General features: G+C 45.2%; 3 protein-coding genes across 4 annotated transcripts; 2 read left to right on the forward strand and 1 right to left on the reverse strand.

Annotated features, from left to right (window-relative positions):
- Positions 1–4897: 4897 nt before the first annotated feature.
- Positions 4898–27989, reverse strand: LOC135401505 (AT-rich interactive domain-containing protein 4A-like). Of its 2 annotated transcripts, none has more exons than XM_064633949.1 (23): positions 27843–27989; positions 26967–27080; positions 26817–26882; positions 26447–26540; positions 25651–25730; positions 25366–25472; positions 25067–25285; positions 23126–23339; positions 22271–22343; positions 21329–21524; positions 21004–21175; positions 20727–20819; positions 18598–18780; positions 17066–17112; positions 16703–16930; positions 15856–15934; positions 14107–14449; positions 12370–13670; positions 11272–11556; positions 9954–10218; positions 9258–9338; positions 8970–9104; positions 4898–7502 (listed from the first exon to the last, which is right to left on the reverse strand). In XM_064633949.1, the coding sequence occupies exons 1-23, from the start codon at positions 27843–27845 to the stop codon at positions 7444–7446; spliced, it is 4437 nt and encodes a 1478-aa protein (XP_064490019.1). In that variant the 5' UTR covers positions 27846–27989; the 3' UTR covers positions 4898–7443. The 2 variants fall into 2 exon arrangements, with proteins under 2 accessions (XP_064490019.1, XP_064490018.1); XM_064633948.1 differs by having other exon boundaries at positions 16703–16933.
- A 242-nt stretch (positions 27990–28231) lies between these two features.
- Positions 28232–32426, forward strand: LOC135400072 (DNA repair protein RAD51 homolog 4-like). The gene is made up of 4 exons (XM_064631803.1): positions 28232–28678; positions 29163–29430; positions 30180–30314; positions 30986–32426. The coding sequence occupies exons 1-4, from the start codon at positions 28500–28502 to the stop codon at positions 31370–31372; spliced, it is 969 nt and encodes a 322-aa protein (XP_064487873.1). The 5' UTR covers positions 28232–28499; the 3' UTR covers positions 31373–32426.
- Positions 32427–33757: 1331 nt separating this feature from the next.
- LOC135400073 (uncharacterized) lies at positions 33758–52735 on the forward strand. Its single transcript, XM_064631804.1, has 4 exons — positions 33758–33826; positions 44074–44405; positions 44831–45166; positions 51747–52735. The coding sequence occupies exons 2-4, from the start codon at positions 44085–44087 to the stop codon at positions 51825–51827; spliced, it is 738 nt and encodes a 245-aa protein (XP_064487874.1). The 5' UTR covers positions 33758–33826; positions 44074–44084; the 3' UTR covers positions 51828–52735.
- The last annotated feature ends 1895 nt before the right edge of the window (positions 52736–54630 follow it).

The following is a 54630-nucleotide window of genomic DNA, read 5'->3' on the forward strand; positions in this document are numbered from 1 at the left end:
CCATTACAACCAGTGATTTATCCACCACCACCCTACACCCCCTAACACCCCCAAATATTCAGTGACACCCCTTAACTTTTCCACCCGTGTACCCCCTACAGGGGGTGCCATTGCGATTTCAACTTTAGACACATATGTCGGTAATGATATATATTAAGCTGTAATGACCCCCCCCCCCATTTTTTTCTGAATAAACCACCGGTGTGAGCCAATTATTTCCAATAAACACTGTGAATTTGAAGTTTCTACTATTGCATGTGAAAAGCGTGTTCCCTGATTTATGGTGGATTCAGCGGCAAATTCTTAGCAAAATGAGAACATGTATATACAGGCTGCTATTTCTCAATTTTGCACGTTGTAGCCTGCTCGCCGACACAATTTTTTTCTCTCTCTCTCCCTCTCTGTTGTTGCAAAATGCGCTTTTCTTGTATGTATAGGTATACCTTCCATCATGTCCGTATGAGCACTGTTTCTATAGGCTGCAATATTAACAGGATGTCTCCTTTTCTTGTCCGCGAGCACTGTATTCCCATGCCACAGACGCGGACAAGTTGGTGGAGGAGATCCACGAAGACGACAGACATGAGCTTGGGCGGCAAACACATATATAAGACAACAGCTGTCGTCTGTGTTTGCTGTCCCAAGCTCAGGTTGCTGTCTTCGTGGAACAGCAAATAGCCATCGCATATACCCAGTGACGTCACTATAGGTGGGTGCGAGGGGTGCGGTCCGCACCCAAGTGACGCGACCGAAGTGGGTGACACACCGCACCCAGTACGATACCAGTACCGCCACTTCCTCTTTTTCTCTGCGCGCGGTGACATAAAAAAAAATATGAGGAGCCCTCTGCAAACACGTGTTGTTGTTGTTGTTGTCTGCGATATGATAGCGTTACTTATCCTGAAGTTTTCGGGGACTTTTCTTTTTTTTTTTTTTCAAGTTCGGGGGATAAAAATCGGGGGCAATAACCATGTGCTCTAAATTAACGTGAATTCGGATGAAAAAACTTCCAGTAAGCTAAATTTGGGGAGAAATCGGGCCTGTACTGGTTTGATACAAACGGTGATGTACTAATTGCGTTTGCTGTCAAACAAGCTAGTGTGCATCGCTACAGACGTTACAGTGAGGTCCATTTGCTGGTTAAAAACCGGGGTTCACCCTAAAGAGGCCACCTCCAATTCGGGATGCAAATTCGGGGAGGAGTCGGGTTAAACCCCATAACTTCAGGCTCCTGCTTATCCTCTATCGAATGGTATGAAAAGCGATCTTTTATTTGGGGGGGGGGGGGGGGTGACGCCAAGAGCTCCCGCACCTGGTGACGCTTATCCTAGTGGCGCACTGCATATTCCTGATATAAACAGAAATGTACAGAAGCAAAGCAGACGACATGTTGTTCCACAAGTTCGAAGAGTGCCTTCGAGGCGCCAAACATTCCCGTGCAATACAAGGCGTAAAAGTGTAACGAGGACAGAGGCGGGTCTTTTGTTCTTCGTGTAACGGTGTTTTATTCCCCGGAAGCCGTTCGCTCTCGGCTATTACAATTTGTTTCTCTTTCGCCAATTTCAGCAAATGCTACACCCAGCGCCGGTCTTGCTTTCCTTCGTCTGTTCTTTTTTTTTTTTTTTTAAATGAGTGGGTGTCACTGTACAAAACAAAAAGCGTGACGCAGTGCACACAGCATGACAGTCGCCGCAACATCGTCGGTTGTAATGATCCAGAGGGCGTGTACTAGCTAGCTTCGTGTAAGCATGCGGCCGGTTGAATTAAATGAATCCTATAGCTAGAAAACATTTCGTTTGTACTCGCATGTGGGACCCCTACGCATTTCTGTCGGTAAGAAAAAGCAGCCGATCAACAAGAACGTCACCCATGCATGAAAACTTTCTTGTCAATCAATCGTGTTACTGTTCAGCAGGTTAATATTGTACAAGCACTTTAGAAATTAACACGTCCCATATAGTCTCGTCCTAATTTCCAAGAACCATTGATCAAATAACCCCAAAAGTATTATTATTTATTTATTTTTATTTGAGGGTGGAGTTGTGGAGGAAAGGCAGAGGGAAATATGATGGCATTACAGGAGAAGGAGGGGAGTTCAATCCTTCCCCTACGGTAGTCTTGCAAAACTACCCACAACAGGAAGCATGCGAGCATCCCTCAGTAACCTTCATTGGGATGCTCCCTGTATATCACGATAACGGCCAGAACTTGAGAAGTTACCTCATTATAATTCAGTCGAATTTGGAGAGGGGTTGATGTTTGGAGAAGGTGCGGCGAACCTGCTCAGGGGTAGCGGCTCGGTGCATCTAGGGGACAGAGAAAAGGGGAGGGAAAGACGATGGTGGTAGAGGGAGGCGTGTGCAGCTCCTCTTGCTCAGGGATTCGGGCAGTCCCGCAGAATTACCCACCACAGAAAACAGTGCGAGCATCGCTCAGTAGCCTTCATTGGGATGCTCATCAAGAGTGCCATCCCAAACTGAGCCCTTCTGAGCCCTAACTGAGCTCTTCAGCACAGCGCATGGGTATTTGATATATATATATATGCTTCAGCGTATACGAAAAAATAAGTAGGTTATGCACGAAACTTTGTCTCATCACATCGGTAGTCAGTAGTTATTGCAAAGAACGTGCACACCATCATACATTCGTGTATGAATAGAAGAACGGAACAAAAGGCTGTGGACCCAAACAAAATCATTCACAGAACGGATGCCAGGTGACGTGTGACAAGCTTCGGAAGGGTTCCATATCAGGGTACGAAGTTGAGACTTGCGGAGCTATCAAGCTTGAACAAACGTCAGTGTTAACTTCGTAAAAATTATTCGTAGATCAGTGGTGTTCTCCTCCTTCCATATTCATCCGGGAGTGGACACCGTCAGCGGATAGAAAATAGCGAATTAGCTTCCACTCGACATCGCGCATCGAAGTAGCCCGGCGTCTTTTGGCTCAGCTGCTCCATTATCCAGTCTCGGGGTGTATCGGTGACCGTACTGAGAACAGCAGCACCTCGCGTTGCTCCCATATGCTAACCATGGTAACCAATGCAGTGGCGTATCTAGAGCTACCTGCGCCCATGGCAACATGGTTAACATGATGTCCTTGGGGACGCGTTTTCGTGTGGTCCGCACTAGGTTTCACACTAAAACCTCCCTAATGGCGGGTGCTTTAGATCATTTACGAATGTGCCAGGTTGAGCGCCCGACCTGGCACATTCACACCCGACCACATAATGGCGCCCCTGTTCACCTGGCGCCCATGGCACCTGTCCACACCTGCCACACCCTAGATACGCCACTGAACCAATGAGTTCATGATAGTCAATTCGCGAAGGCCGCAAAGCGTGCAGGAGCTCAGATCGCCACGTGCCTTAATTCGATGGTAAGCTTTATATTCTCGGGAACACTCGACAGAGGCACGGTTGACAAACTATATTCTTCCAGTCTCTGTACCATGATCAGCACATCACCGACCAATATCCAAGTGATGGACTCCATTTTGTCTCCGTGCCGTCTGCAACGACAGCTGCGCCACTTGTTGCGGCGCACGTGGTGTATCGTAGCATGCCCACCCAGGCAAAAATCTGGAGTGGGACCACTTCAAAGTGGTTTATTGGACAGGTCCCACTTTCAGTGTGGGACCACTTAGTGACTGGGACCAGTTGAAAGTGGAACCAGCTTCACGATGGTGGGGTGACGCAAAGAGCTCCCGCACCAGGTGACGCGTAGCAACGCCACTGCTTCCAACAATACTTTCTGCTCTGTGGTGTGAAGTTCTAGTCGGTCCTATATGTCTTTTCGCGTGTCAAACGAATCACCAACCACAGGCAACCTCCATGCTGTGTTAGGATCCACAGTGGTCATTGCATGCGCATGACAGAGTATACAACGCAGCTTTACAACAGGACGGGACTTTATGCCAAGTCCGGTCCAGTACCAGCAGTTTCTGTTCTTCTTAAATAAACCTTTTCAGATTCCATACCAAACCGAGACATCCGCTTTTTGTCGATCACCTCCATTCTCCTCCACTGTGCAGCACCATTGTATTACCACGTGTGGCATTACGTAAGCAAATTGTATACGACAGCACGGGGTACCGAACAGCAGCCAATTGCAGTTTATGAGATAAGTAAAAACAGTTTTGTCAGGATACCTATGACAAATTTTATGCAGTGAAGATCACTGTTTTAAGTGCCTCTATCTTCAGCATTTCTCTCTCTTTTACCACTACTCTCACTGCCAACTAATACCTGCAAATTTCCCCAAGCTCTGTTCAGAATCACAGCCGAAAGAACAGCAAGCAGACAAACATGCCAAGCTTGACAAGGCAAACTCACAAAAGTTACAGATAAGCATACTGGTCCAAGACAATGTGCACAACCATGTTCTCAAGCATTACATTGTTGGGTGCTGCACCCTGGTTGAGATACTGGAGCTATATGTGCATTTCAATCAGATTCTTGATGATCATGGGCACTCCAAGAGTTTTGTCCAGTAGGGGGAGGGCGCAATGTTTCGCATTCTGGCAGGATTCTTGAGCCCGCAACTACATTTTGTTTGGCTCAGAAACCCTACGTTTCTGGAAGCCGGGAGAGGGGGGCTTGCTCCCTGGTGACGGCACCCATGTTGATGGTATCATTTCCTTGAGGTGTGGCAGTGGAAGGGACAGCAACACAAAACACATGTAGACAGGTTAGTCAAATTCTATCAGCTCATCAGACATAACACTTTGCCAACGTGTTCCTGGACACCGCAGGAGGAAAATGAGAAGATACTGTTTTTATGCTAGAGATTTCTAGAGAGCCTGGGTTTCTGTTAGTACAAGCTCTTCATAATACGGAAACATTCACATGATTAAACCACTAGGTATCATCACTGAAAGAAAATAGAAAAATGCAATATTTGATTACATCTACATTTATTGTAGGCAACTCTTGAGAGTTAAGGTAGCTTCAAATAAAACGACATACAGTTGCATCCAATGTAGAAATAAATTAAAATGCACAATATATTTAACAGTGGCCATAAAAAGAGACCCCTTTGCAAGATCCACGGAACATGGTATGTACAGCGGGGGCTCGTCAAGTGAAATGCGCTACAATCTTTATACAGAGTATTGTACAAAAGTAAAAGCCACGAACATGAACCAATCTTTTGTACAAATACTGCTTCAAATTCTCGTTGCAACAGGATACATTGTCTTTTTGCACAATGTTGTCCATTGCCATCTCTCTTCCAAATGTCACTGTTCACTAAAACAAAGACAAATGTGTATGTACACGTAAAATATGTCAACAGATTATTGTCAAACATATTGGTCACACTTAACTTGGACATGCTAAAACATGTCAGTACGCTGACTGTTACCATCCTGGCACCGTCCTGTTTGTACAGAGGGTATTTCATACCTACACATGTCACAATCATTACATTCACATTATTCTGTGTGGAAAACCATCAGATCGTTTCACATCAGTTGTGCAATCGTTTAAAAAATGTGGTGGTAGTCGTACCTGAGAGAAATCAAGAAACACATGCAGATATGGTGCAAGATTTCTTACATTGAGCAGCTTACCAGCCAAACAACCTCAAAGTGCAGAGTTGGAAACTTTGACACTGATAGAAACATAATTCGCTACAATAAGGTGTGACGCAGCAAACAGAGCAAGCCTTCACTGTCTGGCCCTTTGCAGAGAAGACCGACTGAGGAAAGCATTTTTTGGAAAGTAGAGGTAACGCGATATCCGTAACGGAAACCCTGAGAATGAGGGACTGTCCTCTCAGACCTGTCCCTCATTCTCAGGGTTTCTGCGACAGATATATGTTGCCATCGGCTTGCCTGCTTTCTCTCCATCCTTTCGGTTAGAATTTTGCACGAATAAAGATAAACTGGAGCATAAATCGAAAGTACGTTTCATGCTGATTCTTGCACAATAACTGCACTGAACAACATGATGTTACTGCCCAAAATTTCACAATGGCAATGAAATGAACCTCATGTGCTCGTTTCATGGTTAACCGTACCCGGTAGAGGAGAAACATGACATGTAACCTTGGTGAATTATGTGGTGATCCTTGTGAGATGCAAGTCTAATGCTTTTAACTTAGGCAGAACAGACCAAAACACGACAACATAATTCACTGTTTGCAACAAATAAAATGCAAGTTTCAAAAAGAGAGAAGCAAATTCGGGAACTAGACTTGATAACATTTCAAAAGAATGCAAGTAACAGTTAAATGTTGCGAACGTGGGTGCCAGGACTCAAAAAAGAAGGAAAAAAAATAATGGTCAGCTTAAACTTGACCTCCACGGACATCATGTTTAAAATAACGAAGGAACAAATGTCGAGCAATTTGAAATACAAATAAGGTGAGAGCGGCTGTTGGACCAGGAAAGCAGACTCACACTATGGAAAGTGCATAAAAGGTCAAATTACAATGTGCCCAGCAAAAAGAAAAAAAAAGAAAAAATCTGACATGAAAAATCTGACATCTAGGGTTGCCACCTAACCAGTATGAACAACGGACCAGCAGGAACGTCCAGTTTTCACTCTACTTCCAAGCAAAGACGTAGACATAAAAATAGTCTTCAAATTCCAACAAGATTTTTTTTTTTCTTGCAGGCGTCGAACACCTGTACCTCTTGAAATTCAATCACACACAGTTATCACGGCTTCCTGTCCTGGAATCAATCGTGCAATCAGACCTGCATGAGGACAAGCTCGAAGCGGTGCTGTACGCGGCAGTGCATTAACGGCATGGGAAGCGTGTCTTTGCAACACGTGCCCTCTAGCCAATTTCATTGTTTGCGCTTCTAATCCATGCTATCATTTAGACACTCCCTTATCACGCCCCCATTTTCTCAACACCTTCCCCGTGTCTCTCACAGTGGAGCAGGTGGCAGCCCTAGCCCTGTGGTTTTCCCCAAAATTAACAAATCACAAGTATGGTACAGTGACTATGGCATATAAATATAGGTATAAAAATTATCTGTATGTCTGTATGCATAAAACAATAAATAAAATTTTAAAACCACTCATCAAAACCACGTTCGGCATGTGACAGGTGAGATGCCTGCTACGACACAACGGGAATCCGACCCCCAAAAAACAGTAGAGGTCCCCACATCGGTCTCTTCCAGCTGCTTGCACATTTGAGGAGGAGAAGAAAAAAAAAAAAAAAAGAGAGCGTTGCGAGAAAAACTGAGAAACATAGCACAGGTGTGCTTTCCATTGAGACTTGTCTGTTGAGCATCTGTTTCTTGCATGCCAAACATTGCTTGTACCATCCTGGTGACTGTGGTCGCAACTGGGATGCTGAGCAACCCCCCTGGTGCCAAATGCAGGCAGGTGAACCAATGATGGTGAACTGTAGCAGCCGCAGCTCCGCGGAGGAAAAGCCACCTCGATGAAGGTAGTGCGAGCGACAAAAAGTAGCCTGCCAGGTGTTAGGAGAAGCAGTGAGCCTCTGGTGTCGAGCAGGAGTCCGGCGCCCCAGGCGTACCACCTGAACAAGGGTGTAAATAACATTCTAAATGAAACAACGTTGAACAACAATGAAACAACGTTCTAAATGAAACAACGTTGAACAACAATGAAACAACATTCTAAATGAAGCTGAAAGACTGATAGAAGGTGTGGACAAAGATACGTTGAAGTCTCTGACATGTTATGTTCTCTTAAATTCTCAACACGGTCACACCAACCAACGCTCCGTTAGGGTTCCACCACATTACCCCCCGCCTGAGATAGCAGTCAGGAACTTGAACTCACGGCAATCGAGAACAAGTCACTTGACATTATAAAAAGTGTGGAGGTCCCACCTCACACTCGAAACGCAGCTTCATCACATGGCACACTGTGTGCCAAACATTGCCACGGATGACGGAGTTGTCGCTTCTGATTAGAAGAGATAGGGAAGGCGTACGCCATTTTGCGTCAATCTGGATACATGATAATAGACCTCTCCCTGTTTGTAAACAAACGACGTCACAGTGTTCGACAGCGCCACCAATTTGGTAGACTTGAATTACGCTCGGAGCTAGGGGGCGAACGAGGTCACACCCGAAAGCCACGGTCTTGGGGGGGGGGGGGGGGGGGGATTACGATGGTCCCTGATGGTCACTGAAAGGGATGCAAACTTCGGTCCTACTTTTCTTTCAGTAGGAGGCAGCGAACAAGTGCCCATTTGTGGAACCCAGCCCTCCCCTTCCGATTTGTTTCAGTTTCAGTCTGTCTACCGACGTCATGATGACGTTTCTCGGGTAGAGACCTGTTGCCACAAAAAGACGTACGCCCCACTCTCTCTTCAAATCAGAACCGATAACCCCGTCAATCGCGGCAATGGTTGGTACTCAGCGTGCTATGCGGTGAAGTTCCGTTTTTATGCAGGACCAGTCTGTAGCTATTATTTGCGCAGCTCAAAACTTTTTGAGAAAACAAAAAGGCTGCATAAATTACTTTACAAGGGCACTGCAAATGCTCAAGCTGTTCAATAAGTGATCTGAATATCAATATGGATACACATTCCTCACTGTAGTATATCTAGAGCCTGAAGTTTTAGGGTTTTACCCGATTCTTCCCCGAATTGAAGGTTGCCTCTTTAGGGTGAAACCCGATTTTTACCATGCAAATTGCCCTCTCTGGGATGTCTGTAGAAATGCACAAACTTACTTGTTTGGCAGAAAAATGCAGTTACATCACCGTTTGTACCAAACCGCAACAGTTAGTTTGAATAACTGAGCCCGATTTCTCCCCGATTTTAGCGTAATGGAAGATTATTCACCCAAATTCGCACGAATTTAGTGCACACGTTTATTTACCCGATTTTTACCCCCCGAATTTAGAAAAAAATATTTCCCGAAAACTTCAGACTCTAAGTATATCATACAATTTGGCAACATTCTGCACTGTGGAACACTTAGGACCGCTGAATCCCTCTCTTAAGTGGAACAGAGTGTAAGAAACGACGTACTGTCTTTCTTTTTGGCCCGCTTGCGCCGCCGGTCGATGAGAGCCACCTCAGCCTTGAGCGCTGTGTACACCTTGCGCAGTTCCGCCATCCGATCTTGGAGCACGTTGATACGTTGTTCAGGCTCCATATCTTCATCTGTAGGACGAAGAGGTAATTTAAACGCGAGACTTTTTTAATTTAAACATTTGTCCAGATGCCCCATGAGCAAAAGTCAGATAGTATCATAATTACCACTTTCGTGACTCTGTGTTTTTAAAGTTCCTGACACGGGAGGCATTATGAACTCACCAAGAGGAGCATCAAAGTGGAACTTGGAAGGCCGCCGTAACCCCATTTCCGTGTTTTCCAGAGATGATCCCAAAAACATGTCTGCAATTACGCACACACTTGTCAGGCACTGGCATTTCCATACAACCTCACCAAACCATCCTTACTAAGATAACAGCACTTGCCCCAACCCAAATATCAGGAGGAACCAGAGGAAGAAGAAAAAAAAACCTATAAAATGCCATGCAACTCATACTGCACCTGCATGCAGTCATATGACAAATATAGCTGCTCTATGCTTTAGTTCATGATTAGAGCCTGAAGTTTTACCCGATTCTTCCCCGAATTTGCACCCCGAATTGAAGGTTGCCTCTTTAGGGTGAAACCCGATTTTTACCTGGCAAATTGCCTTCACTGGGATGTCTGCAGGAATGCATTAATTTACTTGTTTGGCAGAAAAATTCAGTTACATCACCATTTGTACCAAACCACTACAGTTAGTTGACTAACTGAGCCCGATTTCACCCCGAATTTAGCATACTGGAAGTTTTTTCACCCGAATTCGCATGAATTTAGAGCACATATTTATTTACCCATTTTTACCCCCCGAATTTAGAAAAAAATATTTCCCAAAAACTTCAGGCTCTAATTATAGATGAGAATCAAAATGTATGGACAGCGCACGTTTGAGCAATAAACTCGTAGGCAGTTGCTCACCCCTGGCTTTGAGCACGCTTCGGGGCTGCCGCGCCTTCATGCTGGGTTCACAGCGTGTTGGCGTTCGTGGTGCCGTAGATTTCCTGGCCCTCTTGGGCCCCGCTATAGCTGCCTGCACTGGCGAAGTGCTTACACCATCCGTCTGCACTGCTGCCATCTCATCCAGGTCCGGGAGTGCAGCACCGGAAGCCGTGCGTTTCACCCCTGCTTTCAGGGCCTCTGCACTGTCGGTTGTTCTCGAGGAGGAAGAGTCTTCTCCTTCGCCCTGCAGCATTCAAGATATACACAGACGTCAAAATATTTCTTGGAAGCCCAACGGAAACGTAGAGAAACAGCTTAGGGAACTGCAAAGAGAAGTAAACGCTGAGGTGACGAAAGAATAGGGAATAGGGAAATAGGGACGCAGACAAAATCAGGTGACATTAAAGGGACTTATTTTTTCTTTCTCCGTGTTAGTGCCGCGAAGCAACTGTCATTACGCGTGTTGTACAGATGTGGACAGGTGGAGAGAGGAAAGCAGGAAGGAGTGCGGAACAGGGGGCTAGCACGCATCCTGGGCTGACTTCAGGGGGAACTGTGCCGACATTCGTCTCGGAAATCTTCGAAAAACCCAGCACTAAAGGGAGCAGGAACAGTTTTTCTTTCTTGTCTTTGTTTGATAGAACAGGTGTTCTTGAACACATAACCAACGTTTTAAGTTTGGCAAGCAAACAGTACTCTCCCGAGACAATTTAAACAAGGTGCCGAAGTTATCCAAAGCTAAAACAGTGCTGGAGAAAAGTTTACGGAACCGCACGAGCGGTGTATCTTCTCCTCAGTGCAACACCCTGGCGGCGGGCGGAAGTGGGGCCCGTTCAGGGGGGGGGGGGGGGGGAGTGTACCAGGCCGCATGAGTTTTTCAACAGGAGGAACCATTCTCAGCAAAAAATCTGATGGGCTGTTTGGGAGATTTCATATTCCCTTTAAGAGTTTACTGCAACATCTGTGCAGCCAATCCTAGAATAATACATGCTGCGGTACAGTTCACGAAATATATCACAGAGCTGTAGAAAGACTCGCCGGACTCATGTAGAACAGTATGACTTCATCGTAATTAAGCAGCCAGCCTCAAGCGGTCATCGAGACAAAGAAAAAAAAAAAAGTTGCCCAATGGCAATGCTACAGGTCTTATAACCTCTGTTTGCACGCACTTTCTTATTGTCGTCCCTAACCTAGTGGTCACTAACGAAAACGACGAAATCCTTTTCCCGAAACGACCCCGATCTGTAACAGCCTGACTTAGAAACTGATGGCAACAACCCTGAGAGGAAGCACTTGCCTTGAGGTCTGCCAAGCCCTGACTATTCTCTGAGTCTCCTTCAGCAGAAAGGGTGCTCTCAGCATCTAGGAAGGATGCCACTCCTGGAGCGCTGCCTCCGCCGGTGTGCCCACAGCCGCTGCGGTGTGGGGAAGCAGCTTCTGAAGAAGTTCCCTCGCTGTCATCCGGGGTGGTTGGGGGAGTGTTCTCCAAGACAGGCACAGAGAGATCGGCTGCCGAATGCAGGGGACTGGCGGGCACCTTCTCTTCACACAGGAGGAACAAGGCGTCTGCTGACTCTGCTGCCTGCACAGCGACGAAAAAAAAAAAAAATTAATTGGGCAATTAATAATAATAATAATAAAATTAATAAACTTCTGGCAAGTTCATACATAGGCCCTTGTGTTTTCGTTTTTTCTTTTTAGGGGCAAAAATTGAGTTTCTTTTAAAGAGCCACAAAACTGCGTAAAATCGGGTGATATCCACTGAAAAAAAAAAAGTATATTTCTGGGTGAAAGCACTTCTCACATTTCAAATGAACACAACCAACTCTTTGGAACGTGCAGTGCCTAGTTAGTGTTCACCGGTAGTGGCTGAATTTGCACTCTTGGCAAGTTCGTATTCATTGTTTTTCGGGTTTTACCCTACCCCGATGATGTAAATCAGGAGGTAAAAACGGGTTTTACCCTAAAACACAAGGTCCTATTATTCGTGCATATGTTCTTGTGAATGTGAGGCCATCCAACTGGGTTATGTAAAATAACAAAAGATATTTCAAACAATTAGCTTTTAGGATTTCAGTGACTGTTCACCAATACAGGATTTCCGTGTCATTCTTCATAGAAATACACTGCAAAAACAAATGTTGAATATGTGGCACTAGCCCCTACACAAACGCAGTATCCTCACCACCATTCTAATACGTGTATTATGCTTGAGTGTACTCAGATTTTTTAGTTTCTCAGGCAAAACCTTATTAGGTGTACTACATGCCATGCGAAAATCGCATGACCACCTAGTAGTACTGCTCCCCTTCTCACTCTTCACCAACAAAAAACATCACTTGCACACGATGTCATTTCCCTTCTTGATGTCAACGAGAGTGGAACATATACTCACCACAGGCTGTTCCTTAAGGCTGCTCCCCTGTCCACTGCACACTTCGGCTAACGTCGAGAGGAAATCATCCGGCTCCGCGACAGCTTCCACTGCTTCCCGACTGCTTCCTGCTGCATCCTCTCGTCTGCAACCGCGCATCCCCATTTTCCGACGCTTCGAGAACTGCCCCACTTGCGCTCCCGCCAGCTGCCTCCGCTCCACGGTGCTGTGCAACTTCCTGCTCCGCTTCTTCAACCTCTTCTGCCCCGCCACCTCGAGCTTGCTCTTTTTCATCCGAGGACCTTTCTTCTTCTTCACCTTTGGCGTCGGGGTTTCACCCTCTTCCTCGTTGGCTTCTTCTGTCTTCACGGTCACAGCCTCCTCTTTCTTCACCTCCACCGACGTTGTAACGTCTTCGCAGTGAGGGGCAGTTTCGATGTCGTCTGCCTCTGTCGTCTCCAGGGCTTCGAGTGCGGACTCGACTAGCTCTTGCACGGTCTTTGTCATGGGCTCTCCTTCCATCTCGATAATTTCATCAGTCTCCTCGTAGAGCGGTTCTTCGATGATGGGCTCCGTTGCTACTTCTTCGTGCTTCACTTCTACGGGTGGTTCCAACTCAGGAACTGCTTCTTCTTCCTTCGCCGTTACGGCCTCGCCTTGCTCCGTTTTTCTCTCCTCCTCCTCCTCCTCAACCTCGTCTTTGGCGTCCTCGAGTTTACACTCCATCTCAACTTCTGAATTGCTCTCCTGGATCACCTCTTCGCAGATGAGTGGTTCGTCCTTCACTTCTGACTCGTGCAAGAAGTCTGTAGTCTCCAATTCCTCCGTCGCGGAAGCCTGAAGAGAAATGCCGTCTACTGCTTCATCGTTCTGTGCACCTGCTTCCACTACTGAGGGGCTCTTGCTCTGTTCTTCATCATCACCTTTCGTCTCTTCTTCTGCCGATGGAGTTTCGATTATTGTTTCTTCCTTGCTCTGTTCAACCGTGGGTACTGGAGCCTCTGCCGGTGGTTCCTCTACGGTCACTCCTTGTGCCTCGTCTTTCTCAACGTCCAGTTCTTCCGCCGTTGAGCTTTCTTCATAAATGAGCAAGTTGCCAGAAAGACTGTCGTCTTCTTCCTCTTTTTCTTCCTCCATCGTCCGGTCACCTTCGACCTCTTGCTCATCGCCTCGTGTTTCTTCATCTGCCCTGCTGTCTTCTTCCCCATCTGCTGAGCGGGGCCTGGCTTGCCCAGATGCATCCTCATCAATATCTGTGTCTTCATCTTCCTCTTCTTTCTCCTTCTCCTCTTCCTTTGTATCCCGTTCTTCTTGCACCATGTCTACAGTAAAGGTCGAGAGAAAACATGTAGAGATTCGATTGACATCACTCTTTTTACCATGCACTGGTGACGAGGACCAAATTCCTCAAAATCATTAGAGCCTGAAGTTTTAAGGTTTAACCCGGTTCTTCCGCGAATTTGCACCCCAGATTGAAGGTTGCCTCTTTAGGGTGAAACCCGATTTTTAACCAGGAGATTGCCCTCACTGGGATGTCTGTAGGTACGAAACCACTCGTATCAAACCACTACAGTTAGTTTGAGTAACTGAGCCCAATCTCTCCCCCAAATTTAGCATGCTGGAAGTTTTTTCACATGTATTTGAATGAATGCAGTGCCCATGTTTATTTACCCGATTTCCACCCCCTGAATTTAGAAGAAAAAAATTTCCCAAAAACTTCAGGCTCTAAGAATCATGCACCTCCCCAAAGTGCCTCACCTGGCAGTGGAGAAGTCTGATCCCGAGCATCAGCTTGGTCGGTAGAACAGAGACTACTGGCACCGGACTCCCTGTCATCAATGTCTTCCTCTGGCTCTTCCTTGGCTGTTTTTAGGAGCTCTTCTTCCTGGGGCGTAGCGGCTGCCTGTTGGCTGCTCTCGTCTGAATTTCCTCCGCTCTCGTACCCAAGGGCCCCGGACCGGCGCCTGCCACGTGTGCTGCTGGCACTTGTGGGCCGTGGGTGTACACCACCTCGCACTGAACCTGGGGGTCTGCCCCTACGCACTCCACCTCTAGATGCTACAGCTCTTTTGTTGCTTCCTGGAGGTGTGTCCGGCACATCCTGAAATTATGACATTTGAGCAGCTTGTAGGAAATTATGCTCCTGAGGATAGCAACTCTAGCATATATAGTTAGAGCGCTGAGCCTACCTATTGTAATGGTGTACGCAAACATGATTGGCACAGAACGATGACACTCATGGCAGACACAGCAAGTATGCCTGACAGTTCTATGGGGCTATGGACCCTCCCTCTTGACTACAAAGCCAACAAGAAACCACGCATGACGGATAACCTTTTTCTCAAAGCGGATTTGCGGAGTTTGTGATTGGGTTGGGCGCAACTTCACAACCAATGTTGATAGAGTTGCAGCTGAAGCAATGAATGTAAAAGCTTATAATTAGAGGTGTGCCAATATTGAAATTTTATAATATGAATCAAATACAAATACCTGCAAAACTGCCCTCCAAATATTGAACCAAATTTCATATATCACATAGGATAAAGGCTTGTAATAATATTAACTTGCAACAATTAAGCCCAGGAAACTGGCGTGGTCATATTTGTGTGCTGCTGATCCTTAGAACAGTGCCCCAAGACATGTACTTGAAAAAGGTTAATAAGGAATATGTCGTAATGCATTGGCTTAACACAAAGCATGCATGATTACCTGCACATGTACAGTAATCATACCCAACTGCAGAAAGGTCGATATGAACATGTACCAGCTGCCCCACCTCATCCCTCTCGTTGATGTACAGTAAATATCTTTGATACTGAAACAATGAATGTGAGGTACTGTAAACTGTAAAAGGGACCTACATCGCCATTGCAAGTGCTGGTGAAATAGACATGCAGAGTGGAAGTAAAGAGGAATTAAATGAAAGGAAAGAAAAATGACATGACAGGAATGACACATTAAGAATGTGGGATGGTTTACTGATGAACACATCACAGTTCATAGGTTATCACAAAGCTAGAAAGTGCTCTCTTCATGCACCGGCAATGCCCTCCGCATTTGTTGTATGGGCGTGGCCAGCAAGCCATGATGCATGTCTCAGACGCAGCTATGTAGTAGTATGCACTGCCAGCACATTAGGCCCTCATTCAAAGCGACTCCCTTTCACTCATGCTCCAACAAATCATACTCACACACCCTCTCACAAGGCCTCTATAGTAACCACAAAGAGGGTCTACGCTTTCCGAGCCAAACTAGAAGCCACCCATCACAAATTTAAATACGCTGTGCAAGTGCGTCTCTGCGCATGAGAGGAGGCAGCGAGAGGGAAGAGGGAGGGCGCCTCCGTAGCAATGAGGCTTCCCGAGTGGAGTAACCGGGAGAGGAGATATGCTCCGAACGCTCGGTTACTTGCAGAGCGTATTCCAATGATGACGACCCAATACACAACTGGAGTCACATGCTTCAAGAGTAATATCTGATGTTTTTCAAACTTGTTCCCAGGCTCACCTTGTGAATTCGTTTACGCCGGCCAGCCTTGTCTGTGACGTTCTCCACAATGCGGTTCTTGCGTACCCATTCGTCATACCTGGAAGAGAACAGATTTCAAGAAGTCCACACAGATTGAATGATGCGTACAAACACCTTAAGGAGCGATTTCACAGGCTCATGAACAAGCAGCTTTACCAAACTCTGCGCTCTACTCTGTACTAGGACTGCGTGAACAGAGAAATTTTGGTTCAAATTAAACGCGATTCTAACAGAATGCCACATGCGCTGGAGTCGAATTAATTGAATTACAAGATAGCAATATTTGGTTCAACCATCGTGTCCATCAGGTATCTTTAGAGCCTGAAGTTTTAGGGTTTAACCCGATTCTTCCCCGAATTTGCACCCCGAATTGAAGGTTGCCTCTTTAGGGTGAAACCCGATTTTTACCCGGCAAATTGCCCTCACTGGAATGTCTGTAGGAATGCACTAACTTACTTGTTTGGCGGAACAATGCAGTTACATCCTCACTTGTACCGAACCGCTACAATTAGTTTGAATAACTGAGCAAGATTTCTCCCCAAATTTAGCGTACTGGAAGTTTTTTTCAACCGAATTTGCATGAATTTAGTGCGCACGTTTATTTACCCGATTTTTACCCCCCGAATGTAGGAAAAAATATTTTCCGAAAACTTCAGGCTCTAGGTATCTTTCGGTAGCACACTCTGCCTAAGAGCCCTTTTGAGGAAGACAACATATCTAGCAAGAGTCTACTCCACGCCAATCGCCGGCGCGGATCGAAAGCAAACCTATGCTCTTGTGCGAGAGCACGTGCAACAAAGCAGAGGAAATGAAGGGAGCCACTGACCTCATGTTCCACCCAGTATAGTGAACATAGAAACGGCGGTCTGGGCCATCGTCCTCGATGCGGAGCACCTTGGCCTCATACACCTTGAGCTGTCGCCCTCGGCCATACTTGACGCGCACCCTATCTCCAATGGCCACCTCTAACGGTCCCCTCGACCGCGGAGGTAAGCTTTCCCCTTCACTGCTTCCGTCAGCGCCCCCAGCTGTGCTGCTGCTGCCACCGCCGCTGCTGCTGCAACGCAAAACAACACTAGGTCAACGCATTTAGTTTTTTGTACCGAGAAGCCTCACAAAAAGTGCAATATCTACGCTAAAATGCACTTTATTTGGACTTCAAACGCTGTTCGAAACTGTTGACACGTACCTGTCCTCATCTACACGTTCGATGCTTTCGTCCAGCTTTTTCCTCCACTGACAAAATAAAAACGAGTGTTACAAGATAATTTCAATTACATACACGTCAATGTAACAAAGTTCCCATTATCGAAGATTCCATTTCAATTACATTTACAAATGCCATCAATAATAAATGCTGCTGGAAGTACCCCAAATAATGCAATTTATCGTATTATCGACGTTGTGGTGCACATCACTAAAAAATTTGCAAAAAATGCAACTTCAGTGTTGCATTAAACTTTCTGACTGGCCTGGTAGACTTCATTAATAATCTCAAAACAGAAGCCACAGTTACAACAGCAACGATGTACTAACAGGCGACACTACAAAATTGAGACCGTAAAATTATGCAATAAAAGCAGGCATGTGCAAATCGAGATTTTTTATTTCGAATCAAATACAAATTATTAACGAATAACTGAAATAAAATGCTTTCTCCAGGACACGGTTATACGCAGGGATACACAGATACAACTGGGCTGTCTTTGGAAGGGCAGGGTAGATTTTTCTACCTGTAACCTTCCACCACAGCAATGGGCTCTCGGTAGAGAAAACAACTGGTGTTAAGCGTTTTCTTTCTCTACAGGCTCACAAAGGTCCGAAAGCAGGTTCCAAACAGAAGATGTCATGGGTGGTTCACCACTGCTTCTTGCAAAGTATCCTTGCTCCGGTTCAGTGTTCATCTCCTTGGTATTCTGGACATCTTGCACCGGAAGGTTCCGTGCCCATTGCTTTTTGGACGGAGATGTAGCAAACTGACTTAAATCTTGGGTCCAAAAGAGATGCTAACGCGTATGTCTCTCGCATTTTAATATCCACAAATCGAGCTTGCATAGCTTCAGAGCTAGCTACTAACTCCTCATCCATAATGTGGCACGTGGAATGAAACGTAACCGTCACTGGGCACTCTTCAAGTTGTCCTCAATCTTGTACTTGACCCTCTCAGTTTCCTGCTTGCTTAAGTCAGGAATCACTGACCGCGAGAAAGTCGTTCTTGACGGAACGGAATATTGTGGTTCCCCACAGTGCATCAGTTCAAGGAAACCCGGTTCCTCCACCAGTTAGAACGAGTGAAGACACCTTGCTACAAAATGCGCAGTCTTCATAGTGAGTGCTTTCACAGCTTGACGCCTTCTCCTCATAGGAATTACGCAGTCCAGGGTGACGCCTCAGATGATTAAGAAGCGCCGTCGTCGTTTCCGTAGGTGTCTTAGAGTTTCCTGCTTCTAATTTATCGCGATAATCCCGGACTACACTTAGCTGTTTTCACGGTAGAGCTCCGGAAGATTGCTCACTGCCACCTTCCATCATAGTTTAAGACGCACGGACAAAAAGACGCCGTTCCACTTCGAAAGTATTAGAAAAAAAAAAAGGATAGAATAATTTACGAGCACCGCCGTTCGATCGGACCCTCGAAATCAAATTTCGCGTTACCCGAACGAATGTTTGGAAGTTTCGAATATTCGGGCGTGCCTAAATAAAAAAAAAGCAATGCCTCACATTTCGCTTGTTGGTGGTAGTGGGAGGTGGCGTGTCTCGACGTGCACTCCCTCGAGGACGCTCGGTCGAATTATCCGGCTGCTGAGTGCCACCAGGGGCCCCCGAAGATGGCTCGGAACTGCTCCGTCTGGTGGTGGTGCCGCTGCCGCTGTCCGAGCTGTTCTTTTCCCTTGTCCGACGCGCCTGGTAGGAGCATAAGGGACAGTTATTGGTCAACTGTTTGTCCTCAAATTTGAGAGAAAGGATTAGTTATATACATATAGTTATATTAGCTAGAATATAGAGCCTGAAGTTGTCGGGAAATATTTTTACCTACATTCGGGGGGTAAAAATCGGGTAAATAAATATGTGCACTAAATTCATGCAAATTCGGGTGAAAAAACTTCCAGTACGCTAAATTCGGGGGGGAGAAATCGGGCTCAGTTATTCAAACTAACTGAAGTGGTTTGGTAAAAACGGTGATGTAACTGCATTTTTCTGCCAAACATGTAAGTTAGTGCATTCCTACAGACATCCCAGTGAGGGCAATTTGCCGGGTAAAAATTGGGTGTCACCCTAAAGAGGCAACCTTCAATTCGGGGTGCAAATTCGGGGAAGAATCGGGTAAAACCCTAAAACTTCAGGCTCTATATATATTCCATTCTCGTTGACATCAAGAAGGGAGACGACATCGTGTGCAAGTGATGTTTTTTTTGTTCTTGTCAGCAGAACTTGACAAATGAAGCCTCGAAGTTCGTACGGGAAAAACACAAATCGTTTCTACGAGAGCTCAACGGTCGTGCTCACATCCAATCTGAGAATGGCACTCTAGTGGATCCTTTTCACCCAATATTCACCGAGTAAAAAAAAAAAAAAAGAAAGAAACATCGAATGTAATGTGGCACACACCGGTTGTGCATATCCATACCCAGCACTGGCAAATGCAACCTTCGCAGCTGGAATAAAATATAACGAAGTTTTCCTGCAATGTCCGATGTGTCATATTTGAGTCTGAACAGGCCTATAACTAGGGCCAGAAGTTTTCAGGAATTTTTTTTTCTAAATTCAAGTTGTAAGAATCAGGAGTTACACTTCAACATGTAGATTCGTGCAAATTTAGGTTGAAAAACAGCATGTAGCAATGTCCGGCAATGGCAATCGGGTTTTATTCAAATAATAAAATCACAACACATAGGAGTGTAGAAAGAGTAAGCATCATGCGCTCATCATGAAGCAAACGTTGTGTATCGACTAGTCTACGGAGTAAACATTGAGCACTATAACAGAGTCATTTGCTCCTATCATATCCAAAAAACAAAAGGCCCATACGAAGTATTATATCGTACATTCCGCTACCTTCTCCTTTACCGTCTGACGTACAGTAATGTCGAAGATTGTCGGTTGACCTGCTTTCTCGGTCGCCGCTTTTTCGCTGGTTGCTTTCATTTTGGCATGGCGCTGTGACGTGTAATTCATTGAAACTCAGAAAGAGTAAATAAAACCTGAAACCTGTGTTCCTTGACCGGTATGGCGGTCTGTGGCCCCCATGCGGCACATATTGACTCTGCCGTGCATTCAAAGGGGTTAGCTGCAATCAACTCCTTTGAGACACAGTCTGTGGCTCCCCCGTCCAACTTCTTGCATGAACGATCATCATCGGTTTCGTCGTACAGGTAAAAATCGGATTTTTCTCGAATGTTTATGATGTTGTTCGGGGGTAGATAGGGGATAGGTCGGGTTTAACCCGAAGTGGCAAATGCTGCATTCAGAAGGTAAATTCGGGGAGTATTTGGGTTAAACCCGAAAACTTCTGGCCCTACCTATAACTGTGTGCACGTGATATCGCATCTTCAACATAACAGTATCATCCAAGGTTGCATCACGACCATTCCCATTTTACTATGTTTTAACAGGACGTGCGGTGACTTCAAGTAAAAATTAATGCAGTAAACATTTTTTTAAAATATGGCTAAAGTGAAGGTATGTCACCTTGCAGTTAAAAAAAGTCACGCTACATTTGCACAAATACAACAATCAATAACATTGCATAAGCATTCAAAATCTTGAACTTTTGCACACCTCAAGGACATAACTGACACACGTATCACTACATTCGGGCTGGAATACATAGTGCCGAAACACTGACTGACCTTGGTGTCATCCGCTGCTCTCAGAGATCCCCGACCAGTCTCCTCCTTCGCGGTTGGTGTCGATTCCTCCTCTTTCACAACAACCTCTTTCCTCTAACATAGAAGCAAATTAATATAAATTAATACGCCAATAAATAAAAAAATGTTACGGAGTGCTTGCCCTTTCCACACGTGTCAATTAATATATAAGAAGGCAATAAAGATAATGAAATAAGAAGACAATTTTTTTATGGCATTTATTGGAACTTTGCGTCTCCAGCCCAAAACGTGTCCTTACCTCTTTGGCAGGCGGGGGTGCAAAGAGGGCGAGTCCCCGGTCCTGGTTCCGCGTGAGCACCCGATGGTGCCGGGGGGAACGTCCCGAGCCCCTGCATGAGATGCCACCCCGGGGGTGGGACTCCATCGTGCAGCCCAGCTTGCGATAGAAGTCTTCAAAGCTCTGCAGGTATCTGTCAAACAATCGTTCCTCATTTTTCGTGCCCACAAAAGTGCCACTCGTGAATAATGTGCAAAAGGTGCAAATCATGATTTCCTCAACGCGCAGTATTCAAACAACATCATGTGCTGTTTCTTATACAGACATCTTAGGAGGAAAGACTCACTTCTTGTAAGAGTTCCTCAACAGGTGTGCATTGCCCTGATTGGCAGGGGGAGGTAAGCCCAGCCGGGTATAGACACGACGCCATTGGCTCTGGTTGGAGACCCTGTTCCCTCCTCCGAGTTGTCCGACCAATCTAAACAGCCGATACAGGTTCAGGTCTTGGCCGTTGATCGCGGGGCCCTTGTTAATCGGGGTCCCTGAAATAGCAGACACAATGCCGATACAGCACATACAACAATTGTCAGACCAATCAAAACAGCTGATACAGGTACAGGTCCTAGACAATTCATTACGTAGCCACTGTTAATCAAGGCCCCTAAAACAGCTGATCATGATCAAGATCATGATTAGAGCCTGAAGTTAGAGTCTAACCCAATTCTTCCCCAAATTTGCACCCCGAATTGAAGGTTGCCTCTTTAGGGTGAAACCAGATTTTTACCCGGCAAAATGTCCTCACTGAGACGTCTGTAGGAAAGCACACTAACTTGTTTGGCAGCAAATGCAGTTACATCACCATGTGTACCAAACCAGTACAGTTTGAGTTACTGAGCTGAATTTATCCCCGAATTTAGCGTACTGGAAGTTTTTCCACCCAAGTTCGCACGAATTTAGAGCACAAGTTTATTTACCCGATTTTTACCCCCGAATTTAGGAAAAAATATTTCCCGAAAACTTCAGGCTGTAATCACGATCCACCAATGTCACGGGAGGAAGTGCATAGATACATGCCAATGTGTGTGTCATTCAGACAGTGACTGACGATCGCTACGATATCACGTCAGCTTGTCACTGTCCGGGGACTGTGTAAGAAAAATTCACGAGATCGATTTTGATGGGATTTGGATCTAGCACCTTTCTGGCAGCAACTATCAGCGAAAACTCGGGGCAGCAGGGCACAAAACAACTCGTATCCTTGCGTATCAAGGCCGAAAATAGGACCTACCACGTTCATCCATAAACTTGTACAGCTGTGCTACAAAACGGTCTTTCTCCTCGCTAGGTTCGTCATCAGAGACCTGCGCAGTAATGATAAGATAAGACATTTCATGTGAGTTATTACTCAAAGAATGCGGCATGCCAGCACAAATCAGCTTGCACTAAGAAAAAGGCGCAGAAAGATGATGAATACAGAGTCTTAGCTCTCAGTGCATATACTGTAAAGGCTTTGTGACACATTGATGTTGGTGGTTAGTCGCAATAATTAATCATTGAGTAATTGTACTTTTAGGTGACATGGTTAACAGAAGCGTATACAAAGAGGCGAGTCAAGTCCTGTAGATCACGTAAACAAAATACAGAAACCGACACTGAAGATTTTTGTTTAAGTTTAATTTGTACAAGCTTTCGCGTGGAGGTCCACGCTTCCTCAGGTACAAAGTGAAGTGGTGACACGCATAAGTATATATATATAGTATAGACATATACACGACTAAACACAATGTTGTACAAAGAACTCCTTTCCCCTTCCCTTTCTTTGTACAGCATTGTGTTTAGTCGTGTATGTAGTCCATACTATATATACTTATGCGTGTCACCACTTCACTTTGTACCTGAGGAAGCGTGGACCTCCACGCGAAAGCTTGTACAAATTAAACTTAAAACAAAAATCTTCACTGTCGGTTTCTGTGACATGATTAACAAAAATAAAGTTTACAGACACACACAAAATGAAACACATAGAAGGTTGAGCGCACTGCCGTAATAACTTTCAGGGGGAGCACTACAGGCACCACAACAAGTTTCCACTGTGAATCAAAATGTGGCAAGTTAACCCAACGCTTGCACCGAGATTCCTCACATCATCAGCGCCGTCTTCATCGTCGTCGTCATCCTCGTCCTTAACGGTGACATCTCCTCGCAGGAGCATTTGGGCATCCCAGTGGGCAGGCAGTTCCCCTTTCTCGAGGTACGTCTGTGCCCTCTCCAGCGCAACCTTCTGGGTACTGTTCTCCACACGCTGGGGTACACTGTCGCGGCTGTACTGTCGTAGATGTCTCTTGGGCACCTGGTAACTGTCGAGTCAACGACAGCAATAAATATACAGTTCGCCAACCAATTTTTTGGACGTGGTTGATTATCTGGACACTGTGATGGGACGGTCACAGACCCCGTAGAGTTAAACGGGCACGAAAGTGCAAAGATTATAAAGTGAAAGAGATATACCTTGACAACAACACGGAAAGAACAGGAATCATCTGTTGCATCATTGGTGATATATACAGTGAATCTCATTTATAATGAACTCGATGGTCATGCGAAAATTGTTCGTTATATCCAGAAGTTCGTTATAAATGGAGTCTCCTTACATTGGGTTAAATATTGATGGTCATTCGTGATGTGTTCATTATAACCAGAAATTCATTACAAGTGGGGCTGTTATAACCGAGATTTACTGTATGAGTGAAAGAACCCGTAATTTATGCTTCCCTTCTCTCTCTCAAAGAAACTACAATGTCCACTTTTCCTCTCCCTGCCTTCTCGAGAAGGCTTGACAATGCGGAGTGCGCTCTTATTGGTCTCCGCAAACAATTTCTCCAGTCACCGCAGGAGATCTTTTGAGGAGACCTATCTAAGGCCTCTCTGCATTGTCAGGCTTCCTGAGAAGGGAGGGAGAGGAAAACTGGACACTGAAGTTTCTTTCACAAAATAAATCACAAATGACACAACAGATGAGTCCTGTTCCTTTTGTATTGGTGTTAAGGTAACAGCATCTTTGATTTCGCGAAGAGAAATCTTTGCACGGTAGTTGCCCCCCTATAATTAGAGCCTGAAGTTTTGGTGAAACATTTTTGTCTAAATTCGGGGGGTAAAAAGCGGGTAAACAAACATGCGCCCTAAATTCATGCAAATTTGGGTGAAAAAAACTTCCAGTATGCTAAATTTGGGGAGACATCTGGCTCAGTTACTCAAACTAACTGTACTGGTGTGGTACAAACGGTGATGTAGCTGCATTTGCTGCCAAACAAGTTTGTGTGCGTTCCTACAGGCGTCTCAGTGAGGACATTTTGCCGGGTAAAAATCAGGTTTCACCCTAAAGAGGCAACCTTCAATTCGGGGAAGAATCGGGTTAAACCCTAAAACTTCAGGCTCTACCTATAATTAGGGGGTGACATTTTCGGGTTAAATGCCTTTCTCAGATTCGGGGGGTAAAAATCGGGCACTATTTTTAAATCTGTAATTCGGGGTGAAATCAGGCGATAATTGTGCCTTCGGGTGTTATCGGGTGTTTGTTTCTCCTCTTGTCTATTAAGTCCTTTCCTAATCTCTCTCTCCCTTTTTTTTTTTGCGGGATTGTGACCTTCCAGCGGTAATCCCCGAAGGCATAGACAGTGTTCACACACATGGGTGTATTGCTGGGAACGTAAGTGACCCATTCTTACATGTGTTACACGTGGCAAACTTTGTTCATCTTCAGAGGAAACATCACTTGAGGATTTCATAGTGACTGGAATTCGGGGAGAAATCGGGTTTAACCCGAATTGGTCGGAGGTGAGTGGGGGGAAATAACCGGACGGAATCGGGTTTAACCCGAAAAAGTCACTCCCTACCTATAATGTGTAACAGATCATAAAGATCTAACACTTTATTAAAACTAAGAATGTACCTGCGCAGCAAGGACATTAAAAATCTAAACGAAACTTTCAGCTTTCTGCTTCCTATAAAGGAGAAAGAGCTCACTGTTTGCGCATGCCTGCAATGCGCTATCTGCTTGGACAGTGTACGCTGAAGCGTTACTCACTATTTTCCATCTCTGAAGGAGCGAACGAGGCACTCGTCCCTGTTGGTCAGGATTCCTTCCTGTCCCGGGCTAACCACTAATGCCGGAAGCCAGCTGTCCTTCTTGCGTCGGTCCCCTTCCAAGCAGACCACTCGTCCCACTGTGGCGAGGGGCCAACTGGAAGACCCACCACGGCCGCGCTGCGGAGGCGCGGATTCCTCCTCGCTGCTGTCCTCTTCACTGCACGTTAAAGTGTAACCAGATTAAAAGGAATCGGTCCCAGAACGGATGTACACAATGTCGCGTTTACAAATACTCACAGCGGAAGGCTAGCGGCAGCGGCAGAGCGTCGCTTGCGCTTGGCCTTGCTGCCCATGACCGGTGTCCCAAAATGTTCCGGGTTGGTCAGTGGCAGCTGATCCAGAGTCTGCACAGGTGGCTCCCGTTAGACAATTAAAAACAACAAAAACAATTCAAAACAAAACAATTAAATTAACAAACAAACAGCAATTAAGACAACAACAACAAACAAGACAATTAGAAACAATTAAAAGTGCTTGCATGCCACAAAAAAGTGTGTTAAGGCCTTGCAGCTTCGTCCTCACCTCACTTTCTGCAAAGTGACGACCGCTCTTGAGACAGAGAGACGTTCTACGGAGCGTGGTTTCGTCTCCATCGTCGAACACTGCAGGAAAGATGTGAGCCATGATCGTACGTAAGGTTGGTTTCGAAGTGCGGGTGTTTTTTTTTTTAGCTGACGAGGACCCCGGTAGCTAAGTTCCATGGTTGTCACACACCACACACGCAATTTAATGCAAGACATAATAGGGTTATCAGTATCAAATACCATATTAATAATGCATGGTGAGGAGCAGTGATGGCCACTAACTACTTCTACGTTAGTTTAACTATAACTACTTCGCGATGGAGTAGTTTAACTAGTAGTTCAACTATTTTTCAGGGGAGGTAGTTAGAACTACTTCTATAACTACTGCAATGTATTTTAACTACACTGCTAACTACTGAGCATTGTCCATCAACACCAATCCCATTCTATAGTGTTCTTGGACACCTAAATATGAATCACAAGCAGCGATAAAAGTGAAGATTTAGTACACATGCACGGCACAATTGTTCAGCACCTCCGTTCTCATCAGACAACTAGCTCAAGGTAAAAGTCGGAAGCACAACTGTGCCGTAAAGTTTGCGGCAAAATCGGAAGTAGTTGGCGCCTGCAGTAACCTAACTACCGTAGTTAACTAGTCGAAATAGTAGTTTAACTAGTAGTTGCACACTACATTTCTGCAAGTAGTTGATAACTACTTTTTAACTACAATCAGGTAGTTTAACTACATGTAGTTAACTACTGGCCATCACTGGTGAGGAGGATTAAGTACTAACCAACAGTGTACTGGCTGTAATCCAACAGTTTCCCAATGACAGCCTCTAAGAACTGGCTCTTGTCTGGATGCTTGGCTTCCACATGAGCCCCAATCTGTAGTCCAGAAGCAAATATGTTAAAAAGCCCTGGTTCAATGCAAACGATGTGCAATGAAGCAATGAAGTTCACAGAAGCTTCAAGTTAATAAAGTGACACCTGTTGTCGTTCATGAAGTTGCATTTGTAAAGTGCGTCAAAAAATGAAGCAGCAAAAATGTGTAAGCTACAAAGAACTGGGACGGGCTAAGATATTGCAACAGGGTGGTCGACACATCTGCCTTAAGAGGGAGAGAGAGTGCTACTACCACTACATAGAAGTGTTTCAACTCACCTTCAGGTCTCCACGAATGTGGTCATCAGGCACTAGGTGAGTGCCCTGGTTGTTTTTGAAGGTTACCTGCAGATGCAGACAGCAGCAAAAGTTAGGTGATGGCACGGGACACAAAGACTCATTGTCATGGGATAACACTATGGTACGTACCCTGCATTTTACCATGCGCTGTACCTTCTTTATCTTGGCTTCACAGAATGCTCCCCGGTACTTGGCGCTAACGTCAGTGCCCACCGTCAGGTACAGGGGCTCCTCCGCGGATGCCTGAAAGATAGAACAAAATTAGCATGTACAGTGTCCTTCTAGCTGAGTGCATGTATACTAAGCTTTCACTCTGTGTTGAAACTATACGTGGCGGTATACTGTGGTCAGACAGACAAGAGATAAATACGTGTACTGTTATGTAAGCAGACACTAATGTTTTAGTGACAACACAGAAATTGGGTATAAACATGGAATTCGACAACGTAAACAAATAACGTGTTGCTTCGGGGCAACCCAAACCAGAGGCCGAGCGATTCGTCAAGGACTAGCTATGAGAGACTTCGCTAAGGTCACGTAGCGATCGCCAAGGGTAGACCTCCAAAACAGTCGACGTCGACAGCTGAAGTTCAGCATCATAAAGATGCAAATTTCATGCTCTCTATCGTGCATGCGTTTCAGCAGGTGCACGGCCTATTACACAGAACAGTGGTGAAGTGACACTTTGTAGGGACCCACACAAGCATCTTGGTCGTAAAGCTCCCAAGGAGCCTTCGACGGCAAGACCCCGGACTACGTGACCCAGAAAATAACTTTTCCTGTCAGCCATCTGATTCCTCGAGGCTACGTGACGAGAAGGCTCCATTCGATGTCGCGCATCAATGCTGTCCAAAAGACTGACGAGTACGTACTAGCAGAAAAACACAACATCACAGCATCAAAACAACGTTAGGCCTAGAGCAACATAACAAGCCAGCGTATGTTATGTGGATGCGGTAAGACCATCCCGCTCGCACAAGTAACGGGAAAAAAAGTAACGCTTACCATTACACAAATTTGGTTCTGGCAGCCGCAATGCCCTTTCACTTGTACTATGTGACAGGAAGTGCGGTGAAAATCACGAATTATCTAGGAATATTTCGCGGTTTGCGACTTCTGCAGCTTCAAGCATCACAGCCGCACAGCCGCTCATCAACAACCTGTCACCATGGCCCTCATTCTGATTGGCCCGTTTAGTGTCATGTGACAGAAAAGTACGAATAAACATGTGTTTATTTTCTTGTGTTCCGTTATATTTGTGTTAACAAGCGTGTATAATTTTTCATTATTACTTCTGCTTAATTTCTATGTTGATGAAACATACTGTCTATGTTGTTTCCGTTCAAAACGGTTTCTACTTTGGCGCTAAAGTCGCGAAAATGGAGGGAGTCATCTGTCCTTTTGGTTTTATGAACATAAAATTGAATGGTTTTGTGCTCTAAATGAAATAACACCTTTTTGTTATGCTTACAGATAAAATATACTTTTGTGAACCAGTGTGGTGGTTTGTCAAACTTGCCCGGGATGGGCATATATCTCGTTGTCTGATGCACGGCCAGTAGCAGACGACTTATTTATGTCGGCCATATCTTGTGTTTGTTTGTTCGCGTTTTGTGATCGACGAGGAATGAAGCATGTTCACACATAGTTCTGTACGCTGTGATGACACTTTTGCGGGTGGGACTGTGTTCAGAAATAACAGCTCCTGTACTAGAGAAACTGAATGCTGCAGGACTTCGGACAGCTCTCGACGTTCTGAATTGCAGCCTTGAAGATCTCTCGGGACGTGCCGGTATTCCTTACAAAGTCGCTGTCGAGCTTCGTCGGGCGATTACTGCTAGGTCCGAATTTCAGTATTCATGTTTGAATGACATCCAACGAAAGACTCTGAAGCCTACGAGTCAATGTCTTTTCTCTCCTGTACTTTTTAGTTCTATGTTACTTAGGAATTAGGAAGTGTCTTTATTATAAACGTGACTAATTAATTTATTTGCGAAGTAGGCAACACAACACATGATCAAGCATTATTATCTCGAATGTCTGCTTCTCAATTTGGAAAGGATGCCCCATTATAAAGATGTAAAAGGTGAATTACTGGGCACTCATTTCGGTTAATTGTGTCTCGTCAGTATCCAAGTGTCAACATATCTTTCAGTATGCCCCCTCGAGTGAAAAATATTTGCAAAAAAAAGCTCCTTATTTCAGATGCTGACTTGCCCCCTCTCTTCCCCCTCATCTGGCTCCAGGAATATGAACAACAAGCACATTTTTGTTGTTAAGCTACAATAGAAATCACTGACTCCTCCACTTTCACTCCAAAACCAGGTTCGCTACACCACCCGCCAATGGAGCGGACCTGTATGACAGACTCTTCTGTTCGAGAGCAATATTAAGCAGTGGGAGTCGACGCTTGGACCGCCTTTTGGGTGGAGGCATCTACAGTGGCGAAGTCACGGAAATTGTAGGTGTGTCTGGAGCAGGGAAGACCCAGCTGTGCCATTGCCTCATTGCAAGCCTTCTCTATCAGACGGCAAACTTTGGTTCCTTGTATGTCGATACTCGGACTTGTTTCTCTCCACAGAGAGTGCAGCAGGTAATTAGAAGTCACTGTTGGTCTGGCAACCCTATCGATATCATCAATTTCATTTCATCTTTGGCACAGGTTTGTTCAGTGACAAGGAAGGGTGTAGAAAAATTTTAATTTGGCATTGTGGTTCATCGAAGATGCTTATCCCTACAGATCCTGTGGTGTGGCAAGAGGGAGGGTTTCAGGACTTCAAACCCCTCCAAAATCGTACCTTTGGTAGTGCATTTGGGAGAGGGAAAAATAATGTCAAATCCTCTCCCCCATGTAAAGTTCCTGTAGAATCCTTCCCGAAATATTTTTCTGGCTCTGGAGGGTCATATATTTACCTCATATTTTGCTTACCATTCGTTTTAGCTTCATTAGTTTTAATTTGGAGGCATTTTATTCATTATTTTACCATTGCTTGGCACATTTCATTGTCATTGTTGCGTAAAAAATATGTAAAATTATCAATATAACCATCACACCATTCACTTCTCAATATTTGTCAGACCCATATTTATGCTTCTTTCGCTCAAAAACTTTATTCTATAAACTGTGTTTGTGTCGTCCATATTTGTAGCCAGCATCGGCTAATTCTCGTTCTTTATACTTTGTAATGATCAGTGCTTTGGGCGGCAAACGTATATTGTGGAGAGTTCATCAGGTCCCTAAGGAGTGTCCCTACTTGTACACGAGTGCTTCATGCCGAAGAATGCATCATGGGTTCATTCATAACACACTGAGAACTGTTGATCTACAATATTTGCTTGCAGATTGTCAGCTTCAGACTTCAACAGCAGAAGCCAACAGCAGACCTGAGCAGAGTCCTTCACGTCACTGTGCAAGATATGCCCCAAATGCTATCCCTGGTTGCTCAGCTACGTCAGGATAGCATTATCCGAGAGAGGGTAATATTTACGAAAGAAGCATTCTAGGTTTGGATAAGATATAGGCGGACAAGCTGGTGGATGAGATCCATACCAGGAAGGCCAGAGCTGTGGCCATAGCTTGAGGGGTGGGCATAGTATGGATTGCATTCTAGGTTCAGTACATTCAATACAGTAGACATCTATGTGGACCTCTAGGGAAATGCAGCTTTTCAGAATTCAAGTAATAGCTTATAATTAAGAGCTTCTCTGTTGTTACTCATTGAATTATGTACCGCTGAATCATGGTACTCTTTGTCTAAGTAGAGCCTGAAGTTTTCGGGAAATTTTTTTTTTTCTAAATTCTGGGGGTTAAAATTGGGTAAATGAACGTGCGCAATAAATTCGCGCAAATTCGGGTGAAAAAACTTCCAGTATGCTAAATTTGGGGAGAAATTTACTCAGTTACTCAAACTAACTGTAGTGGTTTGGTACAAACGGTGATGCAACTGCATTCGCTGCCAAACAAGTAAGTTAGTGCATTCGTATGACACCCCAGTGAGGGCAATTTGCCAGGTAAAAATCGGGTTTCCCCCTAAAGAGGCAACCTTCAATTTGGGGTGCAAATTCGGGGAAGAAGCAGGTTAGTAAACCCTCAAACTTCATGTTCTATATATAAGCCATTTTATGCTAATTCTGTAACAATTTTTCAGAACATCAGGCTGGTAATTGTGGACTCCATTACGTCTCTCTTTGCACCTCTCCTTCACGGCGACCTCCTGAGCGAATCCCTCGGCTACTTGTCCCACCTCGGCCTGGCCCTCCTCGCCCTCGCGCATCACAGACGTATCGCCATCGTCGTCACCAATGACATGGTTGCCGCCACCGGTGCGGGAGCCAAGCCCGCCCTCGGCAAACAGTGGGCTCACGTGCCATCCGTCTCCTTGCGGCTACAGCACCACGTGGACGCCACCACTAGTAACAGGAGTGACCTTCGTAAAATAGTTCTGGTGAAGAGTACTCGAGAACCCAGTGGGGAAGATGGGGTTGTGGTTCGGATAGGACAGATGGGAATCACATCGAGTGTCGACAAGGGATGACATTTTTAATCAGATGTCTGTCTGGAGGTGCTATAGCGTGTTTGTGGTCAATGATGCACTCAGGGACACATTCGTAGAAGTGTTGGAGGTTATTTTGTTGTATCTTTTTGAGCAAGGGTAACACTATCCGAGATTTATTCGGAAAAGAGATTGTACGTACACTCAAACTCCTTTCCAACGAAACTCAGGGGACAGCAAGAAAAATTCACAGTAAAGGTATTTTCGTTAAAAAGGATGCCCATTGTTGGACCTATAGGGTATTTTATTTATTTATATAGTGGTATTTTCGTTAAAAAGGTGTTCGCTATAAAGGAGTTTGACTGTACTCAAACTTGTGGCGGCAAGAAACAGGAATGCAGTCAAACTCCTTTATAGCGAACACCTTTTTAACGAAAATACCACTACAGCAAATTTTTTTGCGGTCCCGCTGGAGCCCTATAGGTCCAATAATGGACATCCTTTTTAACGAAAATACCTTTACTGCAAATTTTTTTTTGCTGTCCCCTGAGTTTCGTTTTAAAGGAGTTTGACTGTACAGCACTTTTTAAAATGTCGTGTTTTTTGTTGTAAGTTTAAGTGTGCAGAGGTGCAGCGAGGAGGTGTTTTTAGGTGCCTTTGCTTACAGATAACTTTGGTCAAATTCATTCCCCTGAAAATCCACCTGTGCTACCTTTTATTCAACTTGAAGTGATCTTATTGATTTATTTCAACTAAAGTGATCTCAATTTCATTGAAATTACTGCAAACATACTGCAGTGACAATGTCTTGAACTGTGTTAAAATCCTCCCACAGTAAATGTTGAAACATCGCACATTTTTAAAATACCTGTACTGTACATAGTTCGTGCCGATATTTTAGTGGAGAGAGTGTCGTTTTCAATTTAAAGTAATATCTGTAACCTCATCAAACGAAATTACTAATCGTCACTCGGGTTATTTGATGTTGATCTAGGTTCCTTTATTATATATTGTCTTTAAAAACTTTAGTTGGAATCCGTAGAAGTCATATTTTAGTAACAAATGGACGGTTTTATTAAAGAGGTTGTAACACCTTGTCTCGAGTTATTCCGGATGAACGTGAAAGGCAATTGTGTATATTTGCATTGATACGAATATGCACTCCAAGTTTCACACAGCAAAGGGAGTACTAGATGTGTAGGAAAACCGGCATAGCAAATACAATGCTCATTTGCCTCTGATGCCACAGTGTCACAAGCCCTTCAGATGCTTTGAGATGCTTCTAGGTATGGATTGTTGTACCACTCCAGGAATCATTGTAGAATAAAAGTGAAGCTCTCATGTGAAGAAAGACTCTGTCAATTTTCAGGGATATTTTGTTTGTGAATCTAAATTGTTCCGGGTTTCAGAGAGAGGGGCCTGTTCAAATACCTGCACACATCCCTGGCCACTATCTCCACCTCTCCATTTATTGTAGCCCAAGCCGGTGACTCAACGTAGCGAATGCTGCCGTGCGGCACCTTGCCTATGGTGGACCGTCGAACATGATTACGTTACCTCATGGTATGGTATTGAATACCAGCGGTAAGAGAAACGGGAGAACATGCGAAAAAAAGTTCATACATAAAATTGTGTTTCTTTGTATTGAGGTGAGGTGAGTTGAGGGGAACGAAAGCCACTATGAACCAAACCCCTCAGGATCCTTATAAACCCAGGAGAAACTATTTGGCATGCGTTTTAGTGCTCTAGGTTTGCTGCTCTAACAATTTTGACTATACGACAATTTTAATGTCTTGTCCAGGTACGTCGCAAGTAGTCACCGCAACGTGGCACCCCCGAAAAAAATACTTTCCTTCCTGCCCGTAGTAGTGGAAGATAAAGAAAACGAAATGCTGAACAGTGCGCATGCATCCTCCAGAAATGTCCCTGGCACCGCTACCAATGCAGTGGGACATTTCTTGCCATTCTTTGTCTCTGTGTAGTTCAAGCTTTCCTAACTTGTGATAGCACCCATCACTGAACATGTCTATAATGTCGATAATGATAAACAAAAAAGCTAAAATAGATAAAAAGCGAGTCGATAAGCTATCGATAAGTCATTATTTTCTGAATCTTCGCACCGTACAGATTCGAGACGCCATCGTCGATCAGACACGACGCCAGCCCTTACAACTGTGATCGACCCATGTATATGGGGGGAGGTCAGCTGTTTCCCCCTTCCTTACAGGACCCGACGAAAACAAGGAAAAAAAAAAGGAATCGTCCCACACATCCCGTTACTATAAATAGCACCGCCGACTGTCACCGACGCCGCTGATTGGCTACGCGCAGACGTGACGTCGCGATCTCGACTCCCGTTCATGCGGTGCCTTCCCAGAATGCATCGCCGAAGTATAAAACTCTCGGCTTGCCAGCGGCGCGGTCATTCCCTCAAAGCTTCGCCAACGAGATCTGTCGTCCGGAAGCCCTTCCATCGTGTGAGACTGAGCGCATCAGGTGAGTTTAGTCGAATAATCTTTCGTGGGATGGTAGAGAGATCGTGTACGTGAAAGCGTCGCTTGACCTATGCCGGAAAACAAGGAGCGAACGCAAAAAGGAATACAAGAGAGGGTTGTTTACGGTTTTCCGCTTCTGCCGAGCTCGTGACCTTTTAAGACGCTTGCGCTCTGGTGGCTTTCGTCTAACGCAACGTCGAGGGGATATTGGGTGTGATCTTCCTCTAGGTATACTGTCATCGCCTGTGACGTTTAATCTGAAAACCTTTTTTTCGGGCAGCTGTTTCCAAGTTTAACTGTAACACTCTCCTTCTTTTTTTTTTTTTTTACTAGTATTATTTTCTATCATGATCGGGTAATTGTGCTGCATGTATGGTATCTCGTTTTATTAAGCCCTCTATACGACCCCGTAGGGATGAATGGTACCGCGCGAATTATATGAATCCCCAGCTTTGAAACACTTGTTGATTCTCACCGTGCGCAACCGCGCTCGTGGAGTTCGTTGGGCTAAAAGACGCGACGTTTTGCGAAACGCTCGCTGGGATAAGGGTTGTTCGAAAACCTCATCGCCAATAACCTATCCCAATCATCAGGTATCACATTTTAAAGGAATTTGAAGGCAAAAAATGAGTGTGCGGTCGTTGTTGTATATATTAATTGGTAAGAATTTTGGGCTTGGTCGTTTGCGCGAGTGCAGCGTAAGTTCGCTCCATGCACTGTTTCTTCACCTTTCTTTCGCTGTGTCGTATCCTCTGAGCTGCCCATGTGTCTGTAAGACAGGAAACCTGCCTGCCACTCTGTGTTCTATTTAAAATAAGCCCTTTATCATGAAAATACCACAAAAATTAATGTGAAATTAATTCCTAGAACTAGATCGTCGTACTGTTTCTTGCTTTTGTTTTTCTCTTTCGTTGTTTCCAGTATCCTAGTGTTAACTGCGTGTTAACTGTTAGCTGAGTTTCTTGTGTAGCTCTATAACTAATACCTCCATTAATACTCCATATGTACAAGATAATATTGCAGGTGGGACACTAAATGAAATGCGGAATGCATCGCCCTAACGAACGTAGTACTTCATGGATGGCCGCGTCCTGTGCGTCCTGTATAGCGTGCTTCACTGCAGGCAAACCTTTAATGTGGGAAAGCATATCTTCAGGCGTCATAGTCGCATCCGATTACTGACGCGGCAGCGTGGTTTAACAAACAAGCCACGCAAAAATTGAAGTGTATTTTTCTTCACATCCAAGATTGAGTGTAACTCAGCTCTGCACTTCTTTTTTTCTTTTAAATTTAAACGCGGCATTTTACAGACTTTACGAGTACAGTCTTCCACTGCTCTCGTCTCTGTTTTACTAACCGTTCAAGTATAGATGTCGCAATGAAATATGGAGGTCAGAAAGTTAGTTTTCGATAGTCCCTTTTGGCATGTTAAAAACTATATGTATTTTTCTTTCCCACTATGATAGTCAAAAGCAGTTCACTGGACGCATTAGGTGAAACAAGAAAAAAAAAAAAAAAAGAAACGCATAACATGCGCACTGCACCAGCATTATTCCCGTATACACTATATACCTGTCGTCTGCAACACCTCGTCTGCATTATGGACGCCATTTTCTCCTCGTACCTGTGGCACGTAGTCGCTTCTTCCCGGAGAGAGACATGTTCTTTTTAACTGTTAAGACATGAATCATGTTCTTAACCATGCAAACTATATTGAGTTGCTATGGTCAGTAGCTTGTCGTATACTATGAATCTGGTATTTTATAACTTGCTGCGTCAGTAATGGCGTCATGAGTTGCACGCGTGAGGATCCCGATAAAATTCGCGGGCACGAAAAATGACATTAAGTGCGTAATAAGTTAAGTCTTACTGTCATTCGTGCCGTGCTGTACGGAGATATTTAGTGGCATTCGTCTGAATTACATTTTCCGCGTAATGAGATCGCCACAATTCGTTCGCTCATGAAATGCGTGCCCTCTCTCCTATCAGTGGCGTAGCCTTGGTACCCTTGGAAGTCGTACCTTTGGCAGCGAATTTGGAAGAGGGAAACGAGGGTGAAATCCTCCTCCCCCATGTAAAGTCCCCATAGAACCTCTCCCGAAATATGTATATATATATATATATATTTCTGGCTACGCTGCTGGCTCCTATTGTCTGACACAATACCTGACAGGCAAGATCACAACAGTTTTCCGACATAGTACAGACCATAAATTGTGAAACTTTGTGGGACGGGTATTTTCAATCTCTTCGAACACGTTTACGCTCTTCAAATATTGCATCCCGGCTAGTGGGAAACCCGCATCGACATCATCGCGCTTAATATCATTCCAATCTGACGTGGAGCACGATTATCGTGAGAAATGGCATTCGGGGCCCGACTGACATTACACGCTAATGTCAAGTTTGTATGCACGTATGGCACGGGTATAAATTGCGTACTGCGATTAAAATACGGACGCACAACTTGGAGATCACATGCACGGATCATAGTCTCTAGGTGCATAATGCAGAGGCCTCCTGCGCACATTTGCTCTAATACACCAATCAGTGAGCAACAGCAGTACCTCTGCGGACACATCGTCCCCGAGAAGCTGCACCTTTCCGGTATACGTGTGTTATACCGTAACATGCCGGTACCTGTACGTTGCCGGTATTTAGCGTTGAGGAAAGGACAGAAAGATGGCAACGTGCAGAGTGTACGAAGAGGCACCTTTATTTATTTACTTGTTTATTTATTTATTTATTTTACGTGCTCGCCAACAGCGTGAGCCTACATAGAAGTGCGCGCAAAAGAAGGTTAACTTACAAGAAGATAAAATATTACAAAGAGAATAAAAATGAAAAAAAAAATATTAGCAAAATTGTCCACGCTAGTATTTCCAATGTCATTAAAGCAACATCGCCTCCTCAATAGCTTTTGTGTGTCTATTTCTTCAGTTCTTAAGTAAGTTCCATGGATTCTGTACGTTAATCCAACGAAGATAGTCTCTGTTATGGTGGCATATTTAGTCTTGTAACGGTTCACACAAAAAGAAAAAAAAAGATGGAAGTTTCAATTGCGCAACTAGCGTGGGTGAAATCCATCGGGAACCGAAGGAGGTGCTTACGATGACGGATGTCTAGTTGACGAAAGCAGCGGGAAAGTGGCAGGAACAAGTATCTAACCTCCAGGGTTAGCGGTCCAGCGACATACTCATATTAGAAGATAGACTTTGGGCTAAAAGTTAGACAGAAAGACACACTTGACACAGAGGAAACACCAGGTATCCTTTGGTGTCTGACCGCTGAGCACAAACGGCAATCGCTTTGCATCACTCTTCGAGAACTGATGAGGCCCACATCCCCACGTTTTTTTATTATTATTATCATTCAGTTTCATTCAGTTCAATTCAAAAAATGCGATGTGACCGCTGCACATTACTGCATCCGCTGTCGTCACCGCCGAGGTCCACCATCTTTCTGGGTCGAGGGGACATGCATTCGCCCTCTCCGCGTGCTCTCATGGGTGTTTCTCGTTCATTCGTCCACACTTCGTCGAAGGCGAGAGCTTTTTTCTTATGTGGAACCCACGGGGTAACACATCCTACACAGGACAAGCACTGAAAAGTGACGAGGGCATCGTGTGTGCCATGAGCCAGTCATGGAGCACATGCAGTGTAGGATGTTACATTCTGCATCATTCACAAATGGGTATTCGAAAGACACACTATATTGTCCATCACAGTGGTGTGCTGGTGGATCCTGAAGTCATTGAAGAGGTCCAAAGGGAGTCACTGGCGCAGCCAGAGGGGGGGGGGGGATCTGGGTGTTCAACTCCCCTCGAAATGGTACCTTTGGTAGTGCATTTGGAGAGGGAAACAATGCGGGAATCCTCCTCTCTTATGTAAAGTCACGACAGAACCCGTCTCGAAATATTTTCCTGGCTACGCAGCTGACTGTAGCTAAAGCGCACCAGCGACGCTGAAGAACACTTAGTTATAGATGCAAATTATAAGCAACATTTCTGATAGTCGTGGGTTAGTACCACACGTTTTCAAGAAGTCCGAGCGATGACTGGCGATGACTACTGTATGCCTAGTGAGACGTTGACGTTTCGGATCTACCAAGCTATTGAGACACAGCTAGAGTATAGTACATGCGGCGATGCTGCTTTTGCAACTATCCCTGTCGTCTAGTGGATGCGATCACCCGTAAAATCAAAATATGTGGATGCTGAATCCTACAGACAGGAGCTATACCGTAGAAGAGAACACCACACGTATCTCTGTGTAAGCAGGATTATCCGTACACGGACCCTACAATGTCGTACTCCGTCTGCAAGCTGTCTCTGTGATGGGCAAGGAACCGCTGAAGGACGTGCAGTGTCTCTTTCTGAGCTCGCCATACATCCCTATGACTTTTTCCTGACCGTGGCTGATCGGGGCGGGACATATCTTCAGTCCAATGGATGAAGTAGGATATGCTCCAACCTCCAAGTGATCCGCGACAGCGCACACGTTACGGCCCGGGATTGCACCTTCCCTAGTTTGTGCTGAAGGCACGCACCCGACATTAAGTAGGAGGCGATGCAAAGCGGCTCTGTTGGTCGTGGTAGGGCGAAATCTGCTCTGAAGATAGACTTTGGGCTAAAAGTTAAACAGAAAGACACACTAGACACAGAGGAAACACCAGGTATCCTTCGGTGTCTGACCGTTGAGCACAAACGGCAATCGCTTTGCATCACTCTTCGAGCAGTGATGGGGCCCACACATCTCCGCGTTTTTTATAATTATTATTCAGTTTCATTCAGTTCAATTCGAAAAATGCGATGTGACCGCTGCACATTACTGCATCCGCTGTCAATTGCCTATAGTGCGTTACAGTGTCCAGGGTACAGTAGGAGATAGACGTCGTGCCCGCTTTCGAGCGGATGTCTGCACAGTGCAGATATTCCGTTCACTAAAGCCATCAATGAATTCATTTTCCGTATTACCTTTACGGCTGCTATAGTCCAGTTCGCGAGAAGCTCTATATTATTCAGCACGCAGATGACAACGCCATTGATTCGGTAACGATGTCTGCAGCTCTGCTGATGATCACCTTTCCGAGCACCACCGTAAGACTGATGTCGCCAACCACACATACATGCACTCCTTGCTGGAAGGATATGACAGATGCTTCCACATTGACCTTTATTCTACCGTCATCGCTGTTCAGAAAAGCGATAGGCTTACAGGTGAATTCCGCAAGATGAGACAAAGCGACAGGCTGGCTGGCGAGTCGTCGTGTCGCTTTTGCGCGGAATTTTTCATTTTTGTATTTTTGACATAACCCTGGTTCAGTAAAGTTTCTGTGACAGTCTTGGTTCACCCTTCTTGTTCTAACGGTTGTGCCCCGATGTCTGTAAAAATTTTAGAAATAATTACCCGGAAAAAAGTGGAGAATCCAGCGAAGGCATAGATTGAAGCAAATTTCTCAGGTCGACATATTTCGAACAGAGACCGTTCCTCTTCTGGTCCCCAGTCGAAGAACCGCATTTGTTCGAAGTATCCCCACTTGAGATTATTGCTTCAATCCATCAAGAAAAAAGTTCGCCATGAAAGCTCGAACTCTCCTTCAATTGATCTCCATCACGTATTCGAGTCAGACATCCAATAATAATTGCCAAACTCGTTTTTTGTTGCGAGTCCTGCATAGCAGATGGTCTCGCGACGGACAACTCCGATGTATTAAAATCAATCAATCGACGATTTAATAACCTCATTTAACGCTTCCCTATACTGGTGTCCTTCAGACGTATCTTGCACTACACTAAATGCCCGCAGGCCATGTGGTCTTTAGGACTGTCAACGAGAGAAAAGGTGTTGTCTCCGCGGAGTGTGAGCGCCAACCTTTGACCTTTGCATCCGGTGCGCCGTACCGCAGTGCGACTCTTGACCACCCACGTGGTGTTTTACATTAACTTATACGATGCGTAGGCTACTTGGCCTCGGGATAAAACCCGGCCATTGTTCTTTCCGGTCGAAATTAAGTATTAAAGCATCACGTAGAGATTGGATAACCGAAGACAATGGCGGCTTTTCAATCCGCCCGCTACTGTGCAAGACATGATATGGATGAACTCGATCTGCTGTTCAAGCTGTCGCGTCCCTTTCGTCTTTGTGCTCTTAGGCGGCTTATACATTCAAGGCGATCCAGTCAACTATACTGCCGTGATATATTATACATAGCACGCCAAGTTATTCAGATCGCGATATTTTAAGATGTCGCATAATAATGAATAAATGTGCCTCAGGCGGAGGCGACAGGTGACTAGTATAGCTCATTAAATAAGTCAAAATGATTAAGAACATAGGGAAAGAATGCGAGTGAGCTGGTATCAGCTCTCTTGCATGATGAAAAAAAAAAAAAAAAAAGCTGAATTATAAAATCGTATCAACGTTTCAGAGGAGGTTCCTCTTTCTTCAGAACAAATGTCTATTATCTGGACGTTGTTACTCATGTAGGCTTCGTGTATGACGTCACTGTTGGATAAGGGCTGGCCCTTAATACATCACAGTATATTTATACAGGGTGTTCAAAATTAATCTTTCACTAGCACTTTATAAATAGGCGAACAAAAGAAAACTGTTGCTACTTTCTCTGTTCCTTGAGTAAGAAACAGGTGCTACATAATTAGCAGCACCTGTTTCTTACACAAGTAGCGTAAGGTTATCATCCGGTTTCCTGTCATCGCTGTGTTTGCGCAGCGCTCACGAAAGCTTAATTTTGAACACCCTGTATGTATCACGATGTATTTTAAAAGGAAACTGGCACCTGAAAAGCAATGTACTGCCACGAGTACAGTTTCCTTTCTCTCCTTAAAGAAAAGAAGAAAAAAAGCAACAATAACGAATTACTTTACGCGTTCTAATAACTACTCGACTGCCTGGTAGAATCATCTCCATCTAAGCCCGTCTTGACGCCATCGCCATGACAGTCTTCCTGGAACGGAGCCTGAAGGCCTGGGGTTGTGCTGTTGTAACGTCGTTACGAAAGACAGTGTCCCGTCACAGGCATTTACTGTCTACCCTTCTTACTTCTGTTGGTACCCGCAAAGTGGAATGCGTGTTACGTGTCCCTGTGATGCCAATTATACCCACGGTTCTGTGGCTCAGACTTACGTAACAAGCTTGTCTATTTAGCTGAGTAACTGTATTGGGTTTTGCGCTAGCGGCAATGCCTGAAAATGTGTAAATGGACGATTAACAAATAAGGCCTGTTTCTACTTTAATGGTATGCCTCAGCTGCTTGGGATCAATTTATCAACAACCGTCGCATTATGGGTACACATATTTTATCTATTTATTTTTTTACATGCTGAAAGGCGTAAAAGGGGTTAAAGGGTGTTTTTCTGTAAATAAACACAATTTGTTATTCCGCAAGCTCAACTGAAAGGTGTAACAGTGTTGAAAAAGGTGTTTGGAAGACACCAATCTGAAATAATGTTTTAAATGGACTACACACCCCTGAAATAGTGCTTTTAGCAGAACCCTCCCAGTTTCTTTGAAATTGTGATTTTTATAGAATACACTAGTTTACAAGAGTGTTGTACAAAACATCCTTCCTTATCGTGTGAAACTTACACACATTATTCTGTGCCACACACCACAAAGGTGTGTGGCATTGGACAATACGTTTATATCCGAAAGACGTAATTTTACTGCGTTGTCATGAAACGAGATTCGAAGGGCATGATGAAGTATTTCCCGAGGTCCTGCATCTGCCCCCTTACGCTTACTTGCCACCTATCCACCGAGCACACCTTTGACCGGAAAAAAATATTGAATTAGTTCATCGCGTCCATTGAAGCTAAGCCCTTTGCTCGGCTGACTGAATAACAAAAAAAAAAAAAAAAAAAAAAACATCATGGCGGAAATGGTGAGGGAAATTTTAAGACACCTCCCGACAGTTTCAAAAGCAAGAAAAGTGTATCAGCCGTCCTTGCATCGAGCTGTCAACGCCCGAAGTTTTAGGTCGCATCTCAAGTGGCCACGACCGCGTCAGACAAGAAGAGAAGCCCGCATTCTACTGTTCTGCGGTACTCTAGAAAAGGTCACTGATTTTCTTTGTGTGAGAGGAAATCCGTCCGAAGCACGCACGGAATCTATAGTTCGCCCAACTTAGTTCTTTTAAAAGCGCCGCGAAGCAGCTGTTGCTATGAGCGGCGTACAGACGGAGAGCGGACATCAGGAAGAAGTGTGTGTGTGTGGGGGGGGGGGGGCGTTAGTATGCGTCCTGGGCCGACTTCAGGGGGAACTGTGCTGACACCCGTCTGGAAGGCGTGCTGGAAAACCCAGGGATCACCTGACATAGCGCAGCCTGTGACGGGATTCGAACAGGCGTCCTCTCGCAGTTTCGGCGCGTGGAAGGCGACCATCCTAACCGCCACGCCACGCGAGATTGTAAACTCAGCCTCTGAAAAATCAAAATTCATCCAAACCGATATTTCTATCTACGATCAGCCCACTCTGAACTCGCGTTCGTTTCAATCAGTATATACTATCATACTGTGTTTATACTTTTCATAATATGAAATCGCTACGATTTTTAACAGCCTCGGCGGAACATATCCCCGCCGCTTCTCGATAACGTTGTCCCAACTTCACCAAGAATAATCTCATGACTAGGATCTCATCGAAACACCCCGTTAAGCCGAGCACGCTTATTTCATTATCTTTTTTTTTTTTTAAGTACTCTTTACGCGTGACTAGTTTTGCAACGTCCTTACTTTATCACGTAGGTATTTTTATCGTATGTTCTACAGCGTTACTCTAAAATGCAGCCAATGGAAATTAAATTTGTTTCTAATTCCCGAAGAAAAATAAATCAAATGAAAATGCATCAACAAAAGAAGATCGCTTAGCAGGGAGAATAGATCACAGTTAGGAGCGCTATGAAACAACGTTGGACGATGAGTTTCTTCATTGTTTAGAGGACTGGAAATTTATTACTAACTCCAGCTCACTCAGCTATGACGTGCGTTAGAAAGATTATACAATACGTATAGCGCCCGGTTAAAATACATGCGTGACATTTATTTTTATCGTCTTCTTCACACTCTAGCAACAAGCCACTTAAGCAAATTAGTCTCATTTCGTGAAGTTTCACTTGCTGCCAGGCACTGCATAACCAATTAATTCCAGGTAAAAGCCCTAAAAGGACGAGAAGAACGAAGAACAGACGACGCACACTAACAACAAGAGGTATTGACGCAGACTCGACCACTTAACACCTATTAAAATTTCCATTTCCCTCGACGAGAGACTTATCGAGCTTTTACCCGGAGTTAATGGATTACCTGCAGTCCCAGATGGATGTTTTAAGTTGCATAACCTACTTTACTGGTCTGTTGCGAAGCATCCTGAAAGTATCCCAGGAGACACTCGTCAGGTCACGTGATCCCGAGTAGTGTACACATGTATTTGTATCAGCATGACCCAATGCTGCTTGCGCAATACTTGAATGCAGAACGCAAATTCTTTCGAAAGGCGCGCCTTTCGAAAATAATGAGACATAACCCCGCGCAACCAATTTAGCGTTGGAGACTCGCTAATCTTATGGTCGACCCCATGCATCCAGAGCAGAGTTCGAGGTAACTCGTTACTGTAACTAAGTTCCTTTTTTTTTTTTAACTTGTAACTTAACTCGGTACTTTTGTGCCGTGGTAAGTTTCAGAGGAACTCCTTTCTTTTTCAGGTAACTTTGCCAAAGTAACTTAAGCTAAGTTCCAAGTTACTTTTAATCGCTTTTCACTCACGTCCACATATTTTTGCTTTTTCTCCGGTTCTTTCATGGCATTTTTTGCCATAAAACGTGATATTCAATCAATGACAGTACCCTATTTAGGAAGTAAGAACCGCTACCATTGAAATGAAGCTGAACCATTGTGCGCCCACAGGGAGTAAGATGCGATCTAAGCATGTTGCACTCCTCCGCAGGCAACTCAATGTGTAACTCAACTGCTCACGCGCGCTGCACCTGCGTAGTGCTGTTTTGTGCCCGAAGTAACTTGGAAGTCACTCGTTCCTTTTTTTAAGTAACTCCGTAACTGCGCGTTACATTTCAGGCTGAAGAGCTTCGTTATTAACTTAGTCACATTTTTCACGCGGTAACTTCACTCGTAAAGAGTTCTTTTTCTTCAGTAACTTCTCGAGCTGTGATCCAGAGTATCCCGCGCCCACAAACCGTGTGCATGCGACGCTGACGATATCTTCCGTCTTTCAGGTGCTGGCACAATGTCCGGTCTCTTGTTTTCCCTGTCGTGCCTGCTTACCTGGGCTCTGAGCAGTGGTGCAGCGGTGTACGGTCGCCTGCAGCGCAATGCGCTCGTGGCCCCAGCCCCACAGGAGCCACGCTACTACGCAGAACCCGTGCTGAATGCTGCGGCAGCGCGCCGACCGCCTTACTACATGGTGGCCCCTATGGCGCAGCTTCCGCAGTTAGACGATGACGCCTACGAATATGACGCGATGGCGTCGCAAAGAGTTCCTTCGGCCAACTACGAATGGTACGATCCACAGTTCCTGCCCTTCGGTGCACCGGCAGCCACTCAGCAGGTGAGTGTATAATATGTGACGTCAGGTAAAGTTCGACCATCAGTAATAAACATGCATTACGTCCACGGAATGGGGTATCTTCGCCTGGTGAGGTGATGCAGAGTTTAATGTGGGCTGTCCCTCAATTTTGGGAATTAAGGCTTCAACGAGCATATCTGTGCTTGATTTATCTGTTCCTATCGAAAATTCGCTTTGCAGTCACTGGACTTTATTGTGTGTGATTGCATCAGTTAGAATATGCTCTTGCATGGCCAGCATATATGACGACGTCTGAGCGCTGTCCGCCGTGTTCACAGCGCTGTACATGCGAGTTTGTAGCTGTTACTGTTTGCATAGGAAACGAACACCGTAACGCTGAATCATCAAGAAATACATTGTATATTCTACGAACAGAACCTGATTTCGACCAATCTCACTTCTGACAGGAAGCGGACGACGCTGAGGATGCCGAGCAGTTGTGGAACGATTTAATGGCTACTTACGTCTCCAAGAAATCTACACCGTTCCGTGAGCAGCAGCAGTCCCAGGTATCTCCTACTGCGGCAACTGCCGAGGTAACGTCGACCGCCGCCACTTCCGGCGCCGAGCGGACTACTTCCGGTCAAAGTAAGCTTCAAGTGGCCCTCGCCGAGAACGAGCGGAAGGACGACGCAGTCCAAAAGAAAGCGTTCTCTGGCCAGAAAGAGTTTGCAATGCTGCGTCCGGGATCTTCCGGGGCAGCGACGTTCCAGAAGCAGCGACAGACGGGAATGTTCCCCAAGGTGAGGAAGGCACAACGTTTTTCTTGCGCATCTCTGCGTGTGTCGGTTCTTTGGTGACTTTATTAGCATCTTGTCCAATGTACGAAAATACGTACAACGGTCGTTCAAGGTTGTCCGAGGCTTTTATTTTTTTTAAGTACGATGGAAAATTCTAGAAGCACCAAACAACCTCAGTTTTTAATACGCACGGTGAATACGTAAGTATTCACCGTGCACATCTAGATACCGCAGCCATCGCTGTGGCAACTGGGCTGCTGAAGAAATGGGCTGCTGTCGTAGCAACTGCAGGACATGTTTATGGAGGGCTTGATCTGTGGGGAACGTCTTTTCTCCAAGGTGCTCTTCAAAGGGCAACAAATGGCAATCGCTTGGTGTTCAATCTGGGCTGTAGATGGCATGGGGCAAAACCTCCCAGAGCATTTCCACAGGGTTGCTACCATCAAATTCGCCGTGTGCGATCGGCCATTGTCATGAAGAAGAATGACGTACTTTCCGAACAACATCCCAGGCCTTTTTTTTTTTTTGCGAATTGCATTTCGCACGGCACCCTTTATCAACGTGGTACAGCACTGAGCACTAATCGTGACCCCCTTGCCCCAAGAAGTCCACATGGATGACACCCCGAATGACAGTTCCCACGGACTTCCCCACGGACGGTTACATATTTCTTTTCTTTGGCGGCGGGGAAGCCTTATGTCGCCAATCAATGCATCTTTTCGTCTCTGGGGTGAAATGATGCATCCAGGATTCATCACATGTGATGATTGATTGCAAAAATCCGCCCCCTTCGGATTATAACCGGTTCAGCAGCTGCTCAGAGACTGCTATGCGCGCTCCCTCCTGGTCATAAGTGAGGTGTCGGCGAAACCCATCTTGCACATCGTTTGCGGAACAGTAAGAGCTCGTGAATGATTGTCTCCACATTGCCGACGCTAATATTGCGTATATTAACAATGTCCCGAACTATTACTCGCCGATTCGCGAGGATAGCTCGCTCAACCCCCTACGATGTTCACTGGCGTGTCTACAAATCTGACGAACGTGTCCGTGTGGTTCATTCGTCACCATATCCCGTCGTTCGCAAAACTGTCTGCACCATTCGTACACTCTTCACCCTTGACATCGTTTGTTCCCCATACTGTGCCTGTAATCCTTGCAAAATCTCAGCCAGTTTGACGTTCTCCTTCACAAGGAACTTGATTATGCATTGCTGTTCCACAGCTACAGGCACACTACTCGTCGTCACGATAGCTGCCGCTGCTGCACGTGCCGATGACCGAAAAGGATTGCATTTCGTCCTCGGAAAGTTTTATTCGATTATACATTTACTCACTCATTTTCATTCTTCTCGAACAAAAGTATCAGTCAACCTTGAACGACACTTGTATGACAAAAGTGATATGTCAATTACATCACTGCCTAAGTGAATCCATTTCTCGTGTATCTGCAGCCGGTACTATAGTGCTGCGAGCGGGTGCCCGAGCCAAAAAAATGGGACAAGAGATCAAGACGCCAAATGGCCGCAAAAACTGTGTAGTTTCTCTTTCCATGAAACGTAGTGTTCTTGTAAAGTAGGTTCGTAGGAGGACGTCATTCGCTCGCGGACTGTTTTGTCGTTGAACACAACAATATCTGGGTTGAAGATGAGGAATCTGCGGCAGTAGGCATAACATATAAGGCTGCTGCACGCTGGGTAGGGGCATGTACCATCGATGCATGAGGAGTCCTTGGCAGATCCAGGTACCGTACATCCGCGCCGGTATATGCTCCTGGGTGGTCGGCATCGGGTGGTTTGGAAAAGTTGGAACAGCGATAATGAAGGACGTATTTTGGCTGAGGTACTCGAAAGTACGGGATACCAAATGCAAGGGGGGTTGTGTCCTTCATCGCGAGTCCTGGCCAGTGATGTGCACGAGGGTTTCTTACTCCGTGACCACAGTTTTTCCACAACAGAAGCCGCAATGCGCTCTTATGAAACCAAACGGAATTACGTCTTGACATTGCGCTGTTGGAGACAGGGAGGAAAGCTCTAATGAGGGCACACCTGGTAGATTTAGGTATGTGGTACACAGAATACAATAGGTTAATAACAAGAAACTAGTGTACCATAAAAAGGGGTATAGGCAAAGGGTCGAATGAAGGTCTCTACCTTCATTCGACCGTTTATGACGTTTCGATTGTAAAGCTCTTCCTCAGTAAAACTCCTCGGTGGTGACACCACCACTTCCAATTCCGATCAACCCTTCCTCGGTAAGGATAAACGTTTGCACCTGTAAACAAAGCGTAAACGTGGTAAAAAGTAAAAGTATAGCGTAAAAGCGTAAACTAAGTGTAAACTATGTGTGTAATGGTTATAGCTGATGGTTAGCTCAAAAAGGGGTCAGGACGATCGCCCTCCCCGCCGAGACTGAGAGGTGAGACGGGTTCGAACTCCGGCACGGGCTGTGCTGTCTGCGGTTTCCCCGGGTTTTCTGCCAGATTTTCCAGGTGGATGTCGGTTCAGTTCCCCCTGAAGTAGGCCCAGGACGCATACTAATCCCCCTGTTCCCCACTCCATCCTGCTGCTGTCCTATCTCCACCTGTCCACGTCTATGTGCGTCACTCATGGCCACAGTTGCTTCGCGGCGCTAACGCGAAATTAAAAAAAAAATATGCAGCCAATTTTATTCTTGCTGGAGATCTCGAATATCCCGTCGCCCGTGTAACTCTGTGCAGCACGTAAATATATAAACGGCGTCTGAATTACACTAAAATGTAATGTCCTTTGTACGGTCGATTCACGACGTGAACCCATTTTAGAGTCGTTTTCTCCTCCGTATTCGAGGAACTGTTAGAGCTCAAGAAACAAACTTAAGTGGTTCAAGCTGCGTCAGACCATGTAGTTTTAGCGCTGTGGGAGTCTCTTTTTCGACTTAACGCATTAGGAACACGCCGCGTGAAACGCGAACGCTCGACCGCTTAGGAACCCGACCCATTTGGGAAATAGGCCGAAGGAAATGTCGCAAATCGATGTAAAATCACAGCAGGCTGGTCGTCGTCTTGCCGACAGGCACCCCGCTGGAAGCAGAGAGCTTCATCCCGAATTTTGAGCGGATATATGGAGCATGTTAAACTGCCAGCTTCACACGTCAGGCTCAAGTCAGTCCGGGGAGAAACCAAAAGCTATATGAAAGCGCTGTCACGTGGTTTCTTATGATGTTCAGACGTCATGTTAACGGCCCCCAGACTGTCCCTATATGGTGCTGGAAAATAAAAGGGAAAAGCGAGGAGTGCCTGATTATCAAACGAGGTCGCCCTGGAATGGGGCACTTACTTCCTTGCGCACCTATTTTTTTTCTCTCTCTCTTTGTTTAGCCTTCTTTCTTTCGCATATATTTACCAGGGTAGCGGAATGGGATCTCCCATTCCGTTTCAATTCCATTCCGAGGAATGGAGATTTGCGATAATTCCATTCCTTTCAATTCCTCGGAATGAAAAGGTATGGTCTGTTCCCACTCCTGGAATGGCTTGGCAACCCAATTCCATCCCGTTAATTCCCTCAATAAAAGAAAAGGACCGGTAACCATACTGGCAAGTCCAGCAGTGCTATACAGGAGATTGACATTACCAAGCACGGAAATGGTACAAAGGGTGCAAGGGCAGAAACCATGCACGTTAATTGAATCCAAAACTGCCACCTGGGCTCACAGGCCATTCCATTCCCATTCCAAGGACAGTTTCCGCCATTCCAATTCATTCCATTCCGGAATCATTCCAAATCTGAAATGATTCCGGAATCATTCCAACTCCGGAGTGGCAACTCCGCAACCCAATTAGCAATGATGCGAACCAAGAGACCTCGGCGGACCTGTACATCGGGAGGTACTTACAGAACGAGCTGCGGATGAAAGAGGCACTGTGTACGGGATGAGAACTCCGAGAACTGGGCTCGCTTATTATTCGGAGCACAGTGGCTTCTTTAGCCTAACGTACTGCTGACACCCATGTTGACGAGCCGTCGTCCCTCGGTACATGAAGAAGTAGGGCATTAAGACATATACCTGCACAGTAGGATAGACAAACGGCATCATTAAATCGACGTGTCGCGCATACGCGAATCTGTCCGCTAACGGCTTTGTAGGCTGTGAATATATAACGACAGTCGTACGTGAAGAAACTCTAATTGCTGTGTTGTGATCAGTATGACTTCTACGCGAAAACTTAAAGAAACAAAAACAAATGTATCAGCCTGCATTGGGTCACACTGCTCCTTTATCGCAGTAGCAGCGAATAAGCACTGGTAAAAAAGCAGCAGCTTTTTATCCGCATCCACCCCTACTATTCTGAAAAGACACGGAAATTCACACACAAAAAAGGGAATCATTCTTCGTAGTGTAATGCAAGAAATGAAAAGAAACTAAAGAAGTAAAAATCAACAAATAAAGTTGTTGCTGTTGGCGTCCATATGTTTAAAGTATCATGCACTCCACCGGCCAGATACAAGAGATACAACTACCAATGTGCCATCCACTCGCATATTTGAATGATGCCCCCCTAGCTAGTGAAGAACTGCCACTGCCAAACTTTCTGAAAGTGAACCTCGTCTGTCTCGGTTAGACCTTCTCATTTTACTATACCTGTCGTCTGTTAAATATCCGTCTCCGCCGTGCTCCATCTTCTGTCAAAGGATGCAATCAATCCGCTACTCGTACAACCACCCACCGTTTTTGTCATCTTCTAAATATTCCCGTCAGTATATTCGTCCATTTTTAACCAATATCCCAAATCCCTCTTCCTCGCTTTCTGTTGAGTCTGTCGTCTGCTTCATCTTTTACGGAGCAGTTCCTTCGCTGCCATGTTACGTCCCCTGGCGATATATTCACAGTGATCCCTTCGCTTGATTGTCTTCCGAATATTATTTACCCGTTGGAGCCTCGTTTCCCGGACTCCCACGCAACAGTCCGCCCGCAATGCGTCCAGCGACGTCACGCGTGACGTAGCGCATAGCTTTGCCCAATCGGAAAGCAGCTCCATTGAGATTTCGCAGCCGCGCGTTGACGTCACACAACGCGCGTGGGCCGTTCTCCTGAATGAGGATAGTGCCTTTTTTTTCCCTCTTTACGGGCGCCCCAAACATGCTGCCCCGATAACGACGTGATTGCTATTTTTAGCCCGGGGTTTCAGCGAAGTTAGGCCTGGCGAGAGCCGTGTAGTGGTTGAGCCGCTGGATTTTATTGATCAGCCTCGTACACACGCTGCGTTTGTCCGTGCCGCGTTCTTCGGGAAGCTCCGGAAGGAGACAGGAAGTAATAAAAGCAGGGCTCATAACGGTGAATTTTGAACCCATACTACTCGCTGTTCGTCCGGCAATTCCTCGTTGTCGGTGAACGGTCCTCGAAAAGATCGTTTCAGTCGGTCAAGTGTATCGAAAGGAACCGCCTTTAGGACTTAGTCGTTTATTCCTAGCAAATGTGGTCACACTTCGACGAAATTTGCTTGGAGATTGGATACGGAGTTCCGAACTTGTGGTACCACAGCGGTACAACAGAAGTCTCATCCTTCGCCATTTGCTTTTACGATAGGCATTCCGACGCGTACCTACCAAACTCTGCTACCAAAGTGAAAGCAGCGCCACCCAGCGGAAAGACTATGGCGACATTTTGCCTATACGGTGCTTTCCTGGCCGTATAGCCATTTGGAACTTTCTAGGGTCCGCAGGTAAAGCTTAGGAAGCATTAATAAAGGAGAGAACTGTATAATAATATAACCTGTCTCAACAGAAAACGTGGAGATTTCTTAAACGTGGGCAAAATAGGCTGGTTTCCACAGAAGCATGAAATAGAAATACTAGTTACAGCTTTTTGTTTAACTTGCTCCTCTTTCCTAGATACCGGGTGTTCATCTCAAGGCACCCGTGAGCTCTTTGAAATAGGAGTAGGCGTATTCACTGTCGGAAGAATTCCTGTCCGGACTGAAAAAGTGGATTTCTTAATCTCGTGTTAGCGCCACGAGGCAACTTTGGCTATGAGCGGCGATGGAGAGGGCACAGATGGAGGACATCAGGAAAGAGTGAGAGACAGGGGGATTTATGTACCGACATTCGTCTGGAAAATCTGTCGGAAAACCTCAGACAGCACAGCCGGTGCCGGGATTCGAACCTGAGTCACTTCGCAGTCTCGGCGTGGAAAGCGATCACCCTAACCGCTACGCCACGCGAGCTGCTGGAAAAGTAGACTGCCCTGGACTCTTCAAGGAGGGTTTGTGCCAGAGGGTACCTTGACCGGAACCTGAATAACAACGTTAACGAGAACACCCAAGGGACTGGGGACGGACACGGTCTCTTGGTTGTTCCCTTTAACGAATTCTGTGTCAATCAACATGCTGTACCCCTTCTCGCGCTGAATAACAAAAGAAGCTGTACGAAGAGATACTTCGAGAAAGTCCTAAATCGCAAAATAAAATAAAAAAATGTGATAGGAAATTATCATTTTACTGTCTGTGTAGCGCACTAGTTTGGCATGCTCGTATTTCCCCTAATTGTGCTTCTCTTCTCTCTGGTTCGCCTTCTAAAATTCTACTTGCATCTCTTTGTCCCATGCAGCAGATTTCCTCAATTAGGAGGCTGGGCCGATTTCTGGAAGACAACCTCACCGAAGAGCTGGATCAACTCAGAGCCCACTAAATAATTACCCTCGCTATCCGAGACGTCCCCCACCAAACATGAGGACAGTTTCTGTTCTGCAACACTTCCAGGACACCTCCCTTCGAACCCCAGGAGACTGTAGGTCCACTGGCTCCACTCCCGCTCCAAGCAACGGTACATGTCGATATCTCAGATCTTCGGTACCAGCGGAAGAGCAGCAACTTTGAATAGCGAGCGTGCTGAAAACGCCATGCATGCTGTATTTAGCAGGGATTATCCATTTTCCCGATCTGCTCACGTGAGGCAGTGTATAGTCTGTTAGCCTGTCGCTTGTACAGAAACAACCCACGTGATGGTGGGAAATGCAGCATTTTAACCGCGCGATTATTGCCGAATGTGAACGTGTCAGCAGGACGCCTAGCAGGCAGGCATTGAAACTTCTGTCAAGTTATATTGTAGGTCCTGTTACGGCAGTCTTCTACAAGTATATTCAATGTTATACCGCCTTGTCGAGTAGATGTCCAAGTGCAAATTACGGTACCACCGTATTCTGGCTCCATCCTCAGCCGGGATCCTTATAGAACCTAGTGCACTTCAAGGGGCTCTCTCGATAGCATTGGCAGCACACTGTGCACCCGCTTACAGGGAAGGCTGTCATGGCTGCTGAGAATCTTGAGGCTAAGAGTATTGAAGCGCACTAGGCTGTAGGGGTCCCTCAGAACGAAGCGAGAATACGACTGTTAAAAAAAAAAAAAAAAAACTGCGTTCCTATAGTAGAGGTCGTAGACACGCATTTAGCTCCCGTATGTATGGAGCACTTCTACATAACAGTGTGACGTCTAACAATGAAAGGGTGCTTTCTGGTCATCAAGGCTTGTGACAAGTTAGCAATGATAGGTACGTTCCTAATTATCCTCCAGTCCTGTATAAATACAAGGTGTGCCGCTTATAGCATCCGAAATCCTCAGGAAAAATGCAGCGCTCCACAATGGTAGTGATGCACAGGAACTTTAAAAAGTGCGAGGTGCGCTATTTTCTCGAATATGTCGATATGATAGAAGGGGCATGTTTCATGCCCCTGTCAGTTTCTGCACAATTTTTGGTCCGCTTCATATATATATATATATAAAATATATAATATATATGTCACGTTTGTCAGACATGGCACCTCATCGCATGTAATGTTGAGATTAAGCCGATGTGAACTCAGGTTGGAATGGAACTCATTAGGGTGCCTGCCATTGTCTTCGATAAGTTAACTTCTGAGGCAGGAAGTAGAGTAAGATATGGCTTGCGCATAGCGGGACACCCTGTATAGATGTACGTGTACCATACCAGATTCCCCCCTATTTCAAAGTCAAAGTCACCTGGTGACAGCACGGCGATGTATAGAGCTGTAAAAAATGTCATTGTTGTTGTTGTCCTCGTAATGTGTGTATAGCGTAACTTTCTCCCAACGTGAGTGAGGAGGGAGGTATTTAACACCCCCGGGACTTTGTGCAATCAAATGGCATGCAAGAGTTCGGCGTCATAAATATTAGGCGCATTGTGATGACAGTAACATATCCTGTACGTGTGTATGAAACGAAACGCTGTCTTCTGCGCAAGAATGGCTTCGAAACAGAGAGAAAAAAAAAAAAAAAAAGTGTGTCCTTGTACTTTTGTTGAGCACAGCAGTAATTGTACTTAGGAGCTTGAAGTAGGAAAAGAATCTGGGCTATTATTTAGAGTTAGAAAACAAAGAATAAACAATTTCTAGATAGTCTCTAAGCTTTCTGTACGGCGTGCGCTCGAGACATTCGACTGAATTGCCAGCTATAGTTTTTCGGCTCGCTCGAATCGCTTGTGCTGACGAGGAATGGCCAGAAAGAATAGGTGCTTTGAGGGCAAGTTAGGCTCTTGAAACTATCGAGAGAAACTTATCTTCGTTCTTGAAACTTATACTTAAACAGGACGATAAATATGATGAAGTCAAATGTGTTTTTACCCAATTGTCCTCGGCACAGCTGTCATTCGTCGAGGCACCTTACACTTGGAGCATGTGAATCAATGTTTCTCCCACTATCTTTTTTCCACAAGGAATAATATTATTAATAATATATAATAATATATTGAGCTTTAGTAGGTTGTAAGCAATTAATGAAAACGATACTACAAAAGACGCTGTCAAATCCGAGCTGAGGATCGTCATGTCAGCCGCTTGAAAGGAATACCGAATGATCGGCTTGTTGTGCTTTCGGAACTGTTATCCTGGACACCTTTAGACCTAACTACAACTCCCTAATGTATGCATTTATTCTACGAATGACACGTCGTCATATACTCGTGTAATACGCTCTTAAGCCGTACTACCACATGGTGGCGATGCGTCAACCAAGTTTGTATCACTGTTGTCCAATCAGAGGACGACTGAGTGGTGTTTCGAATTTTCTCACACTTTTAAGATTTTGGTTTGACCTTCTCTCAAGGAAAGGAAGTTGTAAAATTCGTAACACCTAAATTTCTAGATTCGTCATTGGCTGCACTCTTAAAAATGAACTTCACTACATAGCACGCACCTAGCCAACCATCATCCCGAATGACAACGTTCTCACCCCTGATTTGTTGAAAACGGGAGGCGGAGCCTATTTCGTGGCCATTATGTACGGCACAGAATAGGCTCCGCCTCCCGTTTTCAACAAATCAGGGGCGAGAACGTTGTTATTTCGGATGACGGTTGGCTAGGAGCGTGCTATGTGGTGAAGCTCATTTTTAAGAGTGTGCTTTATTGAGCCTATTCAGTAGAAAATGAATAATTTAATAAATATGTAAATTACATATATTATATTATATATATATTAAT

This window comes from Ornithodoros turicata, chromosome 7 (genome assembly GCF_037126465.1).
Source record: "Ornithodoros turicata isolate Travis chromosome 7, ASM3712646v1, whole genome shotgun sequence".
Taxonomy (NCBI): Eukaryota; Metazoa; Arthropoda; class Arachnida; order Ixodida; family Argasidae; genus Ornithodoros; species Ornithodoros turicata.

Bases quoted from the DNA above. Each gene is read 5' to 3' on its own strand.
- LOC135401505 (XM_064633948.1), bottom strand. The intron at 25,286-25,365 runs GTGAGTATTTGT...TTTAACGTGCAG, and splicing joins GCTGCCGCTAGCCTTCCGCT to TGAAGAGGACAGCAGCGAGG. The intron at 23,340-25,066 runs GTGAGTAACGCT...TTGACTCGACAG, and splicing joins TCCTTCAGAGATGGAAAATA to TTACCAGGTGCCCAAGAGAC.
- LOC135400073 (XM_064631804.1), top strand. From the start codon at position 44,085: ATGTCCGGTCTCTTGTTTTCCCTGTCGTGCCTGCTTACCTGGGCTCTG. The intron at 44,406-44,830 runs GTGAGTGTATAA...CACTTCTGACAG, and splicing joins CACCGGCAGCCACTCAGCAG to GAAGCGGACGACGCTGAGGA. The intron at 45,167-51,746 runs GTGAGGAAGGCA...TGTCCCATGCAG, and splicing joins AGACGGGAATGTTCCCCAAG to CAGATTTCCTCAATTAGGAG.
- LOC135400072 (XM_064631803.1), top strand. From the start codon at position 28,500: ATGACACTTTTGCGGGTGGGACTGTGTTCAGAAATAACAGCTCCTGTA. The intron at 29,431-30,179 runs GTAATTAGAAGT...ATTTGCTTGCAG, and splicing joins CTCCACAGAGAGTGCAGCAG to ATTGTCAGCTTCAGACTTCA. The intron at 30,315-30,985 runs GTAATATTTACG...ACAATTTTTCAG, and splicing joins ATAGCATTATCCGAGAGAGG to AACATCAGGCTGGTAATTGT.